This window comes from Dendropsophus ebraccatus, chromosome 10 (genome assembly GCF_027789765.1).
Source record: "Dendropsophus ebraccatus isolate aDenEbr1 chromosome 10, aDenEbr1.pat, whole genome shotgun sequence".
In the NCBI taxonomy this organism is placed as follows: Eukaryota; Metazoa; Chordata; class Amphibia; order Anura; family Hylidae; genus Dendropsophus; species Dendropsophus ebraccatus.
In genome coordinates this window covers 89952032-90024120 of record NC_091463.1, presented here as the reverse complement: position 1 = coordinate 90024120, position 72089 = coordinate 89952032, and the positions used below count along the sequence as shown (strand labels likewise).

Here is a 72089-nt window from a genome sequence, read left to right as displayed (position 1 = left end):
AAATAGTGATGGTAATAGTGGTGGTTGTTGCTGAGGTAGTAGTAGTGAAGGAGGTAGTGGTGGTAATAGTGGTTCTGTTAGGGTAGTAATGGGGAAGGTAATGGTGGTGGTAGTGATGGAGTGGTGTTAGTCATTGTAAAAGTTAAGACAGTGGTGGTAATAGTGGTGGTGAGGGGGAAGAAGTGGTGAAGGTAATGGTAAATGGATGTAGTGGTGGTGTTAATACTGGTAATACTTGAAATGGGTTATAGTGGGGATTATAATGGTGGTGGTGATAGAAGAAGTGATGATATTGGCCATTGTGGAAGATTCAGTGGAGATGGTGGAAGTAATAGCAGAGGCGGAAGAAAACAGCTGGGGAGATTGGTGATTTAGACAATGATGGTGGTGTTGGTGGTAAAGTCAGAAGTAGTGGTGATGAAGTGGTGGTGTTAGTAATCGAGGCAGTAATAGTCAAGATGGCTGTGGTAATAGTGGTGGAATGGTAGAGGCAGTAGCTCTAGTTTTAGCAGCGGTGATAGAGGTCAGAGGTGGTGATATTGGTGCTGACAGTAATAATGGAGATGGTTGTAGTGATAGTGGTTTTGAAGGTGTTGGAAGGTGGTGTTAGCTGTGGTGTTGGTTGTGGTAATAAAAGTGGGAGTAGTGGTATTGGTGTCATGATAGTGATGGTGTTAGTCCTAATAGTGGTAGTATAGGTGGTACTGTGATGATAGAAGTAGAGGTACTATTGATGGTGGTGATGAGCAGGTCATTGCTTTGATGGGAAGCAGCTGCTTACGAGCATGAACATGAATTAAACCATATCTTAGTGAGAAGCCATCTACCTCCAGGCCAAGAGTATAGACTACAGTCCACCATGTAGATCCACAAAAAGCGGTAACTGTGTAACCTATAGTGTCAGAATGCAGCCAAGATATAAGGATGTCTCTACCTCTCCTGAATGTCTACAGCTATCGTGAGCGGTTGCGTAAGAGTCGCCTTGTGAATAAGAGATGGTCATCCTGCTCTATGGATGCTGTGGAGTTACAGATGCCTTGAGCTACATGTATTGATTATCTATATGGGTGGTGGACTTCACTGCCCAATGGATTCTGTGACATATGGATTCAATGGAGACCTGGAGGTGTCTGATAAAGGTCCGGCTCAGGAATCATGAGATATATATATACAGTACTTTTTGTTTGAGTTCCTGTTGTTTTTCCGTAGTTTATCTGTATAATTATCTATCGCCATGATCATCAATATGTAGAGAAGTTTTTTTTTTATTTGGGTGGATATGTTATTATGACGAGACCCGTTCATCTGTCATTGAACCTGGAGAACCAGATTGTAGGTGTGGAGAGGACTGTGCAGGGAGAGCATAACAATGTCTGCTATTGAAGGTGACTGATGGAGCCATGTGCTGCGCCCAGGGATGGCGGGAGGCATCGCCAGCTCACCAGGAAGATATTCTGCATCCCTCACTGTTTCTATGTTTTTTCTATTGCAAAATCTTATCTAAACATCATGTCGTGTGACGGAGAATTCCTGATTACTCACTAATAATTAGTGATGAGCGAATACTGTTCGATCGAATAGATATTCGATCGAATAGTAATGTATTCGATCTATCAAATATTATCGAATAGTTCTCCAAATATTCAATAAATATTCGATAAGCGTTTAAATCCCCCAGCTTCCGGATTTTACCTCCAAGTGGTCGAATAGATGTATTCCAATAATCGAATACTTGTTCCCATTAACTTTAATGGGATCGAATATCCGATGGAAATTCTAATATTTGGGAGAAATTCGTACGAATATCGAATATTCGAATATTTCACCACTCACTCATCAATACTAATAATATAGAATACTTACATGAATGTTTGATCAGGTAGTCTGTCTATCTATCTATTATCTATCTATCTATCTATCTACACAAAGAAAAAAATGGCGCTGCACTCAGGAAATATAAAGTGAGTATCGGGTGCCAGCAGAGAACTGGGGATCTCCAGTGCACAAATATCCAATCGAAAATACTGCAGCACACCGTAATCAAAGTGAAAAAAATTAAGGTGCTTTATTCAATCCATACAGCAGGTAATGCGACGTTTCAGTCTCTACACTGAGACTTTTCTCAAGCAAGTGAACACATTTCGTTACACACGTGTTTAAATAGTGAATACTTCAATATATCAATAAAATACAATTAGTGCAAAATTTAATAAAAATAGAGTGAACAAAGACATAGGGTGATCAGACATGATTATGGTAAGGTTGAACATGTCAATTTCTTTCAAAGTACGAGTTCAACAAAGTGTTACATAATACAAAACATAGTGTACAGTGTATAAATATGTTAATTAAAGGATAATGTACATACAGAGCAGCTGGGGAACTCACCACGCGTCATCAGTGTGAGAGTAAACAACTGTTAAACATCCATGGGAGTGAGAAACCATGATGGAAAGGTGGAACGCACGCCAGTGTGTGCCGCATTGCTCAGTGGAACGCATTCACGCATGCGCCTTGATCACAGTCCTGGAACGCATATAGCGTCTCATGTGACCAGTGAAGCGCAATGCACGCCCTACAGGGAGCGGACCAATGTTGAGCAAGCAGCTCTGGATCAATGGGCAAGGTTATGCTAATGGCCAAAAAATCTCGGGCTCAGTTACTGAATAAGGTAAAAAAGTATAAGATGTAATTAGCAGTGTAAAATAGTGAGCAACCATTCACACCTAGAACACAATCACTAAAGCACACCAATTAACACAGGATGCAAGGGACAGCACCAGGAAACTGGTGCCGATCCATTGGCTTCGGTATCCGAGAACATCCTCAATAGAGGTAGATTCCGGACTCCGATTCCGGTGGGGGCTATCAGGTGATGTGTCTAGAACCTCATTCATACTACACCGCAGGGAGGGCCATATTCAGGACGTTTATCAGTATCGCATTGTTCAGACTCAGATAAAAATTAAAGTATCTCACAGCCAAGGATGTACATGATGAATAGCTGATGATCAATCTTGGTGAATTCCCATTTAGTTACTCCGACGAATATGCTTGATTTAGAGCTGAAAAATGAAAAAGAATTTTTGTTAATGTATGTTTTTTAAAAAAATGTGTTCAATAACTCATACAGGGGAGGCAAAGACATATCATTGGACATAAAGGGGTTCACTCAATTCTACACACGGCAATATCTTGGTAATATTTTATAATCCACGTTGAGACCATTAGGTTTTAAGGACTTAAGCTGGAATATCCACGATAGTTCTCTCTTTTTCAACATGGATAGGCGATCCCCACCATGTGGCAACGGTGGGATATGGTCAACTATCATGGCTCTAAGGTCACTCTCTTTGTGTTTCAACTCAGCAAAATGTTTTGATACTGGTAAATCCATTTTTTGTTTACGTACTGTATAGCGATGCTGAGTAAAGCGGGTTTTGAAGTCATATGTAGTTTCGCCTACATACAAGAGATTACAGGGGCAGGAAAGCACATAAATTACCCAGTCAGAATTGCAATTTAAGAAATAATTGATCCTAAATGTTTGTCCAGTCTTTGGATGTGTGAAATGTTGTCCTCTTTGTATATGCCTGCAGTTGATACAGCTGCCACATGGGTAGCTACCTAGTTGTCGTGGTCCCAAAAATGTCAATCTGGTAGAGGGAGAAGTTTTAACCTCACTCTTCACTAGTCTATCTCTCAAATTCCTCGCCCTTTTGTATGACATGAGGGGTCTATTCTGTAATTCTTCTATATCCGGGTAGCTGTTCTGCAAGATGGGCCAGTGTCTATTGAGAATTCTAGCAATCCTGTCACTCTGTGAATTGTATGTGGACACAAATGGAATTCTCTGACTAATCGTCCTCCCTGCTTTAGGGGTGAGGAGTTCGTCTCTATTCAAGGTAGATACAATTCTAATGTGTTTCTTGATCAATGTTTGTGGATATCCTCGTTCTATAAAATTACTGGCTAACTTATTGATAGCCCTGTCTTGTGCTTGGTCGTCATCCACAATCCTCTTTGCACGTATAAGTTGGCTTATGGGAAGACTACGTACCATACTGCTAGGATGATTGGATGTAAAATGTAGAAGAGTATTTTTGTCTGTCTCTTTTGTGAAAAGGTCCGTCTTTAATGTCTGTCTGTCTATATACACTAGTGTGTCCAAAAAGGAAACTCGTTCCCTAGAATGTGTAATTGTGAATTGAATGTCAGGATTTATGTTATTCAGGTATTCCCAAAAAGCATACAATTCACTCTCTGAGCCTCTGAGGCTCAGAGAGTGAATTGCATGCTTTTTGGGAATACCTGAATAACATAAATCCTGACATTCAATTCACAATTACACATTCTAGGGAACGAGTTTCCTTTTTGGACACACTAGTGTATATAGACAGACAGACATTAAAGACGGACCTTTTCACAAAAGAGACAGACAAAAATACTCTTCTACATTTTACATCCAATCATCCTAGCAGTATGGTACGTAGTCTTCCCATAAGCCAACTTATACGTGCAAAGAGGATTGTGGATGACGACCAAGCACAAGACAGGGCTATCAATAAGTTAGCCAGTAATTTTATAGAACGAGGATATCCACAAACATTGATCAAGAAACACATTAGAATTGTATCTACCTTGAATAGAGACGAACTCCTCACCCCTAAAGCAGGGAGGACGATTAGTCAGAGAATTCCATTTGTGTCCACATACAATTCACAGAGTGACAGGATTGCTAGAATTCTCAATAGACACTGGCCCATCTTGCAGAACAGCTACCCGGATATAGAAGAATTACAGAATAGACCCCTCATGTCATACAAAAGGGCGAGGAATTTGAGAGATAGACTAGTGAAGAGTGAGGTTAAAACTTCTCCCTCTACCAGATTGACATTTTTGGGACCACGACAACTAGGTAGCTACCCATGTGGCAGCTGTATCAACTGCAGGCATATACAAAGAGGACAACATTTCACACATCCAAAGACTGGACAAACATTTAGGATCAATTATTTCTTAAATTGCAATTCTGACTGGGTAATTTATGTGCTTTCCTGCCCCTGTAATCTCTTGTATGTAGGCGAAACTACATATGACTTCAAAACCCGCTTTACTCAGCATCGCTATACAGTACGTAAACAAAAAATGGATTTACCAGTATCAAAACATTTTGCTGAGTTGAAACACAAAGAGAGTGACCTTAGAGCCATGATAGTTGACCATATCCCACCGTTGCCACATGGTGGGGATCGCCTATCCATGTTGAAAAAGAGAGAACTATCGTGGATATTCCAGCTTAAGTCCTTAAAACCTAATGGTCTCAACGTGGATTATAAAATATTACCAAGATATTGCCGTGTGTAGAATTGAGTGAACCCCTTTATGTCCAATGATATGTCTTTGCCTCCCCTGTATGAGTTATTGAACACATTTTTTTAAAAAACATACATTAACAAAAATTCTTTTTCATTTTTCAGCTCTAAATCAAGCATATTCGTCGGAGTAACTAAATGGGAATTCACCAAGATTGATCATCAGCTATTCATCATGTACATCCTTGGCTGTGAGATACTTTAATTTTTATCTGAGTCTGAACAATGCGATACTGATAAACGTCCTGAATATGGCCCTCCCTGCGGTGTAGTATGAATGAGGTTCTAGACACATCACCTGATAGCCCCCACCGGAATCGGAGTCCGGAATCTACCTCTATTGAGGATGTTCTCGGATACCGAAGCCAATGGATCGGCACCAGTTTCCTGGTGCTGTCCCTTGCATCCTGTGTTAATTGGTGTGCTTTAGTGATTGTGTTCTAGGTGTGAATGGTTGCTCACTATTTTACACTGCTAATTACATCTTATACTTTTTTACCTTATTCAGTAACTGAGCCCGAGATTTTTTGGCCATTAGCATAACCTTGCCCATTGATCCAGAGCTGCTTGCTCAACATTGGTCCGCTCCCTGTAGGGCGTGCATTGCGCTTCACTGGTCACATGAGACGCTATATGCGTTCCAGGACTGTGATCAAGGCGCATGCGTGAATGCGTTCCACTGAGCAATGCGGCACACACTGGCGTGCGTTCCACCTTTCCATCATGGTTTCTCACTCCCATGGATGTTTAACAGTTGTTTACTCTCACACTGATGACGCGTGGTGAGTTCCCCAGCTGCTCTGTATGTACATTATCCTTTAATTAACATATTTATACACTGTACACTATGTTTTGTATTATGTAACACTTTGTTGAACTCGTACTTTGAAAGAAATTGACATGTTCAACCTTACCATAATCATGTCTGATCACCCTATGTCTTTGTTCACTCTATTTTTATTAAATTTTGCACTAATTGTATTTTATTGATATATTGAAGTATTCACTATTTAAACACGTGTGTAACGAAATGTGTTCACTTGCTTGAGAAAAGTCTCAGTGTAGAGACTGAAACGTCGCATTACCTGCTGTATGGATTGAATAAAGCACCTTAATTTTTTTCACTTTGATTACGGTGTGCTGCAGTATTTTCGATTGGATATCTATCTATCTATCTATCTATCTATCTATCTATCTATCTATCTATCTATCTGTCTATCTATCTATCTCCTATCTATCTATCTATCTATCTATCTATCTATCTATCTCCTATCTATCTCCTATCTATGTATCTATCTAGCTAGCTATCTATCTATCTATCTATCTATCTATCTTCTATCTATCTATCTATCTATCTATCTATCTATCTATATATCTATCTCCTATCTATCTATCTATCTATCTATCTATCTATCTATCTATCTATCTCCTATCTATCTATCTATCTATCTATCTATATATCTATCTCCTATCTATCTATCTTTTATCTATCTCTCTCCTATCTATCTATCTATCTATCTATCTATCTATCTATCTATCTATTATCTATCTATTATCTATCTATCTATCTATCTATCTATCTATCTATCTATTTCTTTCTTTCTTCAAAAAAACTTTAAAACCATGTATCAGTACCCATGTGGCTAGTCCAGTTGATCAGACAGCTGGCAGTTCTGTTTCATATGGCTGGCATGTAAGAACAATTCATTAAAAATCTTCATGTTGTTAAAGGAGAAGTCCAGCGAAAATTTTTATTAAAGTATTGTTTTGCAACCCCAAAAGTTATACAAATCCCCAATATACACTTATTACGGGAAATGCTTATAAAGTGCTTCTTTTCCCTGCACTTACTACTGCATCAAGGCTTCACTTCCTGGATAACATGGTAATGTCACTTCCTGGATAACATGGTGATCCCACTTCCTGGATAACATGGTGATCTCACTTCCTGGATAAAATGATGTCACTTCCTGGATAACATGGTGATGTCACTTCCTGGATAACATGGGGATGTCACTTCCTGGATAACATGGTGATGTCACTTCCTGAATAAAATGGTGATGTCACTTCCTGGATAACATGGTGATGTCACTTACTGGATAACATGGTGATGTCACGACCTGACTCCCAGAGCTGTGCGGGCTATGGCTGCTGGAGAGGATGATGGCAGGGGGACACTGAGGGACACAGGGCACTGGAGGGACACTGAGCATCCCTCTGCCATCATCCTCTCCAGCAGCCACAGCCCGCACAGCTCTGGGAGTCAGGTCGTGACATCACCATGTTATCCAGTAAGTGACATCACCATGTTATCCAGGAAGTGACATCACCATTTTATCCAAGAAGTGACATCACCATGTTATCCAGGAAGTGACATCCCCATGTTATCCAGGAAGTGACATCACCATGTTTATCGAGGAAGTGACATCACCATGTTATCCAGGAAGTGACATCACCATGTTATCCAGGAAGTGACATCATGTTATCCAGGAAGTGAAGCCTTGATGCAGTAGTAAGTGCAGGGAAAAAAAGAACTGTATAAGCATTTCCTGTAATAAGTGTATATTGGGGATTTGTATAACTTTTGGGGGGCAATACAATACTTTAATAAAAAATTTTTGCTGGACTTCTCCTTTAAGTCAATAGAATGGGTGGAACGTCAAGCGGAAATCTGCTTGAAGTCTCTGCACATATTCTACAGTTTTGTGGTTTTGGTTTGAATAATTCCATTTGACTTTTGTGATTGTAATGTGACTGTTGTGTGGGAGTGTGTGTGTGTGTGTGTGTGTGTGTGAGGGAGTGTGTGTGTGTGTGTGTGGGGGGGGGGGGGGGGGGGATCAATGACTGTTGAAGTGAGAGTGCTGTGTGTGTCAGAAATTCAGGAGGAAAGCCACCTGTATATCTATATCACGTGTATCAGTTTCTACAATGACATTGTCATATCCTGATTTACGGCGATGCTAATTCTGCCTGTAATTCCTGTGTAATGATCTCATTGTCTCCGGGTGATTGGGCTGCACTGGTTTAATCTCTTTGTACTTGATGCTAATGGATGTTGTAATATGAGGAGATCAGAATGAAGAATAAAACTCCAACATCTAAAAAATTAACAATACAGTGGTGCCTTGGATTACGAGCATATTTAGCTCCGGGGCGGCGCTTGTAATCCAAATCCACTCTTAAACCAAAGCAAATTTTCCTATAAGAAATCATAGAAATGCAGACAATTGGTTCCACACCCCAAAAATAATGATTTATTATTCTGAATAACATGTAAAACAGATGAAACAAAGATTCAGAAACAGCAGAATCTGTGATATTATAAGTTACTGTACAGTAATGGAGAGGATGGGAAACACAAGGGCGGAGAGAGACTGCAGGGAGCATGAAGGAATGAGCAGGGCAGATGTGGGCAAATACATGCAGCACTCTCTGTCCGGGGAGAGAGGGGTTACAGCTATGGAGAGATTACCTCCACAGTCCTGTCCCCTGATGTAAGCCCCAGCCTGAAGTGGATCTGCTATGATTTGGAAGGTGAGGGAGACTTCCCTTACCCCCTAGGGGGGAATAACACTAACCCTAGGGGGACTAACCCTAACCCCAGGGGGAACAACCCTAACCCCAGGGGGAACAACCCTAACCCCAGGGGGGAATAACCCTAACCCCAGGGGGGAACAGCCCTAACCCCAGGGGGGAATAACCCTAACCCCAGGGAGAATAACTCTAACCCCAGGGGGGCTTCTAGTATATGTGTAAAAAAAAAAAGTATTGTTATTAGTAAAAAGCCCCCTCCCCTAAGTCTGAATCACCCCCCTTTTCCCAGGTTTTAAATAAAATGAAATAAATAAATAAAGATGTTTGGTATCGCCGCGTGCGTAATCATCCAACTATTAATTAATCACATTCCTGATCTCGCACGGTAAACGGCGTCAGCGCAAAAAAATCCCAGAGTGCAAAATTGCGCATTTTTGGTCGCATCAAATCCAAAAAAATTGTAATAAAAAGCGATCAAAAAGTCGCATATGCGCAATCAAGGTACCGATAGAAAGATCACATCATGGCGCAAAAAGTGACACCTGACACAGCCCCATAGACCAAAGGATAAAAGTGCTATAAGCCTGGGAATGGAGCGGTTTTAAGGAACATATTTTTGTTAATAATAAATATTTTTGTTAATAATAAAAGTTATACATGTTATATATCGTTTTAATCGTAATGACTTGAGGAACATGCACAACCAGTCAGTTTTATCCCAGGGTGAATGGCGTAAAAACAAATACCCCCCAAATAAAAGAAATGTGTTTTTTTTTTTAATTTCACCACACTTTGAATTTTTTTCTGGTTTCGCAGTGTACTTTATGCTTAAATTCAGCCTGTCATTGCAAAGTACAATTAGTGGCGCAAAAAATAAGGGCTCATGTGGGTTTCTAGGTGAAAAAATGCAAGTGCTATGGCCTTTTAAACACAAGGAGGAAAAAACGAAAACGCAAAAACTAAAATTGGCCCCATCCTTAAAGGGTTAATTCTTGCCTTCTAAGAGGTGAAACAACTTTATATCTGCCTCAGCAGAGCCATATGGGGCTTTTTTTTGTGGGAATGTTTTTTTGTTTGTTTTTTTATATTTTAAGTTTTAGCCCGCAGGGCTGTGTGAGAGCGAGCGTTTTGTGAGATTTCATCAATCCCATTTCAACCAAAAAAACTGCAGTCTCCAAGTAATGGGTATTTATTTTATTTTTTTTTGTGTCATTCACCTTGCGGAATGAATAATATCTTGCTTTAAATGTTTGGTCATTTCCACAATTGCAATTATGGTGAATTTTTTATTTTTTACTTTATTTTTAACTCTACTATTAGAGCCCATTTACATGGACTGATCAAGCGGCGCATGCTTAAAAGCCTTAGCAGACTCAATAAGTCGTGCAGCCAGGCAGCACAAATGATTGCATTAAGGGTTCCTGTCTGCAAACATTCGGCCTAAGTACAGGACCCTAAAGACACTATGGAGTTGCAAAAAACTTTTTTTAATGCATTTACGTTTTTTTCTGACTTTAGGTGTGAATGATCTTTTTTGTGGTTTAGGTGTATTTGTGTGCTGAAATTTTCTTCCTCTGCCATCACATGACCTAGCCGCTGGACCACAAAAGGTGACAACAACGCCAGAAAAAAAGGGGGAAAAAAAGCCATACACACAGCAATAGTGTTTTTGAGACAACCAGAACAATCCCATTGAAGTCTATGGTACAAAAAACACCACTGTTTGCCACCCACTCAGCATGCTGCGTTTGGACTATGAATAAGATATGCCTGGTCCAGGGTTGCACCCTTGGAGTTAAATATTAATGCTGTACTTATTGAGTGGATACTTTCACATCTCATTTTTCATTGGGTAACTGGGGGTTTATTCATGTTTTTGACTGTGTTAAAGTTGATATAAAAATGTATTAAAAAAACCCACAAAACTGTCAGAAAGGAGAGAAAAATACCACATAAAAAAAAAATGCAAGGTGTGTAAGGCCGATAACAAACTTCCATGGTCTTCCTGCTAACATCTGGCCGCTGGAGTTTTTGGGAAAAAAAGACATGGCTTATTTTTGGTGTTTTTCCGATAATTGTTTCTTGTAATAGAAGCAATATTCAAGCCCTTACACGCTCCTCTTTATCTCAAAAACATCTCCAGAATCCGCCCATTTCTCACCACTGAAACCGCCCAGACTCTTACTGTCGCCCTGATTCATTCCCGTCTTGACTACTGTAACTCCCTACTAATCGGTCCTCCTCTCTCTAAGCCCTCCCCTCTCCAGTCTATCCTGGATGCAGCAGCCAGACTCATCTTCCTCTCCAGCCGTTATACTGATGTCTCCCCCCTGTGCCAGTCACTTCACTGGTTACCCATTAAATCCAGAATCCACTTCAAGCTCCTCACCCTCACCCATAAAGCTCTCCACAACTCTGCCCTCCATACATCTCCTCCCTCATCTCCACAACTCTGCCCTCCATACATCTCCTCCCTCATCTCCACAACTCTGCCCTCCATACATCTCCTCCCTCATCTCCACAACTCTGCCCTCCATACATCTCCTCCCTCATCTCCACAACTCTGCCCTCCATACATCTCCTCCCTCATCTCCACAACTCTGCCCTCCATACATCTCCTCCCTCATCTCCACAACTCTGCCCTCCATACATCTCCTCACTCATCTCCACAACTCTGCCCTCCATACATCTCCTCCCTCATCTCCACAACTCTGCCCTCCATACATCTCCTCCCTCATCTCCACAACTCTGCCCTCCATACATCTCCTCCATACATCTCCACAACTCTGCCCTCCATACATCTCCTCCCTCATCTCCACAACTCTGCCCTCCATACATCTCTTCCCTCATCTCCACAACTCTGCTCCTCCATACATCTCCTCCCTCATCTCCACATCTCTGCCCTCCATACATCTCTTCCCTCATCTCCACAACTCTGCTCCTCCATACATCTCCTCCCTCATCTCCACCTACCATCCTTCCCGTGCTCTGCGCTCTACTAATGATCTCACACTTACCTCTTCCATAATTAGAACCCCTCACTCCGGCCTCCAAGACTTCTCTCGTGCTGCACCAGTTCTATGGAACTCCCTACCCAAAGAGCTCAGACTCATACCCAACACCCACAGTTTCAAGCGTGCCCTGAAGACTCATCTCTCATCAGGCGCGCTTATAACATTCCCTAATCTCGTCTCCCTCACTGCTATCCCTTCTCCATCCTCTCTATAACCTCCTTGGTGCCATCTACATTGTACTTGCTACCTGAGCTCAGTAATGGCGGCTGACTGGCTCGCCCAATCACCTATAGGCACTTTTAGATTCTATGCACAATGACTGGAACATCGACAAATAAAGCCCTTGTTGCCTCTCGTGTCACTCCCAGTCATCCTAGCCTGTACGCTCTCGCAAGCAAGTCTTTAATTCCGTAATTTTAATTTATTTATTGTATAATTTAATATAAATATAACCTGTATTGTACTTTTATATCTAAGAAAAAAAGCGCTGCGGAATCTGTTGGCGCTATACAAATAAATATTATTATTATTATTATTATTACACGAGCAGGGGACGAAAGGGAGTCCAGAGCTGAACTGACAGGCCGGCGCTCGCTTCCTCCTGCTGTGTAATACGGCCTTTAGTCCCTCAAGTGGCCGTGAATATACAATTACTTCCACGGTACACTGTAACACTAGTGGATTGCAGTGTATTGTCACTTAGTCTACAAATCAATCAGATCTCAGGGCCGTCACTAGACCCTTAGCTGCCATGATAAACCAATAACTTCCACAAGGAAGAGGATATTGGGATGATCAAATTACCTTTCCTGAAATTTATTTTAAGAGGTTTGTACTTCATCAGTAATACTAGTTTTAGATTTGATGGCTGCTTCTGATTTGGCTCTGAACCAAAGAGCACCCAGCCCAGAGTACTTATCCCCTTGTACCTTGTGTATCCTCACTTACCCCCTTTGTACTAGACAGTAACCAGTCATGTATAATGTATCTCTGCTCAATGTAGAGGAGCAGGGACTATGGTCAGAATGACAAGAATCCCTGCATTTTATGTACATTGGCATATGTGTCACTCTGTGATAGGGCACCATGGCTCCTACATACTGAGCAGAAGGCGTACAATGTATGATTGTTTTATATGAAAGGTTAACAATGTATTAAAGTGTACAGTAGTAAAAGTTTACATTTTATAGGGTTCCTTACTGTTATGTAATAGATTTTTATGTGACTATATTATAAAAGCTAATGAGTACAAAAATATTGTCATGTATTTACAGAGATAGATAGATAGATAAATATATAGATAAATAGATAGATAGATAGGAGATAGATAGATAGACAGATAGATAGGAGATAGATATGTAGATAGATAGATAGATAGATAGATAGATAGGAGATAGATAGATAGATAGACAGATAGATAGATAGATAATAGATAGATAGGAGATAGATAGATAGATAGATAGGAGATAGATAGATAGATAGATAGATAGATAGATAGATAGATAGATAGATAGATAGATAGATAGGAGATAGATAGATAGATAGATAGATAGATAGATAATAGATAGATAGATAGATAGATAGATAGGAGATAGATAGATAGATAGGAGATAGATAGGAGATAGATAGATAGATAGATAGATAGATAGATAGATAATAGATAGATAGATAGGAGATAGATAGATAGATAGATAGATAGATAGATAGATAGATAGATATGTAGACAAACAAAAAAATCGACTTGCAGCACATCCAGACTTGAAGGTGAAAATAGTGAAAATTTATTCCATAAACGATACACAGGAAAAACAGCGACGTTTCGCTCCTCCAATAGGAGCTTTCTCAAGCCAGTGAATACACACATGTAGCACAAGTGTTTTATACATTCATTAATGAGCCAATAAGTGACGTGTACAAAAATGGGAGTGATCAAGTGAGCAAAATAATGCTATTGGTTATTCATGTATGGGAAAATTAATTCCAAAAGTGGTTAAAACAAATAAATGAGTAAATAATGTGAAAGGAATGGATCAAGATCCTACATAAAGTTCTTTTAAAAAATCAAAACAAAGGGCAAAAGTGGATTCCTCATGGACAGCAACATTGACGGCATCTCCTACCATGTATGGGCGTGAACCGCACGCTCCGGTGGAACGCACGGACATATTGGAAAATCAAAGGCGTCTCAGTATCTAGGCAACCAAAGGTAACATCGGGTGAAGACACCGTATAGGAACATCGGTTCCTCTATTCAGCCCAACAGATGAGACCAACCGATTATCACAGAATTCCGCTGCCCTCCGTCCGCGGGGGGCGATCTCAGTCAGGTAGCAAACCTCTCTCACAGGGATGCAAATCCTGAGGATCCAGAGTTATCTGTGGGGGCTCATCTGGAATCGGCCTTGTGGATGGTGAACGGTGAATCACCTCGGTTGCTATGGATATTTTTTCTGGACGGTAAGTAATATATAGGCAATGTGAAAGGGATATGCGAAGTTGAGTCACTGTCGGTGAGTTTCCACGACATTAGCCCCAATGGTCAAGCTTGACAACATGTTTATCTATATGTAAAAAAAAAGAAAGTTAAATGGTTAGGAAAACAAGTTAACGTTCATGTATATATATATAAATAAGTGTATTCATCGATACTCCAAGAGTTGGCATTCAGCATCATGGGCTAGAAACAAAAATTGAGAACTTTATCTAACAAAGCAATATTTGGGTAATATTTTATAATCAACGTTCAGTCCTTGTGGTTTCAAGGACCCTAGGCGAAATATCCATTGTAGTTCCCTTTTCTTAAGCATGGATAAACGGTCCCCTCCCTGAGGCAAGGATGGTATTTGGTCAATGAACATGATCTTCAGATCACTCTCTTGGTGTTTTAAGTCCAAGAAATGTTTGGATACCGGCAAATCATGTTTGCCTTTCCTAATAGTATAACGATGCTGGGTCAATCTGGTTTTTACATCGTATGTGGTCTCCCCTACGTAAAGGAGTTTGCAAGGACACCATAATACATAGATAGTATATTCAGAATTGCAATTCAAAAATTTATTGATTTTGTATCTTTTACCCGTAGTGGGGTGTTGAAGAAATTGACCCTTCTGGACATACCTGCAGTTGACACAGCCACCACATGGATAGCAGCCAACTGCACGCGGACCCAGAAAGGTAAGTGAAGAGTGGGTTAATGGAGTGACATCCGTTTTAACCACAATGTCCCTGATATTGGGGGCTCTCTTGTACGACATCAAAGGTTTAGTTTGTAGACTATCAAGACTATTGATCACCCTCGAGAAAGCAACACGCGAAACGCGCGTCGGGTGTACGGTGAGGTGGACTTATATACTAAGGACATGTATGGGTAATATCTACTATGTGTTTATGGCGTTTTTTTATATGTCTCTCTGCCATATACCCACTGTGGGAGTTATTTACTTGCTGTATGTAGTACCAACCCAGTGCCCAGTATATATGTTTGTATATGTAGGTTGTCTATATTTTCTTCCTACCGTTTGATATAGCATTTTATGTATAAAGAACTCTTTGATCCACCGTTTGTATGGGGATTTGTATTAGCTTCAGCCCCCCCATTATGTATTTTTAAATCTCTTTTTTTGATATACCAATAATAATAATAAAAAATATTTATATTTACATTGGTCTTGCATTCGGTTTTTCTTGTTTTTTGTGTTGGATAGTTTCGGGTGCGCATAGACCGCACTATTTAGGCCTTTTTTGGTAGGATCATTAATGAATATATAAAACACTTGTGTTACATGTGTGTATTCACTGGCTTGAGAAAGCTCCTATTGGAGGAGCGAAACTTCGCTTTTTTCCTTGTGTATCGTTTATGGAATAAATTTTCACAATTTTCACCTTCAAGTCTGGATGTGCTGCAAGTCGATTTTTTTGTTTGTCTAAATAAAACACCTGTGGACCAAGGTGTGACAGCAGGCACCCAGCAGAACCTAAATCTTTAGAGTGCTGCGTGAACTTTGTTTTTTCTAGATAGATATGTAGATAGATAGGTAGATAGATAGAAGACAGTAATGGGTCCCTTGGGCTCTTGCAACGGTAGTCCTGAGTGGCAATTGACCCACCCGGACTATCGGTACTGCCAACCACAGAAAGCGAAAAAATAACCCAAGGTATATGGTTAGTGTGTATAGGTGCTGGTGCGGAGGAAAAGATTCCCAGTGGTATAGAAATATAATAGCTTTACTGTGCAGTCTCTGGATAGTACAAAACACTTTGGCAGCAAATAGATAAATCTTTACACCGACTGTAGTGCTTAAACTTGGTTGTGCTGAGGAGATGCTTGTAGAAGTAGAACACAGTAGAGGTAGTTGTAGCGGTGCTTGAAGAGTTGAAAGTAGAGTAGAGCAGCATAGAGGAAAAGAGTTTGCTGAGGGAGTCCCAACCCAATGTAGCGATGTACTTTGCTGAACTAGAGAGAATACTTGAGAGTGAGAGATACTTGTACCCGTGTATAGACTATAGCGTGACCATAACAAAAGGGGTGGTCCCAGGACCATGATTAAGCGCGCATGCGTGCGAAACGCATAGGTCCTTTGCTGTTCACCATATATGAGCTTTTTTAACCATTTTGGAATGAAATAAAGTTTTGATATATTTTTAACTGCGGAGTGCTGGGACCACCACTTTTGTTACTTTCATCCCGAATTGGCAGCTGGCCGAAGCCAGACCCGTGCACCCTCTCTCTTCACATGAGGATCCTCTCAGACCCAAACAGGAGGTGAGCTGACTACCATTATTTTTTCTCTATAGTATGACCACCTTCTTCCCTACAGCGTCGAGCTACTCATCCTAATAGGGTGATACAAGCCCCAGCCCTGGTTATCTGGGTGAAGCTCAGCTTCCGAGTCTTCCCAGTTACCTGCACTGCGAGATAGAATACATAGACCCTTTGATAGCTTTGCCCTATCCAGGCTATTTCCTCTTGTGTATCAGGATACTGCCCTGCACCTTTTAGACTGGTTCACAGCGTGGGCTAGGATATTCCCAGACTCTTCTCCCTCTGTAGTGTCTAGCAGTAGTAGGAATACTGAAAGAACGGAGTGTCTCTAGTTGCATCTGCATACACACGTGTCTTAGATTCAACCAGACTAGACTGAACTGACTTGTTCCAGACAAGAGTCCTGGCAGAGCTAGGCCCTGGCTTGGCTACAGCAGGGACGTCTGTTCTGTGTGTCCTTCTCCCATGAGAAACTGGGAAGAACTAACGCTATACCTCTTCCCACCAAGTAACTTCCTACAGGGGCTAAGTAAGGTACCCTGTGAGTGGTGGAAAGGAATGTGTGCTAGAAAAAGAAGGAAAGAGCATCTACTATAGGCTGGCAAAAGCACATGGTACACATAAAACAGTAACCCTTTGCTAACTTCAACTGTGCAACACATTAGAGCATACATATAAAATACTGACATCTTGTGGTGAAACTATAGACTACTACCTTCATCACCACTGAACCTAGCGTAAGAAGCTTTTGCGACAGGTGTAAGAGACAAAAACGAAACACCCGTAGTGGGAAACCACAGATAGATAGATAGATAGATAGATAACACAGTATACAGGTAGCACTACACCAGTTTGTGGAGTCCGAGTGCCAGCAGGGACTGCTGTGACCAGGAACCACTTAGTTATATCAAGGAATTCCCCACAGCACGTCTTGTAGATCAAACGAAGTGATTTATTATAGTGCTTGAAAAGCACTATATTGTAATCCGTAATCTTCTTCTTCTTCTTCCGTTTCTTCTTCTTCCGTTTCTTCTTCTTCCAGCCATTTTTCTGCGCGTAATACAGCCCGAACCGCTTTGTGCACAGACTCTGATCGAACTGCGTTTCGAAGCCCTCGGCGGTGTGTGGTGTGCTATCTATTTTTCGTTTTGATCGGATTTGTCGTTTTTAAGAAATTTACGTTTAAAGACCCCGAATTTCCCATAGAAAATAATGGCCCATTGCAAATAATGGCCACACTCTAACCGCTAACAGCCAATCACAGCACATATGCAAATAGCTGAAATATAGCAGCCAATAGGAACTCTAAGGTCTCGTCATGCATTGTATCACAACATCCACAGTCACATGTCCACTATTGGCCAATAGAAGATGTAATATATGGAAGGTCCTTAACCATTTTGTCTCACTGACATGAGTAAGATTGTCATGGTAACTGAGCAATGATCTTTACCATTCTAAGTACTCAGATCGCTCTTAAAGGGACCCAGGTCTCCCTTAAAGGAACGCAAGTCGCTCTTAAAGGGACCCAAGTCTCTCCTAAAGGGACGGGAGCCATGTCGCTCTTAAAGGGACCCAAGTCGTTCTTAAAGGTACCCAAGTCGCTCTTAAAGTGGCGGGACCCAAGTCGCTCTTAAAGGGACGGGACCCAAGTCGCTCTTAAAAAGTCCCATGTAGCTCTTAAAGGGATCCAAGTCGCTCTTAAAGGGACGGGACCCAAGTTGCTCTTAAAAGGGACCCAAGTCACTCCAAAAGGTATGGGACCCATGTCGCTCTTAAAAAGACCCATGTTGCTAGAGCGACCTAGGTCCCTTTAAGAGCGGCCCGGGTCCCTTTAAGAGCGACCTGGGTCCTTTTTAAGAGCGACCTGGGTCCTTTTAAGAGCGAAATAAGTCCCTTCAAGAGCAAAATATGTCCCTTTAAGAGCGACCTGGGTCCCTTTAAGAGCGAAATATGTCCCTATAAGAGCGACCTGGGTCCCTTTAAGAGCAAAATTGGTCCCTTTAAGAGCGAAATTGGTCCGTTTAAGAGTGAAATCGGTCCCTTTAAGAGTGAAATTGGTCCCTTTAAGAGTGAAATTGGTCCATTTAAGAGCGACCAGGGTCCCTTTAAGAGCGAAATATGTCCCTTCAAGAGCAAAATATGTCCCTTTAAGAGCGACCTTGGTCCCTTTAAGAGCAAAATATGTCCCTTTAAGAGCAAAATGGGTCCTTTTAAGAGCAACCTGGGTCCCTTTAAGAGCGAAATGGGTCTCTTTAAGAGCGAAATGGGTCTCTTTAAGAGCAACCTGGGTCCCTTTAAGAGCGACCTGGGTCCCTTTAAGAGCAAAATGGGTCCCTTTAAGAGCGACCTTGGTCCCTTTAAGAGCGAAATATGTCCCTTTAAGAGCAAAATGGGTCCTTTTAAGAGCAACCTGGGTCCCTTTAAGAGCGAAATGGGTCTCTTTAAGAGCGAAATGGGTCTCTTTAAGAGCAACCTGGGTCCCTTTAAGAGCGAAATGGGTCCCTTTAAGAGCGAAATGGGTCCCTTTAAGAGCGAAATGGGTCCCTTTTAGAGTGACCTGGGTCCCTTTAAAAGCAAAATATGCCCCTTTAAGAGCGAAATAAGTCCCTTTAAGAACGAAATAAGTCCCTTTAAGAGCGACCTGGGGCCCTTTAAGAGTGACCTGGGTCCCTCTAAGAGCGACCTGGGGCCCTTTAAGAGCGAAATATGTACCTTTAAGAGCAAAATGGGTCCCTTTAAGTGCGACCTGGGTCCCTTTAAGAGCCACCTGGTTCCCTTTAAGAGCCACTTGGGTCCCTTTAAGTGCAACTGGGGCCCTTTAAGAGCGACCTGGGTCCCTTTTAGAGTGAAATGGGTGCCATTAAGAGCAACCTGGGTCCCTTTAAGAGCGACCTGGGTACCTTTAAGAGCGACCTGGGTCCCTTTAAGAGCGACCTAGGTACCTTTAAGAGCGACCTAGGTACTGTACCTTTAAGAGCGACCTGGGTCTCTTTAAGAGCGACCTGGGTTACGTTAAGAGTGACCTGGGTCCCTTTAAGAGCGAAGGGACCCACGTTGCTCTTAAAGCGACCCAGGTCGCTCCTAAAGGGGCCCATGTCGCTCTTAAAGGGACGGGAGCCAAGTTGCTCTTAAAGGGATGGGACCCAAGTCGCTCTTAAAGGGACGGCACCCAAGATTAAAGTTAAATGGAAGTCACTGGTAAAGGGGCGCTCTGGAAGTAACTGGTAAAGGGGCGCTCTTTTCAAGCACTATGTATTTCCCTGGAAATGCAAATCTAGTTCCTTTTGAAAGTTAGCAAAATAACCGGTGCAACACAGCAAAAGTGAGTCTTATGCGACGTTTCTGCGGTCTCCACCGCTCCACATGCTTGAGAAAGGCGATGGAGACCGCAGAAATGTTGCATCATACTCACTTTTGCTGTGTTGCACCTGTTATTTTGCTAACTTTCAAAAAGGAATAAATCACTTTGTTTGATCTACAAGACGTGATGTGGGGAATTCCTTGATATAGATAGATAGATAGATTATAAATAGATAAGGTATAGATCAGTAATTGATAGACAATAGATGATAGATGAGATATAGGTAGATATATAATTAGTTGTGAGTAATATAGATAATAGATCTGGTAGCTCGGCGACATATCTCTTACATATCTATGTCCTCATGTCACATAGATACTGGCAGAACCTACAATTATCAGCTATTGGGTAATATAGGGCAGCAGGTATGGATAGTTCAGATGCCAATATTAATCCTCTCAGCATTCCTTGTCGTGAGATCAACAATAACATTATAATGGAGGATGAGGAGGATGAGGAGGAAGAGGCGGTGATGGCAGCAGACAGCAGTCAGCAGTGTATAAAAGCAGAACATGTGTCCAGTATCCTCACTACTCTCCAGCTGCTCTCGACCAACACATCATCATGGTGTCTAAGGTGGTATCCCGGGGGCTCATCCTGCTGGTGTTCCTCACCCTACAGGCCAAAGGTAAGAGCACAACTACTACTGTCAGTGATCAGCTTATTGATGGATTCTTAGAGATGCTACTATTGGATGTATTTAATAATGGACACTTTGCAAATCATCTTGAATTAACATTTTGTATATATGAAGTTTTATGTGTCTCCACGGCAACAGACTACACATAAATCCTCTATGTAGTCTGACCAGATTCACACTGTGTTTGTTTTTACATTTTACATATCTATTTTATACTCTTAAAATGGAAAATGGCTGAATAATACCAGATTTATGAATATGTGGGAAATAGCAACGGGTGTAAACTGCCCATAGCAACCAATGACAGCTCAGCTTATATTTCACCAGGGCTGTATGTAAGCTGTAATCGGTTGCTATGGGCAGCTTAACAATCCGACCAGCACTTATCTCCCCCATCCTACACATACCCAGAAATGCTTGGCATGGCCAGGTGTTCTTATGTTCTCTATAGGGAGAGGTAAGATAAAGCAGAGGTGCAGAGCTGCAGAGAGTTATGACTGTGGCTTATGTCTCCAAGAACAAAGGGGTCAGGCTTTTCCATCATGCACAATATAATCTATTGGTAGACGATTGGAGTCCCAAACCCTTTATACCAATGTCCAAACCCACCACAAGCAACAGGTATGGTAAGGTATATGGGGACCCTAACATTCGTTCTAGTTTACACACTGAGATGAATCTGGGCCATAACACAGTGTGAACCTAGCCTTAGATCGCAGTCATGTGTCACCCTCATGCAAACACTCCCTCTTCTGTGCTAGAGCACCATCCATACTGACATCAACCAGACTCACTACACTACATAACAATAACATAAACCCTTTCTACACAGTCCACCAGAGATGTCGGCCTACATGTGGTGTTGCTCACTTGCAATCTGAGGGCGACACTCACACTCTATAGGACGTGTTCGTTTCTTGTTTGTTCTGTATACAGTTTATCAGTCCTCTGCAGACAGTCATTTGACCTATCACTTTAGTTCTGTTTAGCCGTTATTTGAGCGGCCGCATGAGCGGCTTTTCAGGCTTAGAAAAACTTTCTTCCACAAACAGCGCCACTCTTGCCCTCAGTTTGGGTGTGGGGAGTTTTGCAGTTCAGTCTTATTAAAGTGAATGGAGCAGAATTGTAATACCACACACAACCTGAGGACAGGGGTGGTGCTGTTTTTGCAAGAAATTAGCCATGCTTTCTCTAATCCTGGACACTCCCTTAAAATCCTGTTTTAGTAATAATGTTTCATCTTTTTATCCACATACTCAAATATTTTGGACACTACTTGATGGTTTTTTTTTTCTCTTTTTTCCCTACAGTGTTTTGTCAAGGTAAGTACACCTATATTCTCACTATTATATATTTTCACCCTTATAGATTTCTCACCTTTATATACTCTATGCCTCACATACTCTCACCTTTATATTCTTCTCACCAGTATACTGTATATTCTTAGCTTACTCTAACCATTATATACTCTCCCCTATATCCCACCTTTATATACTCCTAACCTGTCGTTGTAATATTAAGTATTACTCACCTCCCAATTGTTTCTTACTTATCTTATTCTTTTTATTAAACGGCTATTCCCATCTCAGATTGGTAACCAGGATATAACAAGCTGATACCTGGGGGCCTGACTATTGGGACCCCACTGATCCTGAGTACGGGGACACAATTACCCTACAATGTCTAGATCTCTCACCTCACCACAGCCACTACCCCATTCATTTGATATGAAGCTGTTGAACCCTTTTTAAGCCCCACAGAGTGCCGGCCCAATGAGTGCTCCATTCATTGCGACATGATTACATCCCCCTTAACCTCCTTGATGAGGTCCCAGCAGTCGGACCCTCAATGATCAGCTTGTCCTATTCTATCTTATGCATTGGGGATAACAATCTAAGAGGAGAATATCCCTTTAAATGGGTTGTCTAGGCTTAGAAGAACATGACCACTTTCTTCCAGAAACAGCACCACTTCTGTCTTCAGTTTGGGTGCGGTATTGCATCTTAGTTTCATTGATGTGAATGAATATTAATTGCCAAATCCCACCAAGCTGGAGACAGGGGATGTGCAGTTTCTGGACGAAAGTGGCCATGTTTTTCCCTGTGGGCCTGTGCAAATTCAGCGGATTTCTGCGGCGGAGAGCTTCCTCCTTCATTGTCAAACAGTGTGCATATGGGAAGGCTTACGTGAGCCTTCCCATAGACACAAAGTTTGACACTGAGGCAAGCGGCATTCCGCCGCAGAATTCCACTGAATTTGCTAAGTGTGAACAGGCCCTAAGCCTGGATAACCCCTTTAACTAGAGCTGGACACATCTGAGGAGTCTGGTGGCTAGTGAGGCTCAAAATCAGTTTCTGCCCCCTAATACCAATTTCTATAGAGTTGTTATTGGCAGCTGCTCTATAATTCAGAATGGTCTCTATGTTTATTATTTGGTTCTGTACAAAGACAGTAATCCCCATATACTATGTACGGTATATAGCCATCCTTATGTATCTAATGTATAGTGACATTTAATTTTTCATTCATTGTCTCCACAGAAACAAGTACAACTGTAACATCTGCAACAACAAATTCAACAACAGCAACTACAGCAGCTACAACAGCTACAACTACCACTACAGCCTCATCATCATGTATGTATTTATATCTGTTCTCTCACGGCCGCCATAAACCCATAATGCAATTCCCAGATATATTCTTGAAATCTTTTTGTTCACTTTATATTGATCCTACTACACCTGGATTATTATATAGCAGAATTATCTTATATCATGTGGACTGAAAAAGAGGAAATCATCAGCCTATAGGGGGCGACATTACTCATGTAATCCTTCATTTCACATCTCCTCTTGCAGCGCCACCTCGCATCAGCCGCGGGGAGATCGTCATCATCGTCTTGACTGCGCTCATCCTCTTCTTCATCCTCTTGATGCCCTGCCTGTTTGTAAGTATTTGAAAACAATGCCCATTGGTTTCAATGAGGTCACCGCTACAGGGGCATGGAGAGGAAACTAAGGGATAAGATGAGCACTGCTCTAGAGGCCACAGCCAAGTGACAGATCACAGAGGTTACAGTCTCTTCCAGTCCCTGGTGCCTTAAGTGACCCAACCATCTCTATCACATAAGAAGACACCAGTATTATAGATTGCAAAGATCTTGCATTAGGTCGCAGGAGAAATGGGGTCATAATTTTGAAAACTGATAATCCCTTTAAACCCTTTAAGGCGATCCTATGATTTGACATAACTTTAACTTGGGGGATCTCCATTATTTACAGCTTTTCCCTTTGTATGACCTTCCACCAACACCCCGTGAACCCCAATATCTAACATATATTTTATTTTTTGCAGTTCTTCTTCTTTAGAACATAATTGTAACTAAACATTCTGGAACCAGAGACTGGGACATGAAGAACCCTTATACTTTGTACAGTTCCTCCTGCATATGTTTACAGTGATGGCAATGTAGGTGAAATCTTCAGAGGTATCGTAGGACCTTGGCATCTCCATCCATGTCCGCCATATTGCCTCTGGAGATGTTTGACCTTGAGCCATGAAGGGTTCTGATCATCCATAAACCTGTGATTTGTATTTATTTCTTCTAATTTAAATACATAATAAATTATTTAAAAAAACGTTGGTGTCCTGCGTGTATCTGAAGGTCTCTGCTATTACTATAATGACCATGACATAGTCATATATTACAAACAGTGACCCATATGAAAAAACCTGGATAACTACTGATTGACTATTGACATTACTATCTATTACTATTATTATCTATCACAATTATAGACAAACATAATGTTACTAAACTAATGACTAATATTATTGAGCGGGTTGGGTAAACCTCCACAGTGCAGGGAAAAAACAGAACTGATCCTCTGTGTTAAGGACTTCTCTAGAAGATAATAATTCAGGCCTTCCCTGAACTAATGAATCGGCCATGACAACATCATGTGGCAGAGAGTTCCACAGTCTTACCGCTCGTACAGTAAAGAACCCGCGTCGATGCTGATGATGAAATCTTCTTTTCTCTAGACGTAGAGGATGCCCCCTTGTCATGGTTACAGACCTAGGAGTAAGGAGATCACTACAAAGATCTCTGTACTGTTCATTCATATATTTGTATATTATGATCGGCTCGCCCCTAAGACGTCTTTTTTCTAGTGTAAATAACCCCAAGCTTGATAACCTGTCCTGGTCCTGTAACCCACCCATTCCCTTAATGACCTTTGTTGCCCTCCTCTGCACCCGCTCCAGTTCAGCTGTGTCCTTCTTATATACCGGTGCCCAAAACTGTACACAGTATATACCATGTGTGGTCTGACCAGTGATTTATAAAGAGACAAAACTATGTTCTCATCTGTAACATCTATACCTCTTTTGATGCCTCCCATTATTTTATTAGCCTTGGCAGCTGCTGCCTGGCACTGATCACTATAGAAGAGGTTACTGTCCACCAATACCCCCAGGTCCTTTACGGAGGCATTGTTACCCAGTGTTTTATTATTTAGCATATAACTGTACTTATTATTTCTATGGTCCTCATGACTTATACATGTGGTATCTACAGAACTGAGGTAAGAAGACCTATTGCACAGGAATTAAGTTTAACCATTTTTGTTTATGTATAAAAAAATAAAAAAATTTCATGATGCTGCCCAAGATATATAATGAACATGTTTGCATATAATGTGAGTCAGCCGATTTCCGTGAAGCAATGCTAAACTATAAATTACAACATCTGTGGTCGTATAGCGACACCTAATGGAAAGAGAATCAAATGACACTGACCACAGATTTACTAGGCGGGCTATAATAAGGTCCTACACTGGTGCCTGGTTATTTTATATACCGCTATACATGATGCTGGCAGTATGGGTGGTTAGACTTACAGTCAGGATAGCGACCTTAGCAATAAATATCACAAAGAAGGGACACAGACTAGTTGGTACACCATCTAGTGCTGTATGTGTCCTTTCCTTCTTCTTATATAATTGTATGTTGTATTCATTGCTGAGTCTATATTGGACATTTTCTTGTACCCCGTTACTTGATGGCTTGAGCTCCCAAATTTTTGAATATACATTGAGGACAGGGGCCATGATACAGAAATACCCTTATATTATTCTTATGTGACTCCAACCTACGTTGGATAGCTGTAGTATGAACCATTTGTGATGACTCTAAACTAACAAACCAGAGAAGATTTATTAGCGTAAAATATTTTTTTTACATTTACATTGGTTTAAACCAAGGAATGCGTCTTATAGTCATGTGCATCTTACTTTCCGAAAATTACAGTATTTATTTACACTGTAGAGGGCACCGGGCCCGCACAGTCTATGTCTCACTACCCTCTTACTAGTGTGGTGGATAGCGGCTCCTGCTACACTCACAGTCAGCACCAACACTGAAGTGCCATATAGAAATGTGATATAGAGAGTATAGAACCACCAGAGAGCAGCTTCTGCTACACTAACAGTCAGCACCCACACTGAAATGGCATATAGAAATGTAATATAGACAGTACAGAACCAACAGAGAGCGGCTCCTGCTACACTCACAGTCAGCACCAACACTGAAGTGCCATATAGAAATGTGATATAGAGAGTATAGAACCACCAGAGAGTGGCTTCTGCTACACTAACAGTCAGCACCCACACTGAAATGGCATATAGAAATGTGATATAGACAGTACAGAACCAACAGAGAGCGGCTTCTGCTACACTCACAGTCAGCACTCACACTGAAGTGCCATATAGAAATGTGATATAGAGAGTATAGAACCACCAGAGACTGGCTTCTGCTACACTAACAGTCAGCACCCACACTGACATGCCATATAGAAATGCGATATAGACAGTACGGGACCAGCAGACAACAGGTCAGCTCTGTAACTGTAAAAGTTATAACAGTATAAGGGCCTGGGACACCTTTTGGATGAGGTCATTGACCTGGGACAAGCTCTGCCCTTAAATAAAACACCCTCTAGTTCTTACTTTCTATCTGAAAATTATATCATGTGATCTCATGGTGAACCTCCAGAAATTACATGTGTTTCTGTGCTGTCAATAGGGTCACTATCCAAGCCAATATCACCTCCTGTATGATGAAACTGCTGGTTTCTTAAACAGAGATTGGTGTTGCCCCTCCTGTCAAAACTATCTCCCCACCCTGCAACTGCAACTCCCCACCTGTTGGAGCCTCCCTAGTGGCGCCCACCTGATTGCTATTGAAGCACTGGTTTAGTGATTTGCCTAATGTCATAAGATGAATACTTTTTGGAAACATAGACAAGGCACGAAAATCATTTAACATGTTTGTAAATTTTATTAAATACACTAAAATAAAAAATATATAAAATGTGCAAGAAAAACAATTTGTCAAGATACACATAATAAATATACATCTTTATATAGACAGATACTGAGATATAGAGATATACTGAACACACAATAAAATAAATTAAGACTTTGTAGAATGCCCCGAAAGTCTTTTGACCCTCCATTTGTCATATTTGTTTAAAATATTTGTTCCATTGTATTGGAATGCAAAGAAAAAAATCCCCCAAAAGTTTAACCCTTAAATATTCAAGTATTATAAATCGGTTCATTCCAGAAGGAGGAAAATTCTATTTCTATTGTCATCTATTGGAGGTCGCAACCCTGTGATTCATTGTCTGACCTTTCAACAACTGTGAATTTCAGTTCATCTCATTTGTCAGCGGACAAAAAAATGTAACATTCATAATAATGGGGTTTTCAGGGAAAACCTTCCCCGAAAATAAATAATCAAATATGTTTAATGGGGGTTTGGACCCTAGAGTAATGAACTGGAGCGTCACAACCCCATAAGTATTGTATTGAGCTCTGCCATATTTGCTTTTCTAATCAGTGGGGTCCTGGGGATCAAGCACTCACAATCCCAGAAAACCCCTTTAAGGGTGCCTTCACACACACCAGATCCGCAGCGTATTTCAGCAGATGTGCAGCAAAATCCGCTGCTGATCCAGTGTGAGTGCATCCCTATGAGAATACATACTCACAGCGGGATTGACATCCCGCTGTGAGTATGTATGTTAACCCCCCAGCGGCTGGAGCATACATCACCTCCTCCCCGCTCTGGTTTGCTTCGGGGGTTCCCGGCGCCTGCTCATCCTGCTCAGCCAATCAGTGCGCTGCCCCGCTGCAGCCACCAATTGGCTGAGCGGGATGTTCTGCCGAGAACCACTGAAGCAAACCAGAGCGGGGAGGAGGTGATGGGGTTAACATACATACAGCGGGAGGTCAGCCCCACTATGAGTGTGTATTCTCATGGGGATGAACTGACATTTGATCTGCTGCGGATTTTGTTGCGCATCCGCAGTGTGAAATCCGCTGCGGATCCGGTGTGTGTGAAGGCATCCTACGAATGTTTAAAGTGAATGTACCATGAATACATTTACTTTAAGTGTTTCACAGGGATAGAACGTCACCGGCGTGGGGAAGTCGGTGCCGCAGTCCTTTTTTGAACTGTTGCCCGGTTCCTGCATATGTTACATAGTTACATAGTTACATAGTTAATACGGTTGAAAAAAGACACATGTCCATCAAGTTCAACCAAGGAGGGGATGGATACAGGGAAGGGGGAGGGGTGATAGGTTCTATACATATGCATCTATATTATTTTGGTCTAAGAACTTGTCTAGCCCTGTTTTGAAGCCCTCTACTGTTTTTGCTGTGACCAGATCCTGGGGTAGACTGTTCCACAGATTCACAGTTCTCATGGTAAAGAAGGCTTGTCGCCTCCGGAGATTGAACCTTTTTTTCTCCAGGCGGAGGCAGTGCCCCCTTGTCTCTCCAGGCGGAGGCAATGCCCTCTTGTCCTTTGAGGGGGTTTTACCTGGAACATCTTTTCCCCATATCTCTTGTAGGGGCCATTTATATATTTAAATAAGTTAATCATATCTCCCCTTAAACGTCTCTTCTCCAGACTAAACAAATGTAATTCTTTTAATCTCTCCTCATAACTAAGATGCTCCATTCCCCTTATTAGTTTAGTTGCCCGTCTTTGTACCCTCTCCAGCTCTAGAACATCCTTTTTATGAATCGGGTTCCAAAACTGGACGGCATACTCCAGATGGGGCCGCACCAAAGCTTTATAAAGCGGTAATATTATATCCCTGTCCCGAGAGTCCATGCCTGTTTTAATGCATGACAATATCCTGCTGGCCTTAGAAGCAGCTGACTGACATTGTGTGCTGTTCTGTAGTCTATTATCTACAAGTACACCCAGATCCTTCTCTATCAGTGACTCTCCCAGAGTAACTCCCCCCAGGACATATGATGCATGTGGGTTATTAGTACCCAGGTGCATAACTTTACATTTATCCACATTGAACCTCATTTGCCAAGTGGACGCCCAAACACTCAGTGTGTCTAAGTCATCCTGTAACATCTGCACATCCTCCATAGACTGTACTGTACTACAAAGCCTGTAATATCTGCACATCCTCCATAGACTGTACTGTACTACAAAGCTTGGTGTCATCTGCAAAGATAGAAACATGTTGCCATTCTGTTCCATGGGAGAAGCACTGGAAGCGGGCCAGCCTTCCCCCAGTGGGAGGAAACCCCCACCCCTCTATGATGCTGCTCCATTGATTCTAATGGAGCCGTGTGATAGAGGGGCAAGGGTCTCCTCCCACTTGGGTTGGGCTGGCCCACCTTCAATGCTTCCACCCGGGCCGGTGCCACAGTCCTTTTTTGAACTGTGGCCTGGTTCTTGCGCACTGCGCCGTTCTATTCCTGGGCACCTGTTGTGGGTGAAGCACTGGAGGTGGGTCAGCCTGCCCCCAGTGGAAGGAACCCCCCGCCCCTCTATGATGCGGCTCTATTGATTCCAGCCCGCCCCCAGTGTTTCAGCTTGGGCTGGTGTCCAGGTATAGAATGGCACCGCGACACTGTTCTATCCATGTACGAGACTTAAAGCAAATGCAATGATGGTACATTCACTTGCAGGCATGTTGATTACACAGTTGAGATGGTTGGTCCTTCTTCTTCTTCTGCTGCTGTTGTTCCATCTGTTGTTGGGGCATATCATGTTCACCTTCCTCTGCATGATAAACATGGGTTTCTTGCTTCCATAATGTTAGCTGACCCCCGGCATTTTATACACTTAATAATCTGCAAATTAAATGGAGAGGGTCAATGTTAGGTATTTCAAATAACTGATATGGTCTTATACTGCGTAATGTTGTTAACTGTGCATCTTAAATTCCACCTATAGGCCAAGAGTAGGGATGGTCCGAACCCAAACTCTCGGTAATGATTCCCGCTGTCTGCCCGCTCCGTACAGCGGGCGGATCCAGCGGGAGGACCGCCTGGAAAACTGGGATACAGCCATAGCCATAGGCTGTATCCCAGTTTTCCAGGCGGTCCTCCCGGTGTATCCACCCGCTTCACGGAGCGGGCAGACAGCGGGAATCTGATGCCGAGCGTTCGGGTTCATACGAACCCGAACCTCGGAGAGTTCGGACCATCCCTAGCCAAGACCATCCTTACTGACTCAGAATAGTGAACTCTCATGACCCTACTAAGGCCAGAATCACATTATGATTGTGCTCTTTGTGGCAAGTATAGATTGGTAAACTGAGTGAAGGGGATACCGACTTATACGAGCATGGACAGGAAAGAGCCCCATTGACTTTAATACCCTGAACTCAGCTATTGACTAGTTTTTGGTTACTTCCCGAGCTCAGACAGTTGACTTCAAGTCAAAACACATAGACTCAGAAAATGAAGACAGATTTTACCGGTGAATAGAGAGTGAGTAATCGTTGAAGGGCAAAGGAGCCGACTAAGTCGAGAAGGAAAGAAGGCATTTTACTGGAGAAAGATCCACTCCTAAATTTTGTACCATCATTTGTACGAAAGACATATATAAAAATAGCAATGGTGGTTAGACTTTAGTGATATAAACTGGACAAAAGACTTACCGAGAAGAGTATACACAGCAGGATTGGTGTAATGATTGAAACGCCCAACGCAATGAGAAGCCTCCCATACCATGGCAAATAGGGTCCTCTGGGCACTGTATAGAACAAACATAGATAAGTACTCTGTCCAATGGTGGATGAACAGTATCCAGGACACTCATAGGTTGGCTTTATAGATTAACACCAGATACAGGTCAACAGAGAAAAGAAAAATTAGTATACAGTACCTCTCACCAGATTTGTGTAAGAATAATTCTAAAGTTGTTACTATATCGCTTAGAAGCACCATATTGACAGCCTTTCATAGTCTATAAGTTTTTTTTTCCAGACTTGATATAACTACTCAACTTGGTCTTCAAAAGGGGTTTTCATCAAACAAGAGGGGCAAAAGACATATAAAGAAACTAAAAACACATCAGAGAACAATCTATACCATGGGTGGTTTTCTCAAAGAAATAGTCTATAAGGTCAATAGGAAGGGATAAACTGGGGGACTGAGCTCAGAACCCCTACTATTCAGAAGAATTGAGGAGCTGCGGCCATAACATTGTTTGACTAGGCAGAGTTTACAGTCTATTCCTGAACTGTACGGTATCTCAGCCCTGTTCATTTTACCTAGAGTACTGCAGCTCGCTTTTGATCATTAAGTAACTTCCCCGAACATATATTGATGGCTATTCTAACATATAATGTCAGAGAACCCCTTCTGAATAAATGTTTTAACAAAAAATTGCAAGACAATGTTAGTAAAATAATTTTAAAAAAATACAAAAACACACAAAATGACTCCTTGTTAGTTATATATTAGTCAAGTCTGCAATAGTGTTAATATTTGTAAGGGTACTACAACGGAGGAAGTGTTGGTTAGTGTTAGATTGGTGTGGTAGTTGTAAGGTTGTAGAAACCATAAAAAGCTTCCCAAATGTTCTGGTCATTTTTTTTGTTAGTTGTATTAAACTATAAATAAATTCCATAGAGAACTTCTATGAAATCAGGTGGACGTTAGTTGTTAGTTGTTCATTAGATGTTCCACTTACTGTTGTTGTTCGCTGTAGTGTTGGTCTGATGTGTCGATGACTGTGTTGTGATGTTATAAACAATGGACGTGATAATGTAGGATGTGTTCTTGAGGTTGTTGGAGTCCAATGTTGTTTTAGATCCACCCTCAGTTTGAGTGGTAGGAGATATTCTTCTACTTTGTGTGGTAGTTGTATTAGTCGTTGTAGTAGTTGACCCTGTTTTATTTGTCCTAATTGTGAAGACTGAACTAGTTGATGAATTTATATTCTTAATGGTAGAAGAAACAGTGGATGTGGTGATGTATAATGTATTCTTTGGGTTCAATGTTGACTTAGATCCACCATCACTTTGGATGGTAGAGGACAGTCTTCTACTTTGTGTGGTAGTTGGGTTAGTCATTGTAAAAGTTGGCCTTGTTTTAGCTGTTGTAGTTGAGAAGACTGAACCAACTGATGAATTAATGTTCCGAACAGTATTCAAAACAAAGGATGTGATGATTTTGGATGTATTCTTTGGGTTCAATGTGGTGTTGGAGCTACCTTCAGTTTCAGTGGTAGAGGAGAATCTTCTATTTTGTGTGGTAGTTCGGTTAGTTGATGTAGTAGTTGACCCTGTGAAGACTAAACTAGTTGGGGAATTCATGTTCTTCAGAGTAGTAGAAACAGTGGATGTGATACTGTAGGTTGTATTCTTTGGGCTCAATGTGGTCTTAGATCTACCATCAGTTTCAGTGGTAGAAGATATACTTCTATTGTATGTGGTAGTTGGGTTAATTGATGTAGTAGTTGACCCTGTGAAGACAAAACTAGTTGGGAAATTCATGTTCTTTGGAGTAGTAGAAACATTGGCTGTGATAATGTAGGTTGTATTCCTTGGGCTTATTGTTGTCTTAGATTCACCATCAGCTTTAGTGGTAGAAGACATACTTCTATTGTGTGTGGTAGTTGGCTTAGTTGATGTAGTAGTTGACCCTGTGAAAAGTGAACTAGTTGGGGAATTCATGTTCTTTGGAGTAGTAGAAACAGTGGATGTGATAATGTAGGTTGTATTCTTTGGGCTTAATGTTGTCTCAGATTCACCATCAGCTTTAGTGGTAGAAGGCATTATTCTACTTTGTGTGGTAGTTGGGTTACTTGTTGCATTAGTTGACCTCATTGTGAAGACTGAACTAGTTGGGGAATTCACGTTCTTTAGAGTAGTAGGAACCATGGATGTGATAATGTAGGTTGTATTCTTTGGGCTCACTGTTGTCTTAGATTCACCATCAGTTTCAGTGGTAGAAGACATTCGTATATTGTGTGTGGTAATTGGGTTAGTTGAGGTAGTAGTTGACCCTGTGAAGACTGAACTAGTTGGGGAATTCATGTTCTTTGGAGTAGTAGAAACAGTGGATGTAATAATGTAGGTTGTATTCTTTGGGCTCAATGTTGTCTTAGATCTACCATCAGTTTCATTGGTAGAAGATATTCTTCTATTTTGTGTGGTAGTTGGGTTAGTTGATGTAGTAGTTGACCCTGTGAAGACTAAACTAGTTGGGGAATTCATGTTCTTCAGATTAGTAGAAACAGTGGATGTGATACTGTAGGTTGTATTCTTTGGGCTCAATGTGGTCTTAGATCTACCATCAGTTTCAGTGGTAGAAGATATACTTCTATTGTATGTGGTAGTTGGGTTAGTTGATGTAGTAGTTGACCCTGTGAAGACTGAACTAGTTGGGGAATTCATTTTCTTTGGAGTAGTAGAAACAGTGGATGTAATAATGTAGGTTGTATTCTTTGGGCTCAATGTTGTCTTAGATTTACCATCAGTTTCAGTGGTAGAAGACATTCTTCTATTTTGTGTCGTAGTTAGGTAAGTTGATGTAGTAGTTGACCTTGTAAAGAATGGACTAGTTGGGGAATTCATGTTCTTCGTTGTAGTAGAAACAAAGGATGGGATAATGTAGGTTGTATTCTTTGGGCTCAATGTTGTCTTAGATTCACCATCAGCTTCAGTGGTAGAAGATATTCTATTTTGTGTGGTAGTTGGATTAGTTGATGTAGTAGTTGACCCTGTGAAAAGTGAACTAGTTGGGGAATTCATGTTCTTTGGAGTAGTAGAAACAGTGGATGTGATAATGTAGGTTGTATTCTTTGGGCTTAATGTTGTCTCAGATTCACCATCAGCTTTAGTGGTAGAAGGCATTATTCTTCTTTGTGTGGTAGTTGGGTTACTTGTTGCATTAGTTGACCTCATTGTGAAGACTGAACTAGTTGGGGAATTCACGTTCTTTAGAGTAGTAGGAACCGTGGATGTGATAATGTAGGTTGTATTCTTTGGGCTCAATGTTGTCTTAGATTCACCATCAGTTTCAGTGGTAGAAGACATTCGTATATTGTGTGTGGTAATTGGGTTAGTTGAGGTAGTAGTTGACCCTGTGAAGACTGAACTAGTTGGGGAATTCATGTTCTTTGGAGTAGTAGAAACAGTGGATGTAATAATGTAGGTTGTATTCTTTGGGCTCAATGTTGTCTTAGATCTACCATCAGTTTCATTGGTAGAAGATATTCTTCTATTTTGTGTGGTAGTTGGGTTAGTTGATGTAGTAGTTGACCCTGTGAAGACTGAACTAGTTGGGGAATTCATGTTCTTTATAGTAGTAGAAACAATGGATGTAATGATGTTGGATGTATTCTTCGGGCTCAATGTTGTCTTAGATTCACCATCAGCTTCAGTGGTAGAAGACATTCTTCTATTTTGTGTGGTAGTTGGGTAAGTTGATGTAGTAGTTGACCTTGTAAAGAATGGACTAGTTGGGGAATTCATGTTCTTTATAGTAGTAGAAACACTGGATGTGATACTATAGGTTGTATTCTTTGGGCTCAATGTGGTATTAGATTCACCATCAGCTTCAGTGGTAGAAGACATTCTTCTATTTTGTGTGGTAGTTGGGTTACTTGATGCATTGGTTGACCTTGTTATGAAGACTGAACTAGTTGAGAAAGTCATGTTCTTTGGAGTAGTAGAAACAATTAATGTGATGATATATGATGTAGTCTTTGGGCTGAATGTTGTCTCAGACCCATCATCTGCCTTGGTGGTAAAGGAAGTTCTTTTACTTTGTGTGGTAGTTGTGTCATTTGTTGTAGTAGTTGTTCTTGTTTTGTCTAGACTATTTGTTAGGCTAGAACTAGTTGATGAGTTTCTACTTGTTGGAGAGATAGAAATGTTGGATGTGATAATTGAGGATGTATTCGTAAAGTTGTTTGTGTTCAAAGTAGTTTTAGGACCATCATTACTCTGGGTGGTAGCGGACATCCCTATACTTTGGGTGGTAACTGTGCCACTTGTTACAGTTGTTGATTTTGTTTCATTTACTTTAGTTGTTAAGACTGATCCAGTTGATGAATCAGTATTTTGGGTGCTACTTGCAGTAGATATCATTTGGGTCCCTGTTATGGAAGTCCCTGTAGGGGTAGTGGATGTCTGGCTTTCCATAATACTACTTCCCAAACTGCTTTTTGTAAAAGCTGCACTTGTAGATAACTTTGGGGAGCTGGGTTGTGTATCTGTTTGTATGTTGGTTACTTTTATACTACTGTTGGAGGTGTTGGTTGTTTGTGGCCCAGAGGTGGTAGACATAGTTGTCATTTTTGTTGTGACAGAAGCCAAACTAACTCTAGGATTGGTAGGAGATGTTTGCCCAGTAACCTCTGTGACAGGGGTTAAATTTGTACTAGTCTTTAAGGCGGTGGATGTTGTACTGCTTCCTGTCTGGATCCCTTCTGTATATTTTATATTACTACTACTGAATTGTGGCATTGTGGTAGTGGGTATTGTTACAGTAATGCCTGTTTTCTGCATTGTAGGCATAAACTCTGTATTGGCCCCACTAGTAGTAGAAACTATGGTAGTTTGAGTAGTGTAGTGTACAGTACTTGATAGCGGCCCAGTTCCTGAGTTTTGGTCAGTAGTTTCTTCAGTTCTTCTTTGTGATGTAGATGTTTTTGTGGTTCTGTTGGAGAATTCTGTGCTCATCCTTGTTGTGGGGGATTCGATAGTAGACTTCATGGCAGTAGAATTTATGATACCCCTGGTGCTGGAAGGTTGTGTCCTTTCTGTTATTGGGATTACCCCTGTAATGCTAATGTTTCTAGTAGTCCTTGTTATAGTGACTTCAGGAGTAGTGCCTTTGGTATCACTAATGGTATTAGAAGTAGAGCTTCCTCTAGATCCTACGGTAAAATCAGTAACATTAGCTCCTTTTGTGGTGACCTCTGTAGTGGTGCCTTGTGTGGATTTAGATGAAATTATTTTGGAGGTGGAATCATTAGTGATCAGTGCAGTAGATGGTGGATTAGACTGTGTTAGCTTAGTATTTGTACTCATCCCAGTGGTCAGTCCAGTGCTGGACACCATGATGGTACTTTGCTCAGTCGCATTTGTTGAAGATTCTATTGTAGGTTCTGTAAAGGTTTCTGTACTGGCTGGAACCATCTTACTGGTTGTAAATTCTGTACTGGTGCTGAGAAGGTTTTCTGTGGTAACAATAGTTTGGATTTTTATGCATTGACATAAACATTTGTAATCTATCCATTGTCAGGGTGGGTACAGTAATGGTGGCTAAAATTGTAGCTCTAGTTACTATTGTTCTGAATTATGTCTAACAGACCACCAACATATTTCGACATGATCATTAAGGAGAACTCCAGAACAAAATCTTTCAAATCAATGGATGTCAGAAAGTTATATAAATTTGTATTTTACCAGATCTTATCACCTGCTGTATGTCCTGCAGGAAGTAATGTTTTCTTTTCTCTTTCCCATACCCTGGACAGATCCTGACATAGACACGAGAAGACATACAACAGCTGATAAGTACTGGAAGACTGCGGAATTTTAAATTGAAGTTAGTTACAAATCTATGAAACTAGTTGATTTAAATGATTTTATTTATTTTTTTTTTGCTGGAGACCCCTTTTAAATTTAGGCTAAGAGATGACCCATAGATCATTCCTGCAATTAGAAAATCATGTGTAAAACAGTTAATTGTATAAACTTTATCAGGCCCAATTCACATAACATTATGGTATAGATCATGTGAACTGCAACATTGTCCACTTTAGGGGCAATGTGGGATTGCTAATACCCATAGTGAAACCCTGAGTAAGCTCAGATGATGCAACCCTCCATATGTAGACAGTGACCCTATATGGCTAACCATATAGTGTGGTAAACCATACTGTATCTTATGGTAAGATATATATATAGAGAGAGAGTTACATTATCCGATATTACCCAGGGAAGCCAGTCAGTTTCCTCTATTTCTCCCAAGCTCCCTGTAGGGCAGTGTTGCCTCTGGTTTCCACATGAATGAGGAATGAGTGTCTGGCTGTCAGCAGTACCACCACTCTGCAAGGAGATTGGGAAGAGAAGATAAAAGAGGAACTTTCATTTCTTCCCTGGATATTTATGTTCTGAAAGATTCCTTTGGCTGATTTCTTTTTTAAAAAAAGTGCGACCACTTTTGTCTAGAACAGGGACACAAGTGCGACCACTTGTGGCTAGAAGAGGGACTTCAGTCTCCCATTGCAATGGAATGGTGGTGCACAGTTTCATGCCACCTCTCTGTTTATCATCTATGAGAACAACGGAAACAGTGTCCGGCTATGGGACATGTCACTTCTTTGGGCGGATAGCGGACTACGCCGGCCCATAGAATGGTGTCTATGGAGCCGGCGGAAAGGAGTGCGGCCGTGCGCACGGACATACTGCGGAATTCCGCGGAGTTTATCCGCGAGAATTCCTCAGTATGAACCCACCCTAACTCTGATAGAGAAGCAGCAGGTCTGTATGACCCATTTTTCCTAAAAGGCAACTTAGAATGGATAATTTAAATGTATTGCAGTGTCTTACCACCATTACCGCAAGCCTCGCAATGTTTAGAGTTGATGGATCATCAGGATTTTGTGGGTTCGAACTCGAACCTTCTCAAACCTTCCGCATTTGATTCCCGATGCCTTCCCGCTCCGTGGGGAAGAAGGAGACAGCTTCCCCATGGAACAGGAAGGCATCGGGAATCAAATGCGGAAGGTTCGAGAAGGTTGGAGTTCGCTCGAACCTACAAAATCACGATGTTCGATCATCTCTAGCCATGTTCAGGAGAACAGTGCTTTTGAGCGCACAAGGAGAGACATGAAGGTATAAACTCCCAGTATTAGGTTTATTTCATAAAATATATGTCGTGGAAAATAACTTTAGAGATTCTATCAAAGTTTATGCAGAACATGGTCTTACTGTACTCACCAGTTGTTGGTGTGGTAGAATTCATGGTCAGCTCAATGGTCTTTGGTGTCATGACCGAGGTGAGTGAAGTTGGGGAAGAATCTGATGACAGTGAAGCTGATAACAATAAAACTTGATCAAATATAAAAGTTATGGCAAAGTATTTATATTGCCTATAAAAAGCCCCCGGAGGGACACAAAAACTCAAACCTTTCCAAACCTGGCACTCAAAACTTTCCCTTAATATTCCTTCCATGATTCTTATTATCTTTACTGTAACTATTATCCACAATCTACTGCCACTAATGTCCAACAGGTTCTTCTTCTCTTTAATCCTGAAATACTCCTACTCTATCAGGAAGATTATCTCTACACTCCCACTTACATGGTGAACCATGAACATCATTGTTTCAAGTAGGTGCTTTAAGATAAAGATAAAAAAAAAAACAGTTTTTACTTTTCATTATTCTTCGTCCACCCTTCAGTTTTAAATATGGAGAAGATGTCATCACCTAGATCTTATACATGTTCGTTCACATGAAAGTTATGAGTGTGGTCTTACTGTACTCACCAGGAGTTGAGGTGATAGAATTCATGGTCAGCCCATTGGTCCCCAGTGTTGTGACTGAGGTGAGTAAAGTTCTGTCAGAATTCGATGACATTGGTGCTGATAAAGATAAAACATGATGAAATGTAACCGTTCTGACAAAGGATCGGTAGGAAGTATAAAGGTGCTAGTGATCAGCTGACTGATACAGATCAGGAAGCTGAACTCTGAACTCTGAAGCTGAACAGTGCCCAAACAATTATTACGTAACTATATTATACAGGAATGGCAGGTGTGGCTTATTACACTGGTTTTCTCTGTGGGCAATAGGAGATTCCCATGTGAGTTTTAAGGTTTCAGAGCATTAGATTTACACTGCAGAGAAATGCGAAGGTAGGTGAGGAGGCCGGCACTCCAAGGTGGGATGTGAACTAAAACGTAACTTTTAATACTTCATGTTAAAATCATTTTTAGATTTACGCTGTAATCTCAATGGCGTTCTACTTACAGGTAGGTGATATACCGCTAGTGCTGACAGTAGAGGAGATGGTCATTGTAGTTGTTGCTGAAAAAGTCATTATTGACGAGGAAGTTGATATTGCTAAAGAAATAATAAATCGGGTGATAGGATAATTCTGCTTATTGACAGGAGAAACGTAAGAGTGAGATGTTTTAAAACTTTTCTCCTTGAACATGGAGAACAGTACGATGGTCAAACACAATAATTCAATAATTTAAACCCCTTTAAAGATTCTTATGAGTTTATGCAGAACATGGACTTACTCTACTCACCAGGTGTTGGTGTGGTAGAATTTATGGTCGGCCCAATGGTCTTTGGCGTCATGACCGAGGTGAGTAAAGTTGGGGAAGAATCTGATGACAGTGAAGCTGAAAATAATAAAACTTGATCAAATATAAAAGTTACAGCAATAGAAACTATAAGACTCCATCATATAGACACAAAACTCCTTTCCAAACCTAGTACTCAGACCTTTCCCTCTATATTATTTCCATGTTTCTTACTATCTTTACTGTAACTATTATCCACAATCTACTGCCACTAATGTCCAACAGGTTCTTCGTCTCTCTAATCCTGAAATACTCCTACTCTATCAGAAAGATTATCCCTACACTCCCACTTACATGGTAAACCATGAACATCATTGTTTCAAGTAGGTGCTTTAAGGTAAAGATTAAAAAAAAAATGTTTTTACTTTTCATTCTTTTTCGTCCACCCTTCAGTTTTAAATATGGAGAAGATGTCATCACCTAGATCTTATACATGTTCGTTCACATGATAGCTATGCAGAGTGTGTTCTTACTGTACTCACCAGGTGTTGGGGTGGTAGAATTCATGGTCAGCCCATTGGTCCCCAGTGTTGTGACTGAGGTGAGTAAAGTTCTGTCAGAATTCAAAGACATTGGTGCTGATAAAGAGAAAACATGATGAAATGTAACCGTTCTCACAAAGGATCGGTAGGAAGTATAAGGTGCCTCGAATGGAAGCTCTTTCCAGGTTATGGATAACATATAACATGCAATGGAAGAAAAGCCTTTTAATTTCAAACGGCTCACATTGTAGTAAACCCACGTACTCAGAACTTTCTAATAAAATCCTTTTAATTACTTTCCTTAAGGTTAGAGCTTATATGGTAAGCTGTGAAATAGCTTTCTTCCAATAAGAAGACAATGATCTCTACACCACCACTGACATGGCTATCCTGTAGAAGGAGTCTTAGGGCATGACCTGAGTAGTTTACTAGAAACATGAGATGAGTAAACCTCAAGCATGCTTGGGTTTGTCCAAACTCGAGCGGGCAGCATTTGGCAGCGGTGGCTGAAGAAGGTGGATGCAGCCCTAAGGCTGCCTGGGAAGCATGGGAACAGCCATAGGCCATAGGCTGTATTCGTGTTTTCCAGGATGCCCTAGGGCAGTGATGGCTAACCCTGACACGCCAGCTATTGCAAGACTACAATTCCCATCATACTTGGGCATCCAAAGATATGGCTTTGGTTGTTCAGGCATGATGGGAATTGTAGTTTTGCAGCAGCTGGAGGGTCAAGGTTAGCCATCACTGTCCTAGGGCTGCAACCCTTGAATCTTTTTCAGCCACTGGTAATCAAATGTCACACGCTCGGGTTTGCTCATCTCTGCTAGAAACACGTTGTCCCAACTCCTTACCCTGAAGAAACCGCTAGTGATCAACTGATTGCTACAGATCAGGAAGCTGAACGCTGAAGCTGAACAGTGCCCATTCCAATGATTAAGTAACTATATTATACAGGCAGGGCAGTTGTGGCTTATTACAATGTTTTTCTCTGTGTCAAGAATGAGATTTCTATGCAGGCTTTAAGGTTTCAGAGCATCAGTGTTACACTGTAATCTCAATGGCGTTCTACTTAAAGGTAGGTGATATACCGCTAGTGCTGGCAGGAGAGGTGACGGCCATTACAGTTGTTGCTGAAGAAGTCGAACTTGGCGAGGAAGTTGATATTGCTAAAGAAATAATAAATCGGGGGATAGGATTATTCTGCTCATTGACTAGAGAAATGTGAGAGTTATTTGGGGAAATACAGCAGCATATTATGTATCACAGAAGATTTAGTCAGTATTGAATCTCAGTTTGTTACATGAGGTATAAGGAGATATTTCATAAATAATAAAAGTTTTCTCATTGAACATGGAGAACAGTACGATGGTTGGCCACAATCATTTATTAATGGAAACCCCTTTAAAGATTCTTAGATTTAAAGTTTATGCAGAACATGGACTTACTGTACTCACCAGGTGTTGATGTGGTAGAATTCATGGTCAGCCCATTGGTCCTCGGAGATGTGACTGAGGTGAGTAAAGTTCTGTTAGAATCTGATGACATTGTTACTGATAAAGAGAAAACATGATGAAATGTAACCGTTCTGACAAAGGATCGGTAGGAAGTATAAGGTGCCTTGAATTTAAGTTCTTTCAGGGTTATGGATAACATATAAAATTCAATGGGAAAAAAGCCTTTTAATTCCTTTACATTTTTATCTGTTTATATTGTAGTAAACCAAAGTACTCAGAACTTTCTAATAACCTCCTTTGAATTATTTTCCTTTAAGGTGAGGGCTACATGATGACAGGGGCTATGACACGGGTCATGATTATATGGTAAGCTGTGATATAGCTTTCTTCCAATAAGAAGACAATGATCTCTACACCACCACTGACATGGCTATCCTTTAAAGGAGTCTTAGGGCATTACCCTAGTAGTTTACTAGAAACTAGAGATGAGTGAACCTCGAGCATGCTCAGGTTCATCAGAACCCATTTGTGTTGCATTTGATTACTGGTGGACGAAGAAGATGGATGTAGCCCTAAGGCTGCCTGTAAAACATGGGAACAGCCATAAGCCATAGGCTATATCCATGTTTTCCAGGATCCTCTAAGGCTGCAATCAACTTCTTCAGCCACAGGTAGTTATGAGCGAATAGTGAAATATTCGTGTATTTGATATTCGTTCGAATATCTCCCCGATATTCGACTATTCGATCGAATATTCAAACCCATTAAAGTCTATGGGAACAAGTATTCGTTTATTGGAAAACATCTATTCGACCACTTGAAGGTTCACCAAGTCCACAATGAAACCTCAGGAAATTCTCTCTCTCTTTCTTTCCCTCCTCCATGGAAGAAGGGGGATTTGAACACTCATCGAATATTTATTGAATATTCTGTGAACTATTCAATAATATTCGATACGATCGAATACCTTACTATTTGATCGAATATCTATTTGATCAAACAGTATTCGCTCATCACTAGCCACAGGTAATTAAATGCCACATGATTGGGTTTTCTCATCTCTGCTACAAACACGTCCTAACTCCTTACCACCCAGTGATCAGCTTATTGCTACTGATCAGGAAGCTGAACGCTGAAGCTGAACAGTGCCCATTCCAATGGTTAAGCAACTATATTATACACGCAGGGCAGGTGTGGCTTATTACAATGGTTTTCTCTGTGGCCAATAGGAGATTCCCATGAGGGTTTTAAAGTTTCAGAGCATCAGTGTTACACTGTAATCTCAATGGCGTTCTTCTTACAGGTAGGTGATATACCGGTAGTGCTGGCAGGAGAGGTGATGGTCGTTGTAGTTGTACTTGGCGAGGAAGTTGATATTGCTAAAGAAATAATAAATCGGGGGATAGGATTATTCTGCTCATTGACAAGAGAAATGTGAGAGTGATTTGGGGAACATTTAGTCAGTACTGAATCTCAGTTTGTTACATGAGGTATAAGGTGATATTTCATAAATAATAAAAGTTTTCTCATTGAACATGGAGAACAGTACGATAGTTGGCCACAATCATTTATTAATGGAAACCCCTTTAAAGATTCTTAGATTTAAAGTTTATGCAGAACATGGACTTACTGTACTCACCAGGTGTTGGTGTGGTAGAATTCATGGTCAGCTCAATGGTCTTTGGTGTCATGACTGAGGTGAGTGAAGTTGGGGAAGAATCTGATGACAGTGAAGCTGATAATAATAAAACTTGATCAAAGTTGCAGCAATACAAACTACAAGATGCCATCAGATGGACACAAAAAACTCTTTTCCAAACCTGGTACTCAGAACTTTCCCTCCATATTCCTTCCATGATTTTTACAATTTTACTGTAACTATTAACCATAATGTACTGCCACTAATGTCCAAATAGTTGTTCAACTCTAAAATCCTGAAATATTCCTACTCTATCAGGGAGATTATCCCTACACTCCCACTTACAGGGTGAACCATGAACATCATTGTTTCGAGTAGGTGCTTCAAGGTAAAGATCATAAAATCTGTTACTCTTCGTTACTCTTCCTCCGTCCTCCAATACATTTCAATTTTAAGTATGGAGAAGATGTCATCACCTAGAAGATCTTACATGAAAGTTGTGCAGAGTGCGGTCTTACTGTACTCACCAGGTGTTGAGATGGTAGAATTCATGGCCAGCCCATTGGTCCTCGGTGTTGTGACTGAGGTGAGTAAAGTTCTGTCAGAGTCCGATGACATTGGTGCTGGTAAAGAGAAAACATGATGAAATGTAACCGACAAAGGATTGGTAGGAAGTATAAGGTGCCTCGAATGGAAGCTCTTTCCAGGTTATGGAAGAAAATGATCTGTACACCTCCACTGACACGGCTATCCTTTAGAATAGGGATTGGGAACCTTTGGACCTCCAGCTGTGACAAAACTACAATTCCCATCATGCCTTGACAGGCAAAGTTTTAGCTTTGGCTGACCATGGATGATAGGAATTGCAGTTTTGCCACAGCTGGAGGTCCGAAGGTTCCCAATCCCTGCTTTAGAAGAAGTCTTTGGGCATGACCGGAGTAGTTTACTAGAAACAAGACATGAGTGAACCTCAAGCATGCTTAGGTTTTTTTTAAGACCGAGTGTGTGGCATTTGATTACCGGTGGCTGAAGAAGTTGGATTGATCCCTAGGGAATCCTGGAAAACACGCATACAGCCATAGGCCATAGACTGTATCTATGTTTTCCAGGACTTCCTAGAGCTGCATCCATCTTCTTCAGGGGCCAGTAATGAAATACCACACACACGAACCCAAGCACGCTTTCTCTCCTAGAAACATGTTATCCAAACTTCTTACTCTTGTCTAAAATACCGCTAGTGATCAGCTGATTGCTACAGATCAGTAAGCTGAACTCTTTGATGATCAGCTGTTATTGACAAGTGCAGCTGCACAATTGTACTACAGTGGCCACTGCAGGAAAGGTGTGGTATTACATGGTGACCATTCCATTAGATAACTGAATTTACAAGCAAGGTAGGTGTAATGTATTACAATTGCTTTCTCTCCAATACGAGATTCCCATGAGGGTTTTAAAGCATTAGTGCTGCTTTTTACTCTCAATTTTTAATGAGATTCTACTTACAGGTAGGTGATATACCACTAGCGCTGGCAGGAGAGGTGACGGCCATTACAGTTGTTGCTGAAGAAGTCGTTCTTGGTGAGGAAGTTGATGTTGCTAAAGAAATAATAAATCAGAGGGTCGGATTATTCTGCTCATTGACAAGAGAAATGTGAGTTATTTGGGGAAATACAGCGGCATATTATGTGTCAGAATAAATTTCGTTCATTTCATTTTGTTACGTGAGGTATAAGGAGATCTTTCATAAGTAATAAAAGTTTTCTCATTGAACATGGAGAACAGTACGATGTTCGGACACAATAATTCAATAATTGAAACCTCTTTAAAGATTCTTATAAGTTTATGCAGAACATGGACTTACTGTGCTCACTAGTTTTTGAGTTGTGTGAACCCGGCCACAGGTTTATTTCATAAAATAAAAGTTGTCAGATAGAAAACCCCTTTAAAGATTCTATACAGTCACATCAAAGTTTATACAGAACATGTACTGTACTCACCAGGTGTTGAGATGGTAGAATTCATGGTCAGCCCATTGGTCCTCGGTGATGTGACTGAGGTGAGTACAGTTCTGTCAGAATCCGATGACATTGGTGCTGATAAAGAGAAAACATGATGATATGTAACCGTTCTGAAAAAAGAATATGCATAAATGGCGGCCGTTGATGCAAATTGCAACAACGCCCGTGATTAATGCGATGGTGATTAATGCAAAACATACTTTGTGTAAACATAGCCTCACACTGTAATCTCAATGAGATTCTACTTACAGGTAGGTGATATACCACTAGCGCTGGCAGAAGAGGTGACGGTCATTGCAGTTGTTGCTGGAGAAGTCGTACTTGGCGAGGTTGCTGAAGAATTAATAAATCAGGGGGTCAGATTATTCTGCTCATTGACAAGAGAGTCAGTGTGTGTGCTGTATGTACGTGCCAATGGCCACCCAAAAAGACTGATACTTTTAGTGTTGAAATGTCTCCTGGCTACAGTTCTGCCATGATTTGCAAGAAATGGTGGCTTTTCTAAAGCAATTTTGCACAATTCAGGGCATCATGACATTATCCAGCATGTACTATGCACACCACACTAGTGGTGCCTCAGTTACAGTGGGGTTGGGGGCCCAGACTTGGTGAACAGCCCGGGGCTTATGGTAAAGTTAATCTCCCCTGGCATAGAGGCCAATACCCATGGCCCAATTACTGCAGACTTTTCTGGCAAATGTCCAGTCTTGGTTACCCTTGATATAAATGTACAGAGGTTCTCACCTGTACATGGAGAACAATAGGACGGTCGGACACAAAAATTATTAGCCTGACCGAGGCAGGTACATGGACACGACGTGGATGTCGAAGTCATCACAGGGCTCGTAGTAGTGGCTGATAAAAATCAACATCAAATGTTATATATGTTAAAAGGGAACTAACCTGCTGATATGTCCCTATTGCACAGGAGACGCTGTGGAGGAAGGTATGTCTCTTACCTTCCACCTTGGTGCTGTTCCAAGGGCCAAGGTGGAAGGAGCACTGGGCCACCTGGTAATAGCACTGCCTGCCCCCATAGCACCAATCCGCCCTCCATTGATTATAATTAGAAAGGGGCTGGCTGGCTGTGGGAAGGTCAGTGCTATGAGGGCGGGCAGTGCTCCTAACAGTCTCACCATGGAGCCGTCATCTCTCCACCATCATTGTGAGAGCCCACGAAACTGGTGTCAATAGTGATTGGGTGGGTTAGTTATTTCATTACTGGCAATGCTACTGACCACTAACTAACACAAGAATATTTCAGTAACATAGATTGGTAAGAAGAAGGTTTCACACCTGGACATGAAGAACAGTAGGAAGGCCGGATACAGTAACCCACAGCCTGACCGAGACAGGTACACAGACAGATGGGAGGTGTGGTGGGCTTGGGGGTTGTGGACGTTGTTGATGGTCTCATAGTAGTAGCTGGAAACATTTCATCAATTGTTAAAGATTACATAAATTATGAGGAAAACAACTATGATACATTAAAAAGGTTAGGTCAATGAGCAGGGTTTCCATTCCACCTGTAAAACAGTGTCCTACAAAATAGCAGTCAGATAGAAGTGTAGGCTTACTAGTTTTTATCATTTTGAGCACTAGTGAGTATCGCAAGTAATAAATTAGGAAGATAATATAGGAAAGTGATAGTTTCTTACTTGTACATGGAGAACAGTAGGACAGTCGGAGACAGTAACCCATAGCCTGACCGAGGCAGGTACAAGGACAGGCGGGAGGAGCGGTGGCCTTAGTGGTTGTGGAGGTTGTCGATGGTCTCATAGTGGTAGCTGGAAACATTGTATCAATTGTTAAAGGGCACTATACGTCTTGAGGAAAACAACTTTAAAATATACTAAAAGTAAAGTCAATCAGCAGCGTCTCCACTCCACCAGTAAAGCAATGTCCTATAGTGAACTATAGGCTTACTAGTTTAAAGGGGAACTATGAGCTGGTTAGACGAATCTGTCCTGCTGATAGCCCCCTAATGCCCACGGGGCACCAAGGAGGAAAGTATGTCTACTTTCCTTCTCGACACTGTTCCCGTGCAGTTAGTGGTTGAATCCATGGCCCCGAGCACCGTTAGGATCAATGGCCCTGCCACCACTGGCCTGCCCGCTACCTTGATTATCTTTAGAAGGAGTGGGATGACTTGGCGCGAAGGTGGGCAGTGCTCCTAATGCTGTTCCTGAACGTGCATTCAACTACTAACAGCATAAGAATGCTGCCCAGGAGGAAGGTAAGAGCACATTACGGGGCTATCAGCAAGTTAGATTTGTCTAACCTGCCGATAGCTTCCCTTTAATTATTTTGAACTCTAGTGAGTATCACATGTATAGAAAGAGTAATAACTTAGGAACATAACGTTGGAAAAAGAAGGTTTCTTACTTGTACATGGAGAACAGAAGGATGGCCGGATGCAGTAACCCATAGCATAACCGAAACAGGTACATGGACATGTTGGAGGAGTGGTGGGCTTGGTGGTTGTGGAGGTTGTTGAAGGTCTCACAGTAGTATCTGGATGTATTAAATCAGTTGTTACAGGGTAATTATTATAAGGAAAGGCTAGAGATTTAGAAATATGAAATAAGTAGAGGAAGGATTCTCACTGGTACATGGAGGGCAGTAGGATGGGCGCTCACAGACATTCACTGCTTGGCCGAGGCAGGTACATAGACATGGTGTGCTCTCTTTTGTGGAGGTCGTCATAGGGCTTATAGTAGTAGCTAAAAAGTAAAGTAAATGTAGATGTATGCATTGTGAAAGATAATACCCACATACTGGTGCATTATATAATGATGGCTTCTTAATGGACGTTATCGCCATAAGTTATCCCCATATGTGCTGAGCTTCACAATGTCCAGAAGCCTCATAGAGAATGTGCTGGCCATGCACGCAAGCTGCACTCCATTCTATCTGAAGACAATTTCCTTCTATTCTCAGGATCAGTCGCGGTGGTCAGACCTCCACCAATCAGATTGTTACTCCTTGTTGAGTAGATAGGGGAGGACTATTGGAATTGTGAATATGTATTTCAGCAAACAAAACTCCTAAACAACATATTAGTAAAATTAAGACTTTATCTCATGAAATGACCCCAATCTAATCATTCTAGATCTCTATCTACAGTATGTTCCAGAACAAGATGGCTCCAGAGCTCATTCCAGCCATCAGTGTATGAAAGCCACATTTCCCTGTGAATGGATTTTTGGTATAGAAAGATAATAAGGTATATACACATGTAGCCTGTGCTAACTTGATCACAATGACGCATTTAACTCAACTTTCTAATTGACTTGACATACTGTAGCTCCCTGGCACAATTGTTGCGTCAGGGATCATGTTAACCCTGCCTACATCTGTATCATAGTATAACTAGATTTCTCACTTAAAGAACATGGAGAACAAGGGGATGGGCGGATATAGTAATTTATAGCCTGACCAAAGCCGATACATAGACGTGACGGAGGTTCAGTGGGTATTGTGGTCATCAAGGACGTTGTAGGTTTCATACTGGTAGCTGAACAACACATCAAGGATAGAGATGAGGGAACCAAATCTTACAAACTAAAATCCATTCTGAACTTTGCAAAAAGTTCCATACCAAACTGAACTTTTTACAAAGCTCAGGACAAGTTTATAAAGATGGCAGCCACGCACTGCCCGCCCCCATAGCACTCATCCACCCTCCATTGATTATAATTAGAAAGGGGCTGGCTGGGGGCAGATCAGTGCTATGGGGGCGGGCAGTGCTCCTAACGGTCTCACATGGAGCCGTCATCGCTCCACCATCATTGTGAGAGCCCACCAAACTGGCGTTAATGGTAACCGCGTGGTTTAGTTATTTCATTACTGGGAATGCTACTGACCACTAACTAACACAAGAATAATTCAGTAACATGAAATGCGAAGAAGATTTCCCACCTGGACATAAAGAACAGTAGGAAGGCCGGACACAGTAACCAACAGCCTGACCGAGACAGGTACACAGACAGATGGGAGGAGTGGTGGGCTTGGGGGTTGTGGACGTTGTTGATGGTCTCATAGTAGTAGCTGGAAACATTTCATCAATTGTTAAAGATTACAATACATTATGAGGAAAACAACTATGATACATTAAAAAGTAAAGTCAATAAGCAGGGTTTCCACTCCACTAGTAAAGCAATGTCCTATAGTGAACTATAGGCTTTCTAGTTTAAAAAGGAACTATTAGTTGAGTAGATAAATCAAAACTACTGATAGCCCCCTAATGCCCAAAGGGTGGAGAGGAGGAAGGTATCCTGCTGATAGCCCCCTAATTTGCTTTTACCTCTTACCTTCCTCCTCTGCGCCATTCCCGTGCTGTTAATAGTTGAATCCACGGCCCCGAACACCATTAGGAGCACTGCTCCTTCTATCATGCCAAGCCAGCCTGCTCCTTCCAATGATAATCAATGGGATGGGCAGGCCGGTGGGGGCTCCTAACGGTGCTTGGGGCACTGGATTCAACTATTAACTGCACAGGAACGGCACAGAGGGGGATGGTAAGGGGTAAAAGCACATTAGGGGGCTATCAGCAGGTGAGATTTCTTCCTCTTTAATCATTTTTAACTTTAGTATCACATGTATAGAAAGAGTAATAACTTAGGAACATAACATTGGAATGAGAAGGTTTCATACTTGTACATGGAGAACAGGGGGAGGGCCGGATGCAGTAACCCATAGCATAACCGAAGCAGGTACACGGACAGGTTGGAGAAGTGCTGGGCTTGGTGGTTGTGGAGGTTGTTGAAGGTCTCACAGTAGTATCTGGATGTAGTAAATCAGTTGTTACAGGGAAATTATTATAAGGAAAGACCAGAGATTTAGAAATATGAAATAAGTAGAGGAAAGATTCTCACTGGTACATGGAGGGCAGTAGGATGGACGCACACAGAAATTCACTGCTTGGCCGAGGCAGGTACATAGACATGGTGTGCTCTGTTTTGTGGAGGTCGTCATAGGGCTTATAGTAGTAGCTAAAAAGGAAAAAGTAAATTTAGATTTATGGTGCATTATAATATGGCCTCTTAATGGACGTTATCGCCATAAGTTATTCCCATATGTGCTGAGCTTTGCAATGTCCAGAAGCCCCATAGAGAATGTGATGGCCATGCACGCAAACTGCACTCTATTCTTTCTGAAGGCACTATCCCTGTATTCTCCGGATCAGTCGCGGTGGTCAGACCTCCACCAATCAGATCGTTACCCCTTGTCGTGTAGATAGAGGAGGACTTTTAGAATTGTGAATATGCGTTTCAGCAAACAAAACTCCTAAACAACATATTAGTAAAATTAAGACTTTCTCATGAAATGATCCCAATCTAATCATTCTAGATCCTAGTGCCAGAACAAGGTGGCTCCAGAACTCACTCCAGCCTTCAATGTATGATTGCCACATTTCCCTGTGAACGGATTTTGGGTGTTGAAAGATAATAAGATATATAAAAGTATAACAAGATTTCTAACTTGGAGAACATGGAGAACAGTGGGATGGGCGGATACAGTAATTCATAACCTGACCAAAGCAGTTACATAGACATGGAGGAGGTTCAGAGGGCTTTGTGGTCATCAAGGATGTTGTAGGTTTCATAGTGGTAGCGGAACAACAGATGAAGGATAGAGATGAGCGAACCAAATCTTACAAACCGAAATGGAACTTTTTGGAATGGTACCGAACTAAAGTTTTTGCAAAGTACGGGACAAGTTCATAAAGATGGCAACCACACAATTAAATACACATAAGAAAAAAAAAAAGAGTATATGCTCCTATGTCCCCCACTGATCCTAGCGGCTCAGCCAATGCTGACTGAGACAGGACAGGACCCCAGAAAGTGTTTGGACTTGGGGGTAGTAGAAGCATCTGTACCAAATGAGAAGGTGACCGTTATTTACTACTAATACAATGAAAAATAACTTTGGCTTCATGCACACTGTAAAGATGAGTGAATGGACTTCATACTAACAAAGAGTATGTCTAATTTTTTTTATTTCAGAGTAACAGGTACCCAATATGCCGCTATATGGTGTTTCCATATGGCTTTGTATCCATTTCTAGATCTAATTCTTGGTCTCTACTCTCAGGACTCTACACTCTTCTGTTCCCTGTAATCCTGGAATTCAATACACTGGGCGTCACCATTAACTTTGCCAATAAGGTTTTTCATTACACACTAGGATTCTGTCTTCACTGTTTGGAAAGAGCCAAGACTACGTAGTGACGTGCTACTTTGACAAGAATAACGTCCAGTTTCTATTTTATCCATATATTTCCAAGAAGGACAACAGAATGTCAGAGTTGTAAGAGAAGATGCTCAGGAAAGCTGAAAGATAATCTTTAAACTGGTTTTACCATCTACGAAAAGATGACTTCCTGACCATCTCCATCCTGTTTTTGGCCACTGGGGAAGGTCGGTAGGCCAGACAGGTCATCAATATTTGTAATTCCCTTGGAAGATGTATAAATTATATATCACTAGGACCTACATAGTTTACATAACTTTCATTACTGGAAGTTACAAAAGTTGTGGATGGCAGCCAACTTGACTGTTTTTGGCTTTCCATCCATCTTTGGCAGCCACAAGAAGGCTGGAGGAAGAATGTCTACTGTCTGAGAACTGTGCCTGGTTTTTATCTTCACTTGACCTGTAATTCCAGATATACCAGATGGACCGACAATGGTGGCACTATTTTGGGAAAGATTACATTACATTAGACTATTAATTACGAGGACAGTCACATGGCAGAGGAGAACAGAGATGAAAGTAGTACATATAGGTGTGACAGACCGGAGGAAGACACCAGCACTTTTTCTCTGTTATTAAGAAAACAATCATATTATTATTCTATACATTGTCCTTTTTAAAGATTTAGGAAATGCATTATATGTCTGAATAAGTGTCAGGATGTTTCTCCCCTAGATGGGTGAGGACAATAAGCTCTTTTCCCATTGGAGCCTATCAGCCGAATAAGTGATGCCCCGCCCAGGGGTACCTGTATAGCTCCCAATTCTGCATAATTCCTTACTAGAAACCTCCGACCCTATACTCCTTCCCAGCTTCACATAGGTGGAACAGATAAATAGATATTTACCCCCCCCCCCCCAACCTTGGAGCTCTTAATATCGATGATCCCAACCAGGGGGATTTCTATTTTCTGAATGCAATTTTTTATTTATTTATTTTTCTTTTACAGTATTATAGAGGCGGCCATCTTGCCTGAGCTATTTTAACAGCATTTACAGATATGCTTTACAGCAAGCCTCATGGACATCAGACACAATAGACAGGTCCTGTCCCATTTAGATGAATGAGAAAGGCTTGTGGGCATGCTCTGTGACCTTTAGGGGAATGAGTTATGAGTAGCAGCTACTGTATGTACATCTGTTATCTATATACTGGTGTCACCTGTCAACCTGACCAATGTCCCTGTAACATTTAAAAAGTGTTTTATTTGTGACTTTTTAACCAATATACCAATCCAAACTATTGCAAAAAGTTATTTCTGCATGTTTCGTAAATCTCATTTACATGTACAGATCATTTTCCATTTTTAACTTTTTTTTTTAAACATAATATCTAACTGGAAGGACCAAGTGATGTAGCAGGAGCTGTACCACAAGGAAGCAATGTATTATACAGAAATGTATCAAAAAGTTTTCCTTCCCCCTATCCCTTTCCCTTCTCATGAAATGTATACAGCCACATCAACAGATTTTTATTTTTATTTTTTATCAGCAGTCAACACACTGTTCAAAATGAGTGGATGGCCACCATTTGATGGCAAATAATTATTGTTATTTTAAAACAATGAGTTGTTATTTGTTGTTCAGGAACGGGAGGCAGTCTGAAATTGAAATATGATAGGGAAAAATGGTGCAAAGTAAACCAACTAGCAGGTGGCATAAAGTCAGACAATAGAATAAAGAGATACTCCATCATGGCCTCAGCCACTGTGATCAATTTGATGCATTAGGCTATGTTCACACAACATATCTTTTCGTAACAACAGCCGTACTTTTTACGAATAGATACGTTGTCCAGCTTTCTATGGGATCCCTGCTGGAGTGTATACACATAGTATACGCTCCGTCCAGAATCACTCGCGGCGCCTCAAAGAACTGACATGTCAGTTTTCTGAGGCTGCTATTCGGTGAATAGCGGCCGTAGAAAACCCTGTCAGTGCTCACTATGGAGCGAGTGGCTCCGGCCGATCGCTCCATAGCGTGCAGTGTACAGTTCTGATGCGGGTGCACACTGCAGTACTGTCCTGGATGATCTTTTCAGACTGGCTGCTCCGTGACCCGGCCGGGTCACGGAACGGCCGGTCTCTTACAAAATATGAACATGGCCTTACACTGATTAGCCAAAACATTTTTCCACCAACTGGGCTGGTTGAGGTGTTATTTTTTGCGCCATGATCTCTAGCTTTTATTAATATCATATTGGTGTAAAAGTGATTTTGATCACTTTTTTTTTTTTTTCTGATATATAATTTAAAAAACTCAGCAATCCTGTTTTTTTTATTCTTTTTCGTTTACACCGTTCACCATGCGGGAACAATAATGTAGTGGAAGCAGCATTTGTGCTGATAAGTTCTTGTGGGGGGTGCCAGCAGTGTGCACTGTGGAATCACTTGTGCACAGCTATGTAGACAAGGATCTTGTCCTGTCACTGACTACCTTAAACGCCGCAATCGCTATAGATTGCGGCGTTTAAGGGGTTAATGACCCTGTAGCTGCCTGTCATTACCCTCGGCTCCCAGGACACTGATGTGTGCAGGGCTGCTCTCATGCAACGGTCCCGCACACATCAAGTCCCTCTCACAGTCAGGAACGTAAATGTAGGTATTGCTGACGTGAAGGGGTTAATGGTGAGGAAGAATATTTTTATTCATGTAAAATTCTAAATTCCTTACTTGTACTTGAACGAGAAGTAGTTGTGGTCGGGGTTGTAGATGTAGCAGGAGCTGTACCCAAAGCAAAGATATTAAGTATAAGAAATAAAAATAATTTTTAAAGGTTAAATGTTATATTTGTCTAATTTTGAATATATCATTTTTTTTTTATCAAGTCTTTATTATTAAGTAAAACCTATTTTTTTTTACCAGTAGTAGGTAGCAGAGTTGTAGTAGTTGACAATGTAGATGTAGCAGGAGCTGTAGAAACAGTTATTATTAATGAAAATGCAAAAGATAAATTAATCCTTATGTATGTCGAAATGGATAGGAATTTTTTTCACTTTTTCTCAAATTTTTGTTCAGGGTTTTCTTTATGTTCAAAACTTACAATTAATAGTAAGTGAAGTCATTGCCGTTGAGGTGGTTGATGTTATAGGGGCTATACAAAAAAAAAAAGTTAATGAATGAAACAAAATTGCAGCAGTCTTGCATGCTTCTTTTTTATTTGTTTATTTATTTATTTTACAGTTAATCCTAGATTAAGTGGGTTGGTCACTTTATAGTAAAATTGTTCAGTGTACAGTATTAGTAACTGTGCTCACCTCACTTACTGACAGCTGCTCCCTGTGTGCCCAATAGAGCTCAAATCAGGCTCCCCTCCTGGAGGCTGCACTGTCCTGCTCTGTGGGGATTCTGTCCATAAGATGGCCGACACGGAGGATTACAGTATGTGACCATGCTCCACCACCCCAGTGTTTACCACTGAGCCTGTATATTCCTATGGAGGACATAGGGGGAGATGGCTGAGCATGGAAAGGCCTGTGACCAGGCCTCTTCCCCAGTATCCTTCATAGGAATATGTAGGCTCAGAGTTGAACTCTGGGTCACATGCTCCTCCATGCTCAGCTATCATAGGGACAGACTCACCACAGAGTAGGACAACACAGCCTTGAGGAGGGGAGTCTGATTTTAGCTCTATGAGGTACACAGGGAGCTGCTTTCAGTAAGTGCAACCCCTTTAATAATCAATAATGTTTTGGAAAACAATTAATTTAAGGCTTTATAGTCAAATAATTATACTGTAGCTTCTAATGCCTTCATAGCCCTGGTCCCCTGTAGCTCCCGTATTTTTCCTTCTGGTCTCTTGATCTCTCTTCTTTCTGCTTCAGAGATGAGTGCTCAGTGCAAGACCTGCCTGCTCAGCAAATGACTGGCTGCTGCAGTGTCCTATCTGGTCAGTGATTGGCTGAGTGGGCAGGTGTTACCTCAAGAGTAAGAAGAAAAAAGGACAGGGAATCAGAGCTAGATAAGTGTGTGTGGGCAGCATAACCTAGATGACAGGTTCCCTTTTAGGGATTAGGCAACAGATTGTAAATTAATGCTTAAAAAGCATGTATTTATCACTAAAAAAAAGTATTTTGTATAAAAAACAAAAAAAAAACACATACTTGTACTTAGAAGTGATGTACTTGTAGTTGAAATTGTTGATGTAGCTGGAACTGTACAAGCAATACAAATTGTTAAATTTGTTAAACGAAATAAATAAAACTAGTTACTTCCTTATATACAACTTTTTTTTTAATATATAGGGTTTCTTTTTTAGTTTTTATGTATTATTTTTTTAATGATATGCTGTAAATACCACAGACCTACCGGTAGTGAGAAGTGTAGTGGTTATAGCTGAGGTTGGTGATATAGCAGGAGCTAAAGCAAAAAAGTAAAGTTACTGAACCATACCAGTCATAGTGGTAACATCTCATGCAGTAGCGGTCTTTGGCACCAAGCACCCCAAGCGATCGCTTGGGGCCCCCAACATCCAGGGGGGCCCCCACGTCCTGCTCTTGTGCTCAAGACCGCTGGACAGGGCCGCTGCCCGGCTCGCTGCTGCGATCTGAACTGTAACTATGAGCACTCGTAATTAGCGCTCACAGTTACATGCAGCAGCAGCACTTACAGGGCAGGAGCCATTGGCTCCCTTCCTGTCAGTCACTCTTGTGGCCACAGAAAGTGTTTTCCCTGCTGTCACAAGTGGCCACTTTGTCCTTGCGGTGCCGGCGCTCCAGTGACATCACTGGAGCATCAGCGCCAGAACAAGGGGAGTACAGCCTCTTGTGATCCCAGGGAAAACCCTTCCTGCGGCCACAAGAGTGAAGAGAAGAAGAGACGTCCGGACCCAGGTGAGTATAAGTGTTTGTTTTATTGTGTTATATACTATATGGAAGGGGGAGCACACAGGGGTCTGTTTAACTGGGGGAGAGCACAGCGGGGGAATATATAAATGGGGGGAGCACACAGGGGGGTCTATATAAATGGGTGAGCACACAGGGGGGCTATATAATAGGGGGAGCACACAGGGGGGCTATATATAACTGGGGGAGCACACAGGGGGGCTATAGACTACTGGGGCTTCACAGAGGGGTCTATATACTACTGGGGGCAGCACACAGGGGGTTTATATACTACTTGGGGCAGCATAATGGGGTCTATATACAACTGGGGGAGCACACGGGAGGTCTATATTCAAGTGGGGGAGCACACAGGGGCTATGTACTACTGGGGGAGCACACAGGGGGTCTATATACTACTGGGGGAACACAGAGGGGTCTATATACAACTGGTGGGGCACACAGGGGGTCTATATACAGCTGGGGGAATATACAGGGGGTCTTTATACTACTGGTGAGTCACACAGGGGGTCTTTATACTGCTGGGGGCAGCACACAGGGGGTCTATATATAACTGTGGGAGCACACAGGGGTCTGTATACTACTGGGGGCAGCACACAAGGGGTCTATATACTGCTGGAGGAGCACACAGGAGTCTATATACTACTGGTAGAGCACACAGGAGTCTATATAATACTGGTGGGGCACACAGGGGGTCTATATACTACTGGGGGAACCAAACGGGGTTTATATACTACTGGAGGAGAACACAGGGGTCTATATCCAAGTGGGGGAGCACACAGGAGGTCTATATACAAGTGGGGGAGCACACAGGGGGGCTAAATACCACTGAGGGAGCACACAGGGGGGCTGTGTACTAGTGGGGGAGCACACAGGGGGTATATACAACTGGGGGAAGCACACAGTGGGTATATACGACTGGGGGCAGCACACAGGGGGTCTATATACAACTGGGGCAGCACACAGGAGGTCTATATACTTCTGGGGGAGCACATGGGGGGCTATATATAACTAGGGGAACCCACAGGGGTCTATATACTACACAAGGATACAAGGGGTATATACTATTGGGGGCAGCACACAAGGGGAATATACTACTGGCGGTAGCGCACAAGGGGTATATACTACTGGGGGCAGCACACAGCGGTCTATTGTTGTGGAGCGCACGTCGAGGGGGGGGGGCAGACATAACTTCGCTTGGGGCCCCATAAATGCCAAGACCGCCCCTGATCTCATGTAGACTGTATGGCCTTTCCTCTCTTTTTTATTTTTATAGGTTGTATTAGGCTTTGGTGTTGTGGTTGTAGCTGTATACAAAGACAGAGGGGGCTTTCCGGAGGTGGGTTGGGTGGCCTGTGCGGGCCTGTGGCTTTAAAGGCGCGGGTGCCGGTGTGAGCAGTACCATAGAGGCAGAACATGCTTTTACGGGCCCCGGGCCCCCCTGCTGCGTGGGTCCCAGAGCAGCTGCATGGTCTGCCTCTATGGTAGCTATGCCAGTGTTTGGGTGGTTTAAGTTCACACAAGTTGCCTATGACTATGTTCCTATGACTCTTTTTTCTTACGTTTTTTTTTTTTTTTAACACTGCATCTGTCGTTTAGCAGTCACTATAATGATGGTTGTTGATTAGCACTGACATTGAAATAATGATCATGACAATAATTCATGGGCGTTTTTTGCAAACAATGGACGTTATTTTTACTTGTTCCCAACATACATTAGGCAGATGAAGTGTCGGATCCTCGGGGTAGGCGGGGACCACAGGAGCCAGAATGACGGCGCTTCGCGGCTTCAGGTTTAATGAAGTAAAACGATGAATTTTAATGGTCTCATAAACAACGCGTTTCGAGGCATAAATTGCCCCTTTGTCAAGTAGGAGAGACATCCGACACTTCATCTACCATTCTCCATTCCCTGATCTCCTGGCTTGGGATCTCGGCATCTACCCTTGGAGCCTGGCTGCTACGGCTACTACCTCTCTCTTCACAGTTTTATTATCAGCTTGTTCGACCTACAATCTGTTGTTTACGTTATCACCCTATGGTGCCCTTTACACTTTTTTAGCCCTACTCAACATACATTAGGCGGATGTCATTCCATTGACATCAATTAAAATGTAATAACGGATGTTATTTAAAAAAAAAAAAAGCAAACGTCATTTCTCTATTTTTTTTTTTAACCTAGTGTGTACATAGCCTATAGATGTCATTTTACATATAAATACCAATAACAGTAGTGAGAAGTAAAGTGGTCGCCAATGAAGTTGTTGGTGCAGCAGGAGTTGAAGAAAAGAAGGTAAAGTTATGGATCAATAGCAAATAAAATGGCAAAAGGCAAAGACCTCATTGTCAGTGTATCAGGGCTTTACCTTTTTTTTTTATATTCAGGGATTTTTATGACAAAAAAATAATTAAAACTTACCAGTAACAAGTGAAGTCATTGTAGTTGAGGTTGATAATGTAGAGGGAGCTGAAACAAAAGGCACATAGAAACAATGCTAATAAGACGGATAACAAATGTTTCTCTCCTTATTTAATGTTTCATTTTGAATATTTGTGTTATGCATCTGGTAACAGATGTATTTTTAGCTCATCACCACTAGGTGGCGCACAATGATATTTATCTGGTGCCAGGTTAATTTTTCGTTCCTAACAACTAGGTGGCGCACAATGATATGTGTCTGGTAACAGGTTTATTTCTAGTTTTTCACCACTAGATGGTACACAATGATATGTATCTGGTAACAGGTGTATTTTTAGTTCATCACCACTAGGTGGCGCACAATGATATTTATCTGGTGCCAGGTTAATTTTTCGTTCCTAACAACTAGGTGGCGCACAATGATATGTGTCTGGTAACAGGTTTATTTCTAGTTTATCACCACTAGATGGTACACAATGATATGTATCTGGTAACAGGTGTATTTTTAGTTCATCACCACTAGGTGGCACACCGTGATATGCATCTGGTAACAGTTTTTTTTTAGTTCCTAACAACCAGGTGGCGCACAAAGATATATATCTGGTACCAGGTTTATTTTTAGTTCATCACTGCTAGATAGCACACCATGATATGTATATGGTAACAGGTTTTATGTTTAGTTCATCACCACTCACCACTAGATGGTGCACAATGATATGTATCCAGTAACAGGTTTATTTGTAGTTCATCACCACTAGATGGCGCACAATGATATGTATCTGGTAACAGGTCTAATGTTTAGTTCCTCCCCACTAGGTGGCACACCATGATATGTATTTGGTAACAAGTTAATTTTTAGTTCATCACCACTAGACGGCACACCGTGATATGTATCTGGTAACAGCTTTATTTTTAGTTCATCACCACTAGGTGGCGTACAATACTTTATAACTAGTAAAAGGTTTATTGGGAAGAATACATGTGTCAGGTGCCTTTACTACAAGCGTCTTATTAGCAGATCAGTAAAACCTGTTTCTAAAACATTATAAAATTTTATATGGAACGGTTTACATGTTGTAATATTATAGGCAGATAGGCTGTATCACATAGTGACATTTACACGGGATGTAATAACCTCATGTCGCCTTTTATTCTGTACTCACCTGGAGACGTTATAGTAGTTATGGGTGTTGTAGCGAAACCTGCAACAATAAAAAGTAGACATGAGGAGGAGCTCTATCCGGAGGGTAAAACCTGCCTCTATATGGCTGCAGCAGAAGTTGGGGGAGCTGTCAAGTTTGTTCGTAAAATTTTATTTTCTTACACAAATATTAAAGAGGTATCCACAGATATTCATAAATAAAATTAAACAATTGAATAACTTAAAGGGGTTTTGCAGGATTGGAAAAAGCACTAGCTACTTTCTTGCTAAAACAGCGCCACCTCAGTCCTTAGGTTGTTTGTGGTATTACAATTCAGTTCCATTCATTTCAGTGAAACTGAGCTGCAAAATCCACATCCAAACTGAGTACAGGAAAGGTGCTGTTTCTGGAAGAAAGATAGATTTTCTACAAAATGCAGAGCAAAACCAATATACAGCATCCCTGGAAGCAAGAGCAATAAAAGACCAAAGTTACTGATTTTATATATATATAAGGAAACATTAGTGATTTGGGTCGGGGTAGGTTTAAAGTGGAACTGCAGAGAATTTTTTTTTCTTTGGAATCACCTGGCATTAAAAAGTTATAAAGATTTGTAATTTTCTTCTATTTTAAATGCTGAAGTCTTCTAGTACTTATCAGCTGCTGTATGTCCTGCAAGAAGTGGTGTATTCTCTCCAGGCTGACACAGTGCTTTCTGCTTCCCCCTCTGTCCATGTCAGGGACTGTCCAGAGCAGAAGAGGTTTTCTATGGGGAGTTGCTGCTGCTCTGGACAGTTCCTGACATGGACAGAGGTGGCAGCAGAGAGCACTGTGTCAGACTGGAAAGAAAACACCACTTCCTGCAGGACACACATCAACTAATAAGTACTGGAAGACTTGAGAATACCCCTTTAAGGGTATAGACACTAATCCTTCTTACCCAAATGCTATCTAAAAACTGGCAAAGTTATTCCCTATCTTCAGGGCAAATTTCTTCAACCTCTACAATAGTCAGAAGACACTTACTTGTAGTAATGGGGGAGGTGCTTGTAGTTGTCATTTGTGTAGATGAAGCTGTAACATAAAGTCAGTGTTAGGACAGGACTTAGAGACACAAGACAAAGTGAAACCCTGTCACTTTAAGCCACCACTTGAACTGCCCCTGCTGTTTGGCATGATCAGCTCCTTAACAGGCTGGCCCCAACCTAAAGAATGACTGCTGTACTGGATAGAGTGAAACAAAAAAGACAAGATAAACACAATAAATGGAGAGTGTGGCGTCCCAGCACAGGGTGTTGGTTCCTTAGTAAGTAACTCCCTCAGGTTCACACAAGTGAGAAATGATGTGCTGTTGTGTTTCCCCACTAGGTGTCACTACTGTTTTACTTATCCTGTACTATGCACAGCTGAAGGAGTAGAAGGGTTAATTGTTTTATGTCACATGTTATGTATTGACCAGTCTCAGGTGCGAGTGCTTCTCTGTCCTATCCTATCTTCTCTCTCTCTCTCTCTCCCTCCCACTCTCTCTTTCACACATACACATACACACACACACATACACAAACACACGTACTTAGCCCCACCACTCACAGGAGGGTTAACATAACCCCTGTTGGTTAGAGTTAGTTCTTGATGGGAGAAAATTAGTTAGTGGCTCAGCTATAAAGTTCTCCTACTGAACCCTTTGACAAAAATTGCAGAGCTAAGCTCTACAAAGTGAAGAGAAGCCAAACAGGGAACACCTTGCCCATGCCAGGAACCTCTCTAAAACGTGCAGGGCAGTTACCTGAAGCAATAGGGACTGACCTTAGAGGGACAAAGCTACAGTACGTCTACGTATCCCACTACGCAGTGCAATACAACTGGGTAATCATGGGAGTTTGCTACACCCAGATAACTGACAACTGGGGCTCGGATTACCCACCTAGGATGGGAAGCCCGCAACTAGGGGACATAAGGTGGTTGAAAACTAGCATAGTCATCCATGAGTACAAGTACTCTCTTTCTCCTCTTCTGTTACTTAACCTGTTCTGGCAGAGCACAGTTACTACATTGGTCAGGGCCCCTCTCTCTCTACTGTAGAGAACCTACTACTACAAATCTACAAATGCTGGTTCTACCTCAATGGTCAGCACGTTTTCGGTAGAGATTTGAACTGTTTCATAACATGTACTATTTGCACTGAGTTACTCTCCAGTAAAGTATTATATTTTTACCAAAACGCACGCAACTGCACCTACACATCTCGATACACTTGGGCTATTTGCTCTTTCTGTGCTGTAGTGGTGTCAACAGTCTGGAGTGGGTCTAACACCACTCCAGGCTACTGTGACAAGTGCCCAAGTGACCCTAAACATCCCTGGCTAACGGCCCCCCTACCACAGAGAGTCCACTAGTCAGTTTGGTAACCAACGGCCGTAGCAGTACTAAGTCAAAACGTGAGGGGGAAGTCGGGAAGTCAAGCCAAGAATCCGTTAACCAGGGAGAATAAGCAGATAAGGAATAGCTAGCTTAGGCACTAAGAGCTGATTGGGCAGAGACTCCACCCACCCACCCACATGACCTAGAGTTGATTGGCTGCTGCACCTGCCAGCTAGCTATAATAGAAATATGCAGCTGGGCCGGGGTGTGGTGTGTGGTGTGATTCGGGCGGGGTGTGGTGCGGCCACAGCGCAAGTAGCTGGGGATTCTGTTGGCGCCCTCAGTAACCTGCCAGGCCAGTTGCTAGGGATGCCATTAGTTAATACTGGCAGCCAGTGCTGCACTCCGCTGCTGCCGCCGATGAGAGTCAGGGGTTGAGCATCGGCCCCTGACAGTCAGTTTTATTATAAAAGACAGTGTTATCAATGACAACTAACTATAAATGATCAAAGATAATAGTGCACTGCCTTTCAGGGATAACAACATCACAATGAATCATAATAGGAGCTCACCATCTCTATATCTGCAAACCACATATTTTTCACTTTTCACAGATTTTACATCTTTGGTGAAAACATTTTATATAGTAAAAATATAAAACACTTACTTGTATTTTGAGATGAAGTAGTTGTGGTGAAGGTTGGTGATGATGGAAGAGCTGTATGAAATGAAAAATTGTTACGCAATACAGATAATAGTTTTATTATTAAAGGGTTAATGTCATCAAGCGTTATCCTGGGTGGATAAGGGATGACTGGCAGATCTATGGAGATCCCACTGCTGGACGTCCCATAGAGAACAGATGGGGTGTGAGCCAGACAATCACTATGAAGACATTTCTCCATCGTTCTCACGATCAGGGGGATCTCTGATCCCCACAATTAACTACTTGTCTATCTCATGGATAGGGGATATCTTTTAATGTTGCAAAGACATTTTGATTCTTTTGTTCTTTTACAAATTCTCATTGTCTATAACAAAAATATCCATAACTCACCAGTAGTAACGGGAGAAGAGGTTGTAGCCGAGGCAGAAGATGTAGTCGGAGCTGTAGAAGAAAGTTATTCATTTCAATCAAATGGTAAGAAAATGTTTTTTCTCCCTTATATCTGTCTTAAATGTATGTTATAGATACAGATAAATAATATGTGGATTTTTAGAGATGAGTGAGCCTATCCTCTCGAACCCAGATTTGCTAAAAACTTTACAAAACGTTTGGTTTGCTACCAAAAAGTTTGGAACAAGTTCGGGAAGAGATAGCGGCAGCACATCTAAAAAAAAAAAAAAAAAAATCTCATCTCTCCTTTCTCCCTGAGGGTCCTTGTGTGGGTCTCCGGTATCTTCTTCAGCAGTTTATAGAGTGACAGCCTGCTCATCCAATCACTGGCACAGGGACAGGACAGGGACAGGACAGCATCGGGCCAGTGATTGGCTGAGGGGGCTGTCACATTGGAGACCCGAATTTTACATTCAAGTTTGGCAAACTTACAGAACCAAATCTTTGAAAAGACTTAAGAAAATAAAAACCCACTATAAAAAACAAGGGAAGAGGTTGTAGTGGAAGTTGATGATGTACTGGGAATTTATTGATGCAAATGATAAATAATCTACATGTTATTTTTAATCCATACATTTTTTTTTATTAAAGAGAAACTTTAAAACTAATTTCTAATAATAAAAAAAGGATTATAATTTGTAACTTAATTGTAAAGTCATATAATAGTTGGGTTTGGTGACGTACAGAAATTAGACATATGGGGGGACTTAAATTTGTCATATTTATTTAATATAAATCCCTGCCCCATGCGCTTTTGCGCTTTTACTAATAAATAAATCAGGAGCGGGAGGAGATCATGCCCTATCCCTGCATTGACAACCAAGGGCCTCTCAACGTTGCGGACCTTCATGTAACACCTCTAGAAGCTTCCAAAACCCAGAAGTAGATTCCTTAGACCAATGTTCTTCAACCTGTGGCACTCCATCTGGTGCAAAACTACAATTTGTACAGTTGGAAAACCAATTGTCAACATTTTTCGAGCACATATATATTATAATTGCTTTCTAGCTTATTGTCCGTTAACCTTAACCAATCAGTATTGCTTGGAGAACCATTTTTTTTTATACCATGAAAAAAAAAAATATTTACTTAAATACTTACTTGTAGTTAGAGTTGACGTGGTTGTACTTGGGGTTTCGGATGTGGGAGGAGCTATAGTAACACAATCATATTACAAAAGTCAGATTTAGAACTAAAATCATTACTATCAGCCTCTAATACCATGATGTGTTTCTCAATGTCAGTGAGCTAGCCAGACCTTAGAACAACCTAGCCAAGAGGGGTCTCTATTCAAGGAAACCACCTTTTAAAAGGAGGCACAGTCAAGCATGGCTTGACCTAAGGATGCTAAAGGTAATGTAGGTATCCATCCACCGACAGTTGTTTCAGGTAATTGTCCTCTTAAGTGTGGAGCAGGATTCTGGCTAGTGGGAGTAAAGCCTTATAAGTGCACTCAAATAAATGATGGTTGACTTCATGGAGATCAACCAAAACACGGCAAAGACACCATCATGTGTTTCTCAATGTCAGTGAATCTAGGAGCTGTGCCACCTGGGAAGACAAATAGGCAAAAACACTGCATAGGCACCATCACATGCCTCTCAACGTTATTGAGCTAGCCAGATCTTCTACCGGGAAGAAAAACCAAGCCAAGGTGGGTCTACAGTCAAGGAAACCACCTACCAAGAAACCACAGTCAAGCATGACATTACCTGAAAAATACCAAGCAAGGTATCCATCCATAGACAGCTGTTTCAGGGTATTTGCCCCTCATCAGTGTGGAGCAGAATTCTGGCTAGTGGAAGCAAAGCCTAGTAAGTGCATTCAGAAAACATGTGATGGTGTCTGCGGTGTATTGGTTGATCTCCCAGAGGTCAACCATCATTCCTCTTATATTGTGGTCCCAGGTTTCCCTTATAACCTATAAGGAGGAACTACCAAATTTTGGTTGGAGGGAGTAAAGATCAGGTAATAACTTACTTGTAGTCAGAGGGGAGGAGGCTGTAGTTGTCATTTTTGATGTAGAAGGAGCTGAAATAAAAATGTCTATTATATTGAATCACTAAGGTGGAAAGGTTTCTCGAACCTCTACTATAGTCAGAAGACACTTACTTGTACCGGGGGAGGTGCTTGTAGTTGTCATTTGTGTAGATGAAGCTGTAACATAAAGTCAGTGTTATTGTGTCATCGACTATCAATGATCAATGACAATAGTGCACTGCTTCTCAGGGATAAAGACATATACACCATCACAACACATCATAATAGGTGGAGTTCACCATCTCTATATCTGATGCAAAACAAATAACTTTCACTTTGCACAGATTTTACATCGTAGGTGAAAAAATTTAATATAGTACATATATAAAACACTTACTTGTATTTAAAGTTGAAATAGTTGTGAAGGTCGATGATGATGGAGGAACTGTATCAAAAATACAAAAAATGTTAAGCAAAACAGATAATAGTTTTATTAAAGGGCTAATGTCATCAACTGTTATCCTGGGTGAATAAGGGATGACTGGCAGATCTATGGAGATCCCACTGCTGGACGTCCCATAGAGAACTGATGGAGTGTTGGAACCACATTTACTATGAAGACATTTCTCCTTTGTTCCTTTGATCGGTGGGATCTCGGATCACCAAAAATTCACTAGTTATCTATCTAAGATCTTCTGATGATGATAAGACATTTTTATTCTATGAGTTACTTTTGTTCTTTTACAAATTCTCATTGTCTATAACAAAAATATCCAAAACTCACCAGTAGTAATAAGAGAAGAGATTGTAGCTGAGGCTGATGATGTAGCTGGAGCTGTAGAAAAAAGTATTTATTTGAATCAAATGGGTAAAAAAAGTTTTTTTTCTCCCTTATTTCTTTCTTAAATGTATGTTATATATACATAAATAAATATATGGATTATTAGAGATGAGTGAGCTGATCCCCCCCGAACCCAGATTTGCTTCAAATGTTAAAAAAGTTTGGTCCGCTAGCAAACCAAACTTTTTGCAAAGTTTAGAGCAAGTTTAGGAAGATGGCAGCAGCACATTTACAAAACAACAAAAATGTTATTCTCATCTGTCCGCGCTCCCCCGGACTCCTCTTGTGGGTCTCTGGTATCTTCAGCCGTCTGTAGAATGACCGCCTGCTGAGCCGATCACTGGCTGACTGGCACAGGACAGCACCGTGGCCAGTGATTGGCTTAGAGGGCTGTCACCAGAGAAGATGGGACGAGACTGGAGAAGAAGGACACAGAGGGAGCACGAACAGGTAAGTATGACGAGCAAACTTTTGGAACTGCAGAAAACAGCTTAACGCCTGCAATTGTTTTGTTGCTTTAGTGCATTACATTTAAAGTTTTGGTTTGGACAAACCCGAACCTTACATTTAAGTTTTGCAAACCTACCAAACCAAATTTTTGAAAAGTTTACTCATCTCTAATGGTTTTTTTTTTTTAAGGCTTAAAAAAATTAAAACCCACTATAAATAACAAGCGAAGAGGTTATAATGGAGGTTGATGATTTAGTAGAATCTACATGTTATTTTTAATATATGCATTTTTATTTATTAAAAAGAAACTTTAAATCTAATTTCTAATAAAAGCAAGTATTATTATTTGTAATAAGTAACATGGTGTGTGGTTGGGTTTGGAAGTGTACATAAATAAGACATATTGGGGGAAATTTATCAAGACTTAAATTTATCATATTTATCTAATATAAATTACCGGCCCACAATCTTACTAATAAATAAATCAAGTGCCCATACTTTTAAGCAAATAACCAGTGAATATTTGAAATTTATCCAACTTTTTTTTTTGCACAAAAACTGTCAATTATTTTCAAGTATTCGCCTAGTGCAGCATGTTCCTAGTGCAGTCTGTTCCTTATTGTATAAAGAAAAACTGTGCTTTCTCTCCCTCTTTTATCTTGTATAAATGGCTTAGATTTTTATGAAGTATTTGATGATTTAGTGTATAAATATAATTGTTAATGAATGTATATATAGATATACACACATCTGATAAAATACTATGAGCTCACCTGACGTCACGAGAAGTGTAGTGCCTGTAGCTGAGGATGGAGAACTAGCAGAAGCTGTATAAAAAATACAAAGCCATCATTCTATAAATATACTAACTGAGCATCAAAGGTCATTACCGAAAAATAACCTCAGAGCTGTAATCCAGTATGTAGGGGAAAAAAAAAATCAACTTCCACATCTAAAGAGTTGGGGCCATTGGGGTCATATATTTAAAAAGATGATGACGTCAAACATTTCTAAAACTATCTAGCAGTGCAGCTTTAGGGGGGTCAGAGGTTCCAGTCACACCGGGGCTCTGGTGCCCAAGGGCCTCTCTAAGTTAAGGACCTTCATGTTACACCTCTAGAAGCTTCCAAAACCCAAAAGAAGAAAACCATCAGGTACATCCTCTTTAATATGATCCACGGATAGAACGGTACCGTCACAGGGAAGCCGGTGCCGTGGTCTGCTTTTTGAACCGGTTCCCGTGTACGGCGCTGTTTTATCCGGTATGGGGCTGAAGCACAGGGGGCGGGCCGACCCGCCCCCAGTAGGAGGGAATTCCCGCCCCTCTATGACGCGGCTCCATTGATTCTAATGGGGTTGCATCATAGAGGCGAGGGAATTCCCTCCCACTGGGGGCGAGCCGGCCCGCCTCCTCTGCTTCAGCCCCAGCCCGGTACCCGTGGATAGAATGGCGCTGTCACGTGGAAGCCGGTGCCGTGGTCTGTTTTTTGAACCGTGTCCCGATTCCCTTGTACGGCGCCGTTCTATCCACGCGTTCTATCCATGGGTCATAATAAAGTGAATGTACCTGATGGTACATCCTCTTTAAATCAATGTTTTTTAACCTGTGGCTCTCCAGCTGGTGCAACTTGGAGTCTCTCAGCAGCTAGAATATTGAAGGTTGGGGCATATTGCGTTACACTGTTGTTTGGTAAAAAGTTAATCACCAACATGTATCTAGAATTTTACTCATTATTGAACATGTTTGATTTACTATTATTAATGCTTTCTGACTTTTTATCCATTAACGGGAACCATTCTTTATCATAGCATGCTCCAGCACACTGCAGATGATGAGTACAAACTACTGTATACAAATACAATTCATGTAAAGATGTAATACAGTCCATATACAAGAGCAATACAGCAACAAGGCACTGCCTCTCCACGTAATCGTGAGTCAGTCACTGGTATGGCGTCAGGATATACTAGGCGTGTATCCTGCAAGTGATCACACTCCCGGAGGTGCTCAGCCTGGTAGAGGAGTCATGAAGATAAACGAGAACAGTAACGAGATACTGTAAATACAGGAACATTGGTCATTCCTGCCTGGAGAAAATTTCATATATAATGTGGCTTTTATTTTGAGTGACATGTATATCCGTATTGGTTGGAGCATCATGTATCTAATATCGAGATTCAATAGTTTTATGCACCATAGACATTAATTAATTCTAAGTGAACATGTTATTTAATAATGTATAGGACACTTACTTGTAGTTAGAGGTGTCGTGGTTGTAGTTGGGGTTTGGGATGTGGGAGAAGCTATAGTAACACACAATCATAGCACCATAGTTATTGTAAGAACAAAAATTATTATCATCACCCTCTAATATAATGGTCCCTGAATTCCTTTACAGCCTATAAGGGGGAACCTGTATTGGATGGACATCAGGTCATAACTTACTTGTAGAAGTGGCCGTAGTTGTCATTTCTGATGTAGAAGAAGCTGTAAGGAAAAATTTGATTTTCCGAATCACCAACAATAAATATTCATAAAGAGTCGACCATAGTAAGAGTTAATGCTTATTAGCGGATCTCCACTCTAAGCCATCTCAGCAGTGGGTCTTTATGACATCCATATACTCTAATAGAACATGTAGACAGGTGTCTTCATATGACAACCTTTTAAAGAGGATTTATCAGCAGGTTAGACAAATCTAACCCACTTATAGCCCCCTATTGTGCACGCTTGTGCAGGTTGGACAGTCCGTTGTCGATGACATATCTGTAGTTATTTCTACACAAGATAGAAGACTTTATGAAAAATTGTTTCATTGTTTGGTAACTCAGATAAACCATTAGGACTTTGGTTGGACTGGTAGGAACACCAGTCACCTTTACAATTCATGATGTTACAAGATTCAAAGGTCTTCAAATAGAGTCAGATATCGGATACAGATATCGGAAAGGTCTATATAATGTGGGCCTCCAAGGAGACAGCTCCATGCTCACCTCAGGGCCATGCCGACATATGCTGTATGACAGAGTCTGTTGGGTTCCCTTCTAATGGATGCTGATTATTATTATTTTGCCTATTCTCCTCTAGAAGCAGTGGCTCCACATGTGGCACACAATGGAACATTCCACATTTTTTGTTTTGTTTTTAGTGCTGGATTCACATAAAGCAGGCAGAAAAAGTCTTGTGTACCTCCATGTGACGAAAGCAGAATCATATGTAGGTACACATAGACATTTATAGGTACTGTATTACAGCCCCTGCAAATGGTAGGTTGTATGGAGCCATAGCGAGAACCACATACATGAGATCTAACAAACACAGATATATAAAACAATACTTACGTATAGAGGTTGGAGAAGTTGTTCTTGATGAGATTTCAGTAGTGATATCTATATAACAGACAAGAATGAGCAGATAAGTTTATATAACATGTGCATGAAGAATTAGCCATCTATACATCTAGTGTTCTTACTTGTCGATGGTGCAGCAGTGGTTGGGGTTATTGAAATGATGGTTGGAAGACCTGCAAAATAAGAGCAGAAGATGTTAACTAAAACTGTGCAGGAGCTAAACACATGGGCCCAGATTTCCTAGGATTTCTTTGATGTTTTTGTTGAACCGCTTGATGTTATTTCTTGGAAAAGTAGGTTGGATTGCCATAAAGACAGTACAGGTAGTAATATAGTTGGTTAGACATCATAGGATGAAAGGGTCTCTGACCTCCACCACTGTTAGTAGACACTTACTTGTAGTCAGAGATGAAATGGGTGTAGGTGTCATTTGTGATGTTGAAGGACCTAAAAAAATATTAAAAATGTGTTATCACATGACCAACAACGAATGCAATACTTGGAGAGCAGAAGTCTACCAGAACAAAAGACACTTCTTAGTTCATATCTGCTCTAAATCAATCTCTCTAATGACTATCCACCCCAGTAGAGCATGTGAACAAGGATTACCTTGATGGGACAACCCTTTAATATTATGGTCCCAAGTTTTTCTTTTGTAGCCTTTAAGTGGGAACCCAATACTGAGTGCAGTGAATTATAGAGACTAAAGGTTTCTATGAAATCCTCCACTTACCTGTAGTCATAGGTGGAGTGATTGTAGTTGTAGAAGGAGCTGCAATAAAAAAAAAAAAAAAAAGTATCAAGTCACCGACTATAAACACAATATTGGGATGGTACCATCTGAATTTGACACTAAGGTACTTTGAAACAAGGAACCAGAGTGGAAGAACCTCTAAGCAAGGACAACAACATATTGGTTACAGTAAATTGCTGGCTAAACATCCAAGACTAAAGGTTTCCCTGTTCTCCAACATTGCTGGAAAAACTTACTTGTAGTCAGAGGTGAAGTGGTTGACGTTGTCACTTGTGATGTAGAAGAAGCTGTAAGGAAAAGTCAATGCTATTAATTCACTACAACAATAGATGTAAGACCTGGAAGATATGAGTCCTCCAGTGCACGAGCCAAAGCATGTTACAGAATCTCTGCTCTAAATCATAGAGGTGGTCCTAATAGTGGGTCTCTCTGATGTCTATATACCCCAATGCACGAATGGGGGTTATAATAATGGGACAATCCTTCTAACATGATGGTGAAAGGTTTTTCTTGGTGGCTTTAAGCAGGTATGTCCTTTCTTGCAATTCATAGACTAAAGGTTTACCTAACAAAAAACAAAAACTTAAAAAAAAAAACTAACTTGTAGTTGTAGGCGAGGTAGTTGTTACTGCCATTTGTGATGTAGAAGGAGCTTTAAGGAAGAGTAAGTGCTATTTAGTGCAATAGATGGTGAAAGTCCAGAACAAAAGCCATTGGTTGCTGGAAGATTTCTGCTAAATCATGACGGTGGTCCCAGTTGTGTGTTTCTATTACATCAATATACACATACTGCATACAGATGTGTCCAGCCTCACACTTCCCTTGGATAAGTTTAGGAAATTCATTTTTCACAGCAGCTTTCAACACAATATCCTCAAATGTTATCAGTAGAGATGAGCGAGTAGTGAAATATTCGACTTTCGAGAATTCGAATCGAATAGGCACCGAGATTCGACTATTCGAGCGAATATTCAATCCCATTATAGTCTATGGGGAAAAAATTCTCGGCACTTGGAAATCCAAATTTGACCACTTGGAGGTCACCAAGTCCCCCATGAAACCTACCTAGATGATGCAAATGCCTCTAGAATGACACTGGGACATTAGGGGGAGCATGCCTGGGTGCACCCAACACCCCAAAATCGCAGTATAGTGCCACTCTTTGCAGTTGTGAAGGAGAAATATTTGCGAACGCTTTACGAACGTTTACGGCAATGTTCACACATTTCATTCGTATTTCTTGCGCAGCGTTACATACATGATTCCAATGTGCGTCCGTAGAGCGTCATGTTATTCACGCGTATCACGGGTCATGCTGTACAAACATTACTGGAACAGTATGTGTGTTGTGCCTTTTTCTGGGCTACTGGAACAATATGTATCATGTGCCTTTTACTGGGCTACTGGAACAGTATGTATAACTTGCCCTTAGTAGGCTAAACCAGGGACACTATAAGTCACTTGTACACACAGGGTACTGGAATGAATACAGGTGCTGATTCTGCTGCTGATGATGCTGCTGCTGCTGCTGTTGCTATCATCTATGTCTTAGCACTGAGAAGTGCTTTGGATTCAGAGATGACTTTTTCGCTGGATCTTAGCCCTGAAAAGGACTTTTGGGTTCAGTA

General features: G+C 41.3%; 2 protein-coding genes across 3 annotated transcripts; one reads left to right on the top strand and one right to left on the bottom strand.

The window, feature by feature from the left end:
• Nucleotides 1–20573: 20573 nt before the first annotated feature.
• Nucleotides 20574–24303, top strand: LOC138765754 (UPF0746 protein DDB_G0280785-like). Of its 2 annotated transcripts, XM_069942800.1 has the most exons (5): nt 20574–20677; nt 22000–22011; nt 23230–23325; nt 23548–23636; nt 24044–24303. In XM_069942800.1, the coding sequence occupies exons 1-5, from the start codon at nt 20614–20616 to the stop codon at nt 24062–24064; spliced, it is 282 nt and encodes a 93-aa protein (XP_069798901.1). In that variant the 5' UTR covers nt 20574–20613; the 3' UTR covers nt 24065–24303. The 2 variants fall into 2 exon arrangements, with proteins under 2 accessions (XP_069798901.1, XP_069798902.1); XM_069942801.1 differs by lacking the exon at nt 22000–22011.
• A 5384-nt stretch (nt 24304–29687) lies between these two features.
• LOC138766537 (mucin-2-like) lies at nt 29688–43741 on the bottom strand. Its single transcript, XM_069944127.1, has 11 exons — nt 43663–43741; nt 43457–43552; nt 42930–43025; nt 41291–41386; nt 39837–39932; nt 39298–39393; nt 39014–39106; nt 38530–38625; nt 37980–38075; nt 31712–36211; nt 29688–29791 (listed from the first exon to the last, which is right to left on the bottom strand). The coding sequence occupies exons 1-11, from the start codon at nt 43739–43741 to the stop codon at nt 29688–29690; spliced, it is 5448 nt and encodes a 1815-aa protein (XP_069800228.1).
• Nucleotides 43742–72089: the final 28348 nt, after the last annotated feature.

What these genes read in the sequence shown, in the direction of transcription:
- LOC138765754 (XM_069942800.1), top strand. Translation starts at nt 20,614, where the DNA reads ATGGTGTCTAAGGTGGTATCCCGGGGGCTCATCCTGCTGGTGTTCCTC. An exon ending in CACTACAGCCTCATCATCAT is followed by an intron (nt 23,326 to 23,547) that starts GTATGTATTTAT and finishes CTCCTCTTGCAG; the next exon opens with CGCCACCTCGCATCAGCCGC. An exon ending in TCTTGATGCCCTGCCTGTTT is followed by an intron (nt 23,637 to 24,043) that starts GTAAGTATTTGA and finishes TATTTTTTGCAG; the next exon opens with TTCTTCTTCTTTAGAACATA.
- LOC138766537 (XM_069944127.1), bottom strand. Translation starts at nt 43,741, where the DNA reads ATGGGAATTGTAGTTTTGTCACAGCTGGAGGTCCAAAGGTTCCCAATC. An exon ending in TTCTACCACATCAACACCTG is followed by an intron (nt 39,933 to 41,290) that starts GTGAGTACAGTA and finishes TCTCTTTATCAG; the next exon opens with CACCAATGTCTTTGAATTCT. An exon ending in TAGCGGTATATCACCTACCT is followed by an intron (nt 38,626 to 39,013) that starts GTAAGTAGAACG and finishes TATCTTTATCAG; the next exon opens with CACCAATGTCATCGAATTCT.